The sequence below is a fragment of the Mauremys mutica genome, chromosome 6 (assembly GCF_020497125.1).
Source record: "Mauremys mutica isolate MM-2020 ecotype Southern chromosome 6, ASM2049712v1, whole genome shotgun sequence".
NCBI lineage: Eukaryota > Metazoa > Chordata > Testudines > Geoemydidae > Mauremys > Mauremys mutica.
In genome coordinates this window covers 72,826,388-72,898,476 of record NC_059077.1, presented here as the reverse complement: position 1 = coordinate 72,898,476, position 72,089 = coordinate 72,826,388, and the positions used below count along the sequence as shown (strand labels likewise).

Sequence of the window (72,089 nt, the reverse complement as noted above, 5' to 3'; positions counted from 1 at the left end):
GGAGGAGTGGTCCATGAGACTTGGCCGCAGGGCCATAACACCCTCGAGGGGGTGACAGGGTATACTTGCCCTGAGACAGTAGGGCACGTTTAACACGTTAACAAACAAATGTTAAATTAAGGGCCTACTTCTCATTTTTCCTATGTTGATGTGCCATTCTATGCCACTCACATCTAGGAGCACAGAAGAGCTAAATCTAGGGTTATAAGACATCACAAACCCTCCTTTGTTTACTTGAGTGCAATCTCCATGATACTTTCAGTTTATGGGTTCCTATGTGATATTATGAATGATACCATATCTATTTCTGAGCCTTCAGGAGGCAATGCAGAGTGTGCTGCAGGTTTTGGAGAAGGGGGAAAAAAATAAAATTCTTCCAAATCTATGAAACCTTTAACAGCGGGAATTATTTTACACAAACAGTGCCTTGTCTTGAATGCAACAATTTGAAAATCAATATGGTGTTTTAGCTTTAAGCATTTTAAAACTACAACTGACTGGCTTACAGAGCATCTCTTGGATCCAACTTCATCCCTAAATATAGAGGACCACCAAAAGAAAAGAAGTTCAGCAACAAAAAAGCTGAAATGAGATAACATGCATTGCACTGAGTCATGTTCAGAAATTGCAAGCCCTGTCATTCATATAGCAATCTTGCCAAAGAAGAAAACAGTAAAGGAGAGCGTAACAAGTGAAAACAATGAATATATTAACTCAAAATCTGGGATCAGTGCCAAGAACAACTTCATAAGGTAGAACACTTTAGCAGTTTTTACACACACATACAAACACACAAGGATGGATGTTGTGGGAAATTCAGACCCTAACCTGCATGCAGAGGAAGATGCTGTTTTCCCACTAACCTAAAGCACTTGTTCAGTGATTATAATAACTCAGATGGAAAAAAACGGTCAAGTGCTAATAAATACCAAAGACTTTTTCAGCTAAATGAGTGTCTCAATGGCTTCTGCAAAATGAAGGTCATGTCTGCCAGTCACTGATGAGGTGATAGGCTCTTGTCTATAAGAAGATTTCCTTTGACAAGAAGACTTTGGAATGCAAATTCACTTTAGGGACAATTTCTCATTTAATTGAACTGACCAACTTCAAGCTGATCTAAATGATATACTAATGAAATGCAATCTAAAAGGCACAGTTATTACTGCCCAGAATCAAATCATTATTACGAGGTGATAGTGTTATTTTGTCAAGGAAAAGAATCAGATATTATTCCTGTATAATTTCCAGCAGTTTATTCTCATCACAGTGAAATACTTGAAATTCCTTGATCCCATCAAATTATATGCTATGGGTCATATTCAGAACTTCTCAGTTCTTCAGGGAAGCTGTCAATTAATTCCCTCCCTGTGACCTGCAAAGTCACTGACCTCTCTTCATTCAAATCACCCCTTTAAGACTCATGTTGTCTTTGATACCCATAAGAAGTGAGTCTATGAATTACTATTCTATTTTAAATTACTTTTGATCAAAATGATCTAATCATATGATCTCATTGCTGTAACCCATGTCCTTTCTCAACCCATCTGCTCCTTACTGTTTGTTAATGCCACTCATCCTATCACACCTAAAATTAGATCTTCAGATCAGGGAATCTGTATTACTGTAAAAAAATTATAAATAAATAAAAATGATGATGATTTCAGTGGAAATTTTTAACTTAGTAAAGATAGCAGGATTTGCCCTTATATGTTTATAGGTGCTTTCAGAATTCTTATATATCTTACTGTATCTATCTCACATTTGTAGGATAAGAGAAAAACATAGCAAAGATTATCAAGTGCACAGTTGTCACTCTGATCATTGCCACAGAATAATTTTTCGATCAGTGCATAATGTGGTGAAGTGTATGGTCCCCATGCAGTGTTCAATAGGGAGCTACTAAAAGTGTCTGCTGAGCTGAGAAACTACTAAAAATGTCTGCCCTCGGTGAAAAGTCTGTCACCGAGCCCAGTCAATAGGGGTTCAGATGCAAGGAATTACTCTGTTGTGAGAGAGTACAAGAGACGTGAGCTTTTGTGAATCATTTGTTGTGGGCTTTGGGAGTGATCTTGGAGCCAGAACCTCGGTACAAAATGTATTGAGGGGACAGAAACTTTCTTGACAGTTTTTATTTGATTGTCTTTTGCAAGAAACTTCATCCTTAATTTCAACCTAAATCTGTAAGGTGTTTCTTCTTCCCTGGGCTGCATCTTACCTCAATGTACACATTTTATAAATCAATAGGATATTTTTTAAAAGTGTATTTAGAATTCAGATTTTTCTTTTTAACTCTTGTATGCACTGGAGGGCTCCTTGTTACTATGAGAAGGCATCAGGGACAACAAAAAGCTGTTTTTGTTTTGGCAAACATCATTCCAAATGTATTATGAATTAGAATTAATGCACTAGAGAATCTGCAGAGAACAAGGTATCACATTGGCATGTTGTTTACTTCAGTATAGGATTTAGCAAAGGGGAAGCAATTCAAAGAGAAAATTCTTTTTTCAGAGGAAGTTCTAACTATAGCAATTATGACAGCAGGCCTGATAGTCATTATTATTATTGAGAATAATGATAGTTAGTCTATTAGCCTACTTGCCTACTGAACAGTATAACATACTACTATGAGTTTAACATGAAAAGGGCTTGGGTTACTGAAGAAATCCTTAGCTATACTGCCTATGTGAGTACACATACTCTTATCTTTATCTTTAGTCTGTTGCTGTAGCCATAGACAACGTATAAACTGCTGTCATATTTTAGTAGAGTTATATTCTTCCTAGTATTTCCTTTCCTTTGCGTACTCTAAAGTTTTACACACCATATCAACCTTCTGTGCCCAACTTCTTCCATCCTATGGGACAGAATACTGCCCCTCTTGCAGCCCTAGCATATGGGGGTATAATGGGGATGTAGCCAGAGGCCAGAGTGTGTTCAGATCACTGTTGCAGTCCAGCTACTCTTAGCTGCTACAGTGGTTTCTAGGAGGCCATTGTAAACTAGTGGCAATTACAGTTTTGCCCTCTGTTTTTGTCATTTGTTGCAAGATTCTGCAAAGTAAAGGAAATGTTCTTAATTCTTTCAGTTGTAAATGGAATAATAATAATACCTAACTCGTATAGCATTTTTTATCTGTAGATTCTAAAAGCATTCTATGTTGAGGATTGTTGGGCATATATTCTACATATGTCCTTGCAGGATCAGGGTCTAAATGTAAAGTCAACCCTCATTTTTATTTTCTTTATATAGCAACTGCAGGATTACTTGCGTGAAAATGTATGCCGATCTGGGGCTCTACAGCATATACACCTTTGTGGATATTAGCTGGTGAAACAAATGTAACTTGCCATTTTATTAAATAGATACCTCTGGGGGTATTTTTTGATGGTTTTCAATAAGTTTGTTTACCGTGGTAAAATCTTATTCCTACATTTGCATATTACAGAAAGTAAATTTTATATTTGCATTATATTTGCATAATTACAGAAAGTACATTTTAGATAGGAATTAATGGAACAATCCACGCGCAGACATAGGTTTACAAAAAAATAACATAACCTAGGGTTGTCACTTATAAAATACATTCTTTGGTTGATCAGAAATATAAAAGGAAGAAGAGGAATGAATGGAAAGAATCAATGGAAGGAATGTTATTCTCATCATGAAATATAATGTGGTATCATTCCTTTGCTCTAAGATACAGTCGTCTAACTGTCCGTTTTGCGTTGCATTCTTTCTGTTATAAGGATTTAAACACTATGGATGGTCATTTGACATAGTACTTTAGGATATGGTCTGTCACTAGGGAGGTGACCTATAGTGTATCCATTTTTCTTGTTTGTTTCATTGTGTTGCTTGAAGATAGGTTTGTATTTTGCTGAGAGTTATGTTCTGATATGAACTACATTTACACTGTATGCTTTCTGCAAACAGGGGCTGCTCACAGGGAGTTTCGCAAGGGAGTTCTCCAGGTGAAGGAGGAGCTAATACAGCATCTGTGGGGTAAGTGACTGTCTGTAGTGTGTGTTTGTTTGTGTTTGGGGGTTACTTGCTGTGTGCTGAGCTTGTGTTTGTCAGTCTTTTTGTTTGTTTGTTTGTTTGAGGGACCGTGTGCTCTGGCTGGCAGTTGGAGGCAGGTTTGAAAGCTCGAAGCCTCTGGTAATTGGCTGAGCCTTAATCAGTGGGCGGGGCATTCACTCAGGCCAGGGCTTTATAAAGCTGCGCACAAGCGACCAGGGGCTGCTAACAGGGAGTTTCACAAGGGAGTTTAGAAGGGGAGTGGGAAGGGAGCGGGAGTCCCTCACCGGCCGTAACCCCTTCCCTGTGGCCCCCCCCTAAAACCTATAAACCAAACTACATTCAAAACCTCTTTCTTTAAACCACCCTTACATTAACTAGGAGACAATGCAGGCAGAAGCCCAGCAGCAGGGTGGGGGCTATCCAGTTTATTGCGCTGAGTGTTGCATGTATGATTACCTGCCCTGTGGGCGGGTGGCATATGTGTGCAGTCGGTGCAAGGAGCTCCTGGCCCTCAGAGACCATGTACAGACTTTGGAGGCCAGGGTGGCAGAACTGGAGGAGCTAAGAGAGGCAGAGAGGTATGTTGATGAGGCTTTCCGGGACACTGTAGAATTGTCCCACCTCCGCTCAGACAGCTCCTGTGCTGTTGAGGAGGAAGAAAGGCCCAGGGAAGCAGAGCAGTCAATGGGAGCAGAGGGAAACCTTCCCATAGTTGGGACCCTCCTTCCAGATGGTGCTGGGGTTGCCTCTCGCACTGAGGTTGCCTCTCCGGGGGAGGGAACTCCAGTTTCTAGGAAAAGGCAGGTGTTAGTAATGGGAGATTCGATTATTAGAAATGTAGATAGCTGGGTCTGTGATGAACGGGAGATCCGTATGGTGACTTGCCTGCCTGGTGCGAAGGTTGCGGATCTCTCGAGGCATCTAGATAGACTTATGTGTAGTGCTGGGGAGGAGCCGGTGGTCGTGGTACATGTAGGTACCAATGACATAGGGAAGGGTAGGAGAGATGTCCTGGAAGCCAAATTTAGGCTGCTAGGGAAGAGACTGAAATCCAGGACCTCTATGGTGGCATTTTCAGAAATGCTCCCAGTTCCACGCGCAGGGCCAGGTAGGCAGGCAGAGCTTCAGAGTCTCAATGCGTGGATGAGACGATGGTGTAGAGAGGAGGGGTTCACGTTCATTAGGAACTGGGGAAATTTCTGGGATGGGAGGAGCCTATACAGGAGAGATGGGCTCCACCTAAACCAAAGTGGAACCAGACTGCTGGCACTAAACATTAAAAAGGTTGTAGAGCAGTTTTTAAACTAGGAGATGGGGGAAAGCCGACTGCTGCAGAGGAGCGTGTGGATCGGACACAGACTTCTCTTAGGGGAGAGTCTGATGATAGAGAATCTCCAGGTTATAGTCAGGAGCAGAGGACTGAAAAGTATAATGTAAGGGCCAGATCAGATGATAAACAGTCACATAAAAAAGAATCTGGCACATCAGAAAAAGGCAGGCTAATAAACAGGGACAAGTTTTTAAAGTGCTTGTACACAAATGCCAGAAGTCTAAATAATAAGATGGGTGAACTAGAGTGCCTTGTGATAAAGGAGGATATAGATATAATAGGCATCACAGAAACCTGGTGGACTGAGAGCAACCAATGGGACACAATCGTTCCGGGGTACAAAATATATCGGAAGGACAGGACAGGTCGTGCAGGGGGAGGAGTGGCACTATATGTGAAAGAAAGTGTAGATTCAAATGAAGTAAAAATCTTAAGCGAATCCACATGTTCCATAGAGTCTCTATAGATAGAAATTTCATGCTCTAGTAAAAATATAACATTAGGGATCTATTATCGACCACCTGACCAGGACAGTAATAGTGATGATGAAATGCTAAGGGAAATTAGAGAGGCTATCAAAATTAAGAACACAATAATAGTGGGGGATTTCAATTATCCCCATATTGACTGGGAACATTTCACTTCAGGACGAAATGCAGAGATAAAATTTCTCGATACTTTAAATGACTGCTTCATGGAGCAGCTGGTACAGGAACCCACAAGGGGAGAGGCAACTCTAGATTTAATCCTGAGTGGAGCGCAGGAGCTGGTCCAAGAGGTAACTATAGCAGGACCGCTTGGAAATAGTGACCATAATACAATAGCATTCAACATCCCTGTGGTGGGAAGAACCCAACTGCCCAACACTGTGGCATTTAATTTCAAAAGGGGGAACTATACAAAAATGAGGGGGTTAGTTAGACAAAAGTTAAAAGGTACAGTGACTAAAGTGAAATCCCTGCAAGTTGCATGGGCCCTTTTTAAAGACACCATAATAGAGGCCCAACTTCAATGTATACCCCAAATTAAGAAAATCAGTAAAAGAACTAAAAAGAGCCACCGTGGCTTAACAACCATGTAAAAGAAGCAGTGAGAGATAAAAAGACTTCCTTTAAAAAGTGGAAGTCAAATCCTAATGAGGCAAATAGAAAGGAGCACAAACACTGCCAACTTAAGTGCAAGAGTGTAATAAGAAAAGCCAAAGAGGAGTTTGAAGAACGGCTAGCCAAAAACTCCAAAGGTAATAACAAAATGTTTTTTAAGTACATCAGAAGCAGGAAGCCTGCTAAACAACCAGTGGGGCCCCTTGATGATCAAAATACAAAAGGAGCGCTTAAAGACGATAAAGTCATTGCGGAGAAACTAAATGGATTCTTTGCTTCAGTCTTCACGGCTGAGGATGTTAGGGAGATTCCCAAACCTCAGCTGGCTTTTGTAGGTGACAAATCTGAGGAACTGTCACAGATTGAAGTGTCACTAGAGGAGGTTTTGGAATTAATTGATAAACTCAACATTAACAAGTCACCGGGACCAGATGGCATTCACCCAAGAGTTCTGAAAGAACTCAAATGTGAAGTTGCGGAACTATTAACTAAGGTTTGTAACCTGTCCTTTGAATCGGCTTCGGTACCCAATGACTGGAAGTTAGCTAATGTAACGCCAATATTTAAAAAGGGCTCTAGGGGTGATCCCGGCAATTACAGACCGGTAAGTCTAACATTGGTACCGGGCAAATTAGTTGAAACAATAGTAAAGAATAAAATTGTCAGACACATAGAAAAACATAAACTCTTGAGCAATAATCAACATGGTTTCTGTAAAGGGAAATCGTGTCTTACTAATCTATTAGAATTCTTTGAAGGGGTCAACAAACATGTGGACAAGGGGGATCCGGTGGACATAGTGTACTTGGATTTCCAGAAAGCCTTTGACAAGGTCCCTCACCAAAGGCTCTTACGTAAATTAAGCTGTCATGGGATAAAAGGGAAGGTCCTTTCATGGATTGAGAACTGGTTAAAGGACAGGGAACAAAGGGTAGGAATTAATGGTAAATTCTCAGAATGGAGAGGGGTAACTAGTGGTGTTCCCCAAGGGTCAGTCCTCGTTCCAATCCTATTCAATTTATTCATAAGTGATCTGGAGAAAGGGGTAAACAGTGAGGTGGCCAAGTTTGCAGATGATACTAAACTTCTCAAGATAGTTAAGACCAAAGCAGATTGTGAAGAACTTCAAAAAGATCTCACAAAACTAAGTGATTGGGCAACAAAATGGCAAATGAAATTTAATGTGGATAAATGTAAAGTAATGCACATTGGAAAAAATAACCCCAACTATACATACAACATGATGGAGGCTAATTTAGCTACAACAAGTCAGGAAAAAGATCTTGGCGTCATCGTGGATAGTTCTCTGAAGATGTCCACGCAGTGTGCAGAGGCGGCCAAAAAAGCAAACAGGATGTTAGGAATCATTAAAAAGGGGATAGAGAATAAGACTGAGAATATATTATTGCCCTTATATAAATCCATGGTACGCCCACATCTCGAATACTGTGTACAGATGTGGTCTCCTCACCTCAAAAAAGATATTCTAGCACTAGAAAAGGGTCAGAAAAGGGCAACTAAAATGATTAGGGGTTTAGAGAGGGTCCCATACGAGGAAAGATTAAAGAGGCTAGGACTCTTCAGCTTGGAAAAGAGAAGACTAAGGGGGGACATGATAGAGGTATATAAAATCATGAGTGATGTTGAGAAAGTGGATAAGGAAAAGTTATTTACTTATTCCCATAATACAAGAACTAGGGGTCACCAAATGAAATTAATAGGCAGCAGGTTTAAAACAAATAAAAGGAAGTTCTTCTTCACGCAGCGCACAGTCAACTTGTGGAACTCCTTACCTGAGGAGGTTGTGAAGGCTGGACTATAACAATGTTTAAAAGGGGACTGGATAAATTCATGGTGGCTAAGTCCATAAATGGCTATTAGCCAGAATGGGTAAGAATGGTGTCCCTAGCCTCTGTTCGTCAGAGGATGGAGATGGATGGCAGGAGAGAGATCACTTGATCATTGCCTGTTAGGTTCACTCCCTCTGGGGCACCTGGCATTGGCCACTGTCGGTAGACAGATACTGGGCTAGATGGACCTTTGGTCTGACCCGGTACAGCCTTTCTTATGTTCTTATGTTCTTAATGAATGGAAAGAATCAATGGAAAGAATGTTATTCTCATCATGAAATATAATGTGGTATCATTCCTTTGCTCTAAGATACAGTCGTCTAACTGTCCCTTTTGCATTGCATTCTTTCTGTTATAAGGATTTAAACACTACGGATGGTCATTTAACATAGTACTTTAGGATATGGTCTGTCACTAGGGAGGTGACCTATAGTGTATCCATTTTTCTTGTTTGTTTCATTGTGTTGCTTGAAGATAGGTTTGTATTTTGCTGAGAGTTATGTTCTGATATGAACTACATTTACACTGTATGCTCTTTTGAAACACAATGAATTTGGATTAGATGAAAAAGATTAAAAAACTCTATCTTTTTTTTAAAATTAATTACAGGAAATTTAGCAAGGAGCCTGAAGTAAAAATGATTCATATTTTCTAATTTTTCTGACACATTATTTTCCAGTGCAGCATAGTTTATTTAAAATAACAAATAGTTGCACTCTATCTGTTACATCACAGCAAAATATGCATAATATATATAAATAGATTGCTCACTATCTAGAATCATCCCATTTGTGTCAAACCATGTGTTGTGTCTATAAACAAATACAGTCTATTGTTTTCTTCATTTGTTAGCGTCTGTCTATCTCTGGGACTACTATTGAGTTCCATGGGCCTTGGATCAGGTCCCATCTTTCACAATAATTGTATGCACAATTAGGGCTCAATACAATTTTCCTGACAGAAGCTGGAGAATGACAAAAACCACATACAAGCCTCTATCCTGCACCATAATTTACTGGCTTGGTCTCCTGCACCCAGTATGATTCCTGAGACCACATAATTTATAGATTCTCCCCTCACAACATATTATCTGTACTTAATATTCCATTACACCAGTTTATAATGTCCAGTTAAAACAACATCAATATAGGAAATTCTAGCCCGAAAAGATAGCACCCCAAAAATGCCCCTTGCTAAAATATAAGATTAATATATTAAAATATGGGACATTGTCCATAGTGGAGGCCTGAATGGAGATCAGTAAGAGAGGGAAAAACAAGATGTTAAAGAGGCCTGGAAGAAGGTGATCCTCAGTATGGGTGATAGAGAACAATTTTAGACCTATTGCTAGTTTTTGTCATTTGTTGCAAGATAATGCTGGGTAATTGAAAGATTCTTAATTGTTTGAATTTTAAATGTAATTGTAATAATTAATATCTAGTGCTCATATCATGCTTTCCATCTGTAGATCTCATTGCACTTTGCAAAGGAGGCATTTTATTCTCTTTGTACAGAAAGGGAAACTGAGACAGGGAGCAGGGAGTGACTTGCCCACAGTCACACATAAGGTCAGAGATAGAACCAACAATAGAACCCCTGGGTAGAACTTGGTGAATTTTTGGATATATCTGAAATTTTCTAAAAGAAAATATGCAGATTTGGACTGACCAAAACATTGAGCAACTTCATGTCAATTGTGACTAATTGTTTTGGTTGGAGGAAAAAAAAGGGGAAAAAATGTCAAAATTGTTTGCTTGTTTGTTTCAACATTTCTGAAATGAACCATTTTGATTTTAGGGATCAATTCACAAGGGGCGGTAAGTACAACTGGCGTCAATGTTGTCACTGAGATTGACTCTGTAGCCTGGTGGTTAGGACCCAGGTGAGGAGAGAATTCCTTGGATCCCATCCCTATTCCAGTGAATATTGAATTATTTTTACCAAGTAAAACTGTGTAACAGGAGAGAATGAGAGACATCTCCTTCAGAATACTCTCTAGCTCAGTGGTTAGGGCACTTACCTAGCAAGGGGAAGACAGGTTTAAATTCCTTGTTCCAAAGGGGGATTCAAACTGGGGTCTCGCACCTCTCAGCTGGGCTATTGGGTAAAACATATTTTTCTATGTTGTGAATGTCAGTGGTGCCTAAGTCCCCTTGTGACTCTGACCCTTTGCCATTATTTTTTTTTAAAAAGGTTAAAAATGCCTGAATTTAAAATAAGATATTTAGTTTGGGGTTAAATGGAACCTTTTGTCTGACCTAAAATGAAATTCTTTTGTGACTTTTCAATTTGCTGAAAATTCTGAAAAAAATATGATGTTGGGGCGATCGGAAACAGTTTTATTTTTAACTGAAAATATCAGTTATTTGCACAGCTCTACCCATGAGGTCCATTGTCCAGGATTTTTTATTAAAAAAATCCACCAATGTTGGAGTGCTTCTAAATATAGGTTTCAGAGTAGCAGCCGTGTTAGTCTGTATCCGCAAAAAAAAACAGGAGTACTTGTGGCACCTTAAAGACTAACAAATTTATTGTAGCATGAGCTTTCGTGAGCTAAAGCTCACTTCTTCGGATGCATAGAATGGAACACACAGACAGGAGATATTTATACATACAGAGAACATGAAAAGGTGGAAGTATGCATACCAACAGGCAGAGTCTAATCAATTGAGATGAGCTATCATTAGCAGGAGGAAAAAAAACTTTTTGAAGTGATAATTAAGATGGCCCATAGAAGGTGTGAGGAGAACTTAACATAGGGAAATAGATTCAATTGGTGTAATGACCCAACCATTCCCAGTCTTTATTTAGACCACAGTTAATGGTATCTAGTTTGCATATTAATTCAAGTTCAGCAGTCTCTCTTTGGAGTCTGTTTTTGAAGTTTTTTTGTTGCAAAATTGCCACCTTCAAGTCTGTCACTGAGTGGTTAGGAAGGTTGAAGTGTTCTCCCACTGGTTTTTGAATGTTATGATTCCTGATGTCAGATTTGTGTCCATTTATTCTTTTGCGTAGAGACTGTCCGGTTTGGCCAATGTACATGGCAGAGGGGCATTGCTGGCACATGATGGCATATATCACGTTGGTAGATGTGCAGGTGTACGAGCCCCTGATGGTCTGTCTGATGTGATTAGGTCCTGTGATGGTGTCACTTGAATGGATATGTGGACAGAGCTGGCATCGGGCTTTATTGCAAGGATAGGTTCCTGGGTTAGTGTTTATGTTGTATGGTGTGCGGTTGCTGGTGAGTATTTGCTTCAGGTTGGGAGGCTGTCTATAAGCAAGGACTGGCCTGTCTCCCAAGATCTGTGAGAGTGAGGGATCATCTTTAAGGATAGGTTGTAAATCTTTGATGATGCGCTGGAGAGGTTTTAGTTGGGGGCTGTAGGTGATGGCTAGTGGTGTTCTGTTATTTTCTTTTTTAGGCCTGTCCTGTAGTAGGTGGCTTCTGGGTACTCTTCTGGCTCTGTCAATCTGTTTTTTCACTTCAGCAGGTGGGTATTGTAGGTTTAAGAATGCTTGATAGAGATCTTGTAGGTGTTTATCTCTGTCCGAGGGATTGGAGCAAATACGGTTGTATCTTAGAGCTTGGCTGTAGACAATGGATCGTGTGGTGTGTCCGGGATGGAAGCTGGAGGCATGTAAGTAAGTATAGCGGTCAGTGGGTTTCCGGTATAGGGTGGTATTTATGTGACCATCGTTTATTAGCACAGTAGTGTCTAGGAAATGGACCGCTTGTGTGGATTGGTCTAGGCTGAGGTTGATGGTGGGATGGAAATTGTTAAAATCTCGGTGGAATTCCTCGAGGGCTTCTTTTCCATGAGTCCAGATGATGAAGATGTCATCAATGTAGCGCAAGTAGAGTAGGGGTGTTAGGGAACGAGAGTTAAGGAAGCGTTGTTCTAAGTCAGCCATAAAGATGTTGGCATACTGAGGGGCCATGCGGGTACCCATAGCAGTGCCACTGACTTGAAGATATATATTGTCCCCAAATGTGAAATAGTTGTGGGTGAGGACAAAGTCACAAAGTTCAGCCACCAGGTTAGCCGTGATATTATCGGGGATACTGTTCCTGATGGCTTGTAGTCCATCTTCGTGTGGAATGTTAGTGTAGAGGGCTTCCACATCCATAGTGGCCAGAATGGTGTTTTCTGGAAGATCATTGAGGGATTGTAGTTTCCTTGCTTATAGACAGCCTCCCAACCTGAAGCAAATACTCACCAGCAACCGCACACCATACAACATAAACACTAACCCAGGAACCTATCCTTGCAATAAAGCCCGATGCCAGCTCTGTCCACATATCCATTCAAGTGACACCATCACAGGACCTAATCACATCAGACAGACCATCAGGGGCTCGTACACCTGCACATCTACCAACGTGATATATGCCATCATGTGCCAGCAATGCCCCTCTGCCATGTACATTGGCCAAACCGGACAGTCTCTACGCAAAAGAATAAATGGACACAAATCTGACATCAGGAATCATAACATTCAAAAACCAGTGGGAGAACACTTCAACCTTCCTAACCACTCAGTGACAGACTTGAAGGTGGCAATTTTGCAACAAAAAAACTTCAAAAACAGACTCCAAAGAGAGACTGCTGAACTTGAATTAATATGCAAACTAGATACCATTAACTGTGGTCTAAATAAAGACTGGGAATGGTTGGGTCATTACACCAATTGAATCTATTTCCCTATGTTAAGTTCTCCTCACACCTTCTATGGGCCATCTTAATTATCACTTCAAAAAGTTTTTTTTCCTCCTGCTAATGATAGCTCATCTCAATTGATTAGACTCTGCCTGTTGGTATGCATACTTCCACCTTTTCATGTTCTCTGTATGTATAAATATCTCCTGTCTGTGTGTTCCATTCTATGCATCCGAAGAAGTGAGCTTTAGCTCACGAAAGCTCATGCTACTTCTAAATATATTATCTGAAAGCCATGTTCAAACTTAGACCCAGTAATACAATTGGGTAAGCCGACCTCTGCACTCTGGCAGAGCCACATTAAAATCAGACAGAAACTGGCAGACCTGCATCAGCTGTGCTGCAGCCTCATTCTCTGACTACATTTTTAAAAATCAATTTTCCACTAAGTGAAGCAAATCAAGACAGCGCTATAGAGGGTAAATTAGCAGGTCAGCCCATGGGCTTGTCTGAAAATTAGAGGCAATCAAAAACTGGAAACATTTTTTTCTTGCCTGCTACTGACTGGAAATAAGTAAAATAAAAGATTTTTTTTAAGGTCTTGGGAAACAGAACTTGGAGGAGAATAAATGTAGAGAATACATGCTTTCTTAATATTACCATAGTTGATACTTGGGGCCATTGAACTGAAAAAATTACCTTAAAATGCTGGAATAGGTAACCTAGGAGTTTGTTAGATTGTCAAAACATTTCCATTTTGAGGGTTTAGAATGTCTTTGTGTTATACTGTGTGGTTTAAACAACATGTGGATTTAGTGTCACCAAGCAATAGTTAATAATTGCTTAGCAAATACAATAACTATGACCCTGATCCCAGAATTTTTTTCTGTCCACACTGAATCCTGGGAGGATCTTACTTCTCAGCTGATTCGCTGATGGGTTTACCTTAGTACTTAAAATATAAATCATGACACTTCTTTCAAAGCTACTGTACATCAGATGCTGGATGATTTGAGTAAAGAGGGGAATTGCTTTCTTTCAGAGATATAAGTCTGAGCAAAAATGACTGTCAAATCCTTCACCTCCTTCCTGTGCTCTGCCTGCAGGGACCGCACCTTGCAATACCAACGATATAAAAGTGAAATGGTAAACACGATTTGCAGTTTAAACCTTTCAGATGAAGAATGAGGACAGATATTAACACTTATTAATTGGGCTGCAAGAAATAACAGCTCCTAGGTAATATGCTTTCCAGGTGTCCAATAAACTTTGTGCATGCTGATTTTGTACACGTGCCTTGCATTTTTAACAAGTAAGCATTATTTTAGAACTAAACTAATACTATCAGCATGAACAATGAGGAGTACTTGTGGCACCTTAGAGACTAACAAATTTATTTGGGCATAAGCTTTCGTGGGCTAAACCCCAATTCATCAGATGCATGGAGTGGAAAATACCGTAGGAAGATATATATACACAGTACATGAAAAGATGGGAGTTGCCTTACCAAGTGGGGGGTCAGTTCTAATGAGACAATTCAATTAAAGTGGGCTATTATCAACAAGAGGAAAATCATTTTTGTAGTGGTAATCAGGGTGGCCCATTTCAAATGGTTGACAAGAAGGTGTGAGTAACAGTAGGGGGAGATTAGTTTTTAGTTTTTGTAGTTTAGTTTTGTAGTGACTATCAGCATGGACATCTTTGAAGAGGGTATGCAAATCTTTGCATATCATGTGAGTGTAAATCAGCACAACCCTATTTCAGCAACAGAAAAGTGAAACAGTTCAGGGGTAATGTGAATTAGCATCTGCATTTCACCTGAGTTACTAATACACCAGACCTATTGGGGAGAATAACACCTCCTTAGGGGAGGTGAGCCTGGGACACCAGTTAGTTCCCCCCCAGAGAAAGGTGATTGAGGTAATTAGATAATCAGGCTGGTGAGCTGGGTGAGATAAAGAGCACATTATCCCACTAGACTGATGGACTAAAGAGGCACAGGAACAAAGCGCTAGGGGGAGAGGAACAAAGCTAGCTAAGTGCAACCTTTCAGAGGCCTCAGAGAAGGGAGACTTTTGCTCCTCTCATATCCTGAGGAGATGGCCTAAACCACAGGGGATATTGTAAATGGACTGTTTTACAGGTCTGTAAGCATGTTGAAGGATGGAACTCAAATACACAGCATGGGCCATATGCTACCAGTACAGTCTGAGTCTGTGGTGCAGAGAGGCAGGAGCAGAGCCTGCCTTGCTGCAGTGCTTTCCATAGACACCAACTTACCTAAGACTTTAATCTCAGCCTGTAAAGTCCTGTTTTTTAGCCACGGAACTTGTTTCAATTGCATTCACAAGACCATGACACCCCCTCAACCCCCCCCCCCCCCGGCCTCTCACACTGTTCTGTAGAAATGCAGAAGCAAAATAATATCTTTGCCCAGGGACATTTCACCCCAATTTCCTCCCAGCTTGGTTCAGCACCTCCTTAATTTTGAAATCTGTATTTCTGAATGAGTGCAGAGTGTTATGGTTTCCATGCTCTTTACTGGAGATTTTGTTGCATTTGAGGACACTAGTCCACACTCTTTACTCAGACAAAATTCCCTTGGGCTACATCATGGATTTTGCTGGAGTAAGGAGTGTTCAACTGTCATAAAGTAGCTTCTATTTGGTAGTTGTTAGACTCTATCAACTTCCATGTAGATGTTAATGCTTGAAAAGTGCCTGTGAAGGTCTTTTGTGCATGCTACAAACTACCTGTACAAATGGAAGCCAAATTAAGGCTGTGATGAAGTGGGAATAGTCTTGATGTGTTATGTGAATGCTGAATGGGGAGTATTGACCTAGGAAGGTTGCAGGGGAGTTGTGCTGGGACGGCTTGCCTTGGGGGAAGGGAGCATACCTGAGCATGTAATCTGAGAACCAGGAGGGGGGTTGGAGGCCAGGTGACACCTCTGCCCAGGAAACTGGACAAAACCTGGAGGAGGAGCTGAGGGGAGGCTGAATGAGAGGCTGGAGGGTTTTTTCAGTTTTGGAGCTGGCTGGAAAATGGAGACAGGCGCCCCAACAGGGCTTGGGCTTCCCAACAGGGCTGTGGCCTCCTTGGGGGCCCCAGATGGACCTAACTAAAGGGGGTCCTGTTCTCTGTACCAGCAAAACATTATTTGGACTGTGTTCCTGTCATCTAAATAAACCTGTTTTACTTGCTGGCTAAGAGTCACGTCTGACTGCGAAGTGGGGGTGCAGGACCCTCTGGCTTCCCCAGGACCCCACCTGGGCGGACTCGCTGTAGGAAGCACACGGAGGGGCATATGCTGAATGCTCCAAGGAGAGACCCAGGAGGTGAAGCCGTGTAAGCTTCCTGCCCTGAAGACAGTCTACTCCAAGGGAGAGGAGGCTCCCCAAAGTCCTGACGAGCTTTGTGGAGAGCAGTTCCAGAGCATCGCCCGGGGACTCTGTGACAAAGGCCCCTTTGTATATTTTGTCTTTAATAGAGTTGACTAAAAACTGGATTTCTGTTCCACAGTGTAACAGGGTGGCTTACCCCAGGGGCTGGAGAGCCTGGGGCTAAGCCAATCTGATTGAATGAGCCCCACCTGAGAGGGAATAGGAAATTCCCCAGAAAGAGCCCAGGCTTAAGAGGTGATAAAGTGCAGCTGGGGAAAGAGCCAGTGTGAGAAATAGGCAGGAAGCTCAGAACAGTAAGGGAAGTTTTGCAGGTAAGGAGAGACCCTGTGTGTGGAGGGGTGAGTGGAAAATCTTACCATGTAGGGAGGCCCCGGGAGAGACCTTGACTAGCCAAGGAAGTTACTTGGGGGCTCAGAGGGGAAACTTGAGACAAGATAGAAAGTGGGCAAGGGAAAACCACAGCAAAGGTAAAGGAGCAGATGTAGCTGTTCAGTACAGGGGCCTGGTCTGGAGCCTGGAGTCAAAGGTGGGACTGAGTTCCCCTATTAGCTCCAAGGAAGGAGGGATTACATGCCCATAGAAAGGGTTACCATGCCCAGCAAGGTGGCTGCAGGCTCAGCTGAAGACAAGCCCCAAAGAGGGTGAAAGGACTTGTTTTGTACTTTTAGTTTGGGACAGCTGGATCCCAGAAGAGATGGACTAAAGATGGTGACCCAGCTTGAAAGACTGAATTACCAGGCAAAGAAACTGCCACTGTGCTGGATCATCTATCTGTGAGAGATCTGCGATGCCAAGCCTGGCCACAATGGGGCACCTAGTGGTGAGTAGACTTGTTTAAACAGGAAATTCTGAAATAAAAAAAAATAAAATAAAAAAAAATCAGAAATGGAATACCAAATGGAGTTTTCCAGTGAACCGGGAATTCCAGAAGTTTGTTTAGAAAAACTCTAAACAGCATTTTGCTCAGATCTTTTTGGAACATTTTTGAGGTTCCTTGAGCTGCTTATTGCCTGGTTTCTCAGGGCTTCTGGGATGCTGAGGAAAGGGGAACCCTGGTTCTGGTGGGGTGCCAGGGAGCCAGTAGCCTCAGTCTGAGGTATTGAGGACCCAGGAGCTTGGGAGTTCAGGCTCCCAAGGCTTTCCAGGCTTCCAGCTCCCTGTCAGCCAGCTAGGTGGGCTTGTGATGCTCTGAGTGGGTGAGCTGGTTGATACCTTCCTGGTTTCCTATGAAATCAACATGTTCCCACAGAACATTTTGATTCTTTTGCATCAGCATTTTCCAATGGAAAAACATTTTGTCAGAAAATTTCTGACCAGCTCTAATTCTTAACGAGGAAGGTATTGGTTGGCCTGCAAGAGTTTTAAGATATGAGTAATTTAAGTCACTTGTTGCATAAATACGGTGTTTTTTTATCAGCTACTAGAAAGGAGTAATAATGTCTCAAAAAATCAGGCTTGTTTTCTTTCAGCACTGTAAATGCATAACCACGAATGACACTGTGACACATTGTACATAGCATGCATTTGTGAATCAGATCCGAACAAATAATTTTTCAGGCTGGATTTTATGACTCATTAAATGTTATTAGTGTCAAAATAATCTGTGCTGCTTTTCCTTCGTACTCTTTTAAATCTTTTAGACATGCCTGTCATCTTTATTGAATACCACTCGCTACTCCCTGTGTGCAAGGGTATTTATCAACATTGTTCTCTATAACTGTTCTATATAATTCATTCTGAAGACTCTAAACTGAGTAGTACCCATCTGTTTTGGCAGTTCCTCACTGCTCCAGGGAGTGTAACTATTTGGTAAGATGATACCACTTATTTTTCAAGGTACTTGTTAAACCAGGAAAGTAATGGTGACTTCGAATGAGTTATGTTTGCTTTCATATGCTCCACATGCCTTCAAAGCAATCTTGCTTAATTTGATTGGAGCCAATAAAATTTTCTGTTACTGAGGTTAATGCTCTTTAATATTCAGTCTTTTAAACAATATATAATGCCATGAGATAGAGAGGTCAGATTGTATATTTTGTACACAACCCTCCTTGAGGTAGAGGATGGTATGGCACAACAGTATTCCAAGGGATAGTCTGAAGGTGCAATCCCTTCTGGTGAACATGAGATGTGCTGTGCTATTGAATACATATATAATGGGTGTGGGAACATAGTCCTGCCTCCTTAGATTCTCTTATGTCCTGAGGGCAGTAAGAGCAAGTAGATCCTGTATTTCTTGAGCATAGGAACTTAATCCTCCATTGCACAATCTGCTAAGGCCAGGCACAGGCTCATTAGATACAGTCTCTATAAAGACATATACCTATGTCACTGGGTTAGTATAATCCAGTTTGCCTTTCTCCTTGGGTCACAAAGGAGACACATCTATTCATTCATGTTTTATGGAGTAAAGAAGATGATCTTGAGGTACATTACTTCTGATTAATGCAGATTTTTCTTTTCTCCCAAGAATGACCTCATTTCTTTTACTGTATATGCATTTCAGGCATGCATCAGTAACTTTTTTTAACTCAGAAGCTTTTGGGTGGATGAGTGTATTGTTTGTTCAAAAGTTGCCATTAATTTCCATTTATAACAATATATGGAGATATACCTATCTCATAAAACTGGAAGGAACCCTGAAAGGTTATTGAGTCCAGTCCCCTGCCTTCACCTGCAGGACCAAGTACTGATTTTGTGCCAGATTCCTAAGTGGCCCCCTCAAGGATTGAACTCACAACTTTGGGTTTAGCAGGCCAATGCTCAAACCACTGAGCTATCCCTCCCCCCTCTTTAGAGATATGCCAGTTGTTTCAGGAGTGGTTCAGGAGCTGGACCAGTGCTGTATGGGTTTAATAGGTTGTATCTACTACATGTGACTATGTAACATTTAGAGTAAACTGAATGAGACAGGGATTCTGTGGAAAAAAAATAGTATGTGATCACATAGTTAAAGACTGTATCATAGGCTATACTCACAAGGGGCTGAATTAAGGTTAAACGGGCAGCCTTAATTCTGACATTTCCTAACTTTTGAATACTTTGCAGTCTTAACATCTTAAAATGTAATTTTTTGTAGTTTGCTAGTTTTATTTTTTTTTCAAAGCCACCTGAAAATAACAGGATGTCCATCATGTGGAACCCTACTAACTGCCACCTTATTCACAACCAGTGTTGGAAGCTCTATTTTCACCACATACATCTGTCATTTGGGCTAAGGGACAACTGATAGCAGTTTTAGTTTCTCATCTTCCACATTGGCCAGCCACTAGAGAGAGATGAGGCACATATTTTGTCAGTGGGTTTCAAGCTTTTTTGCTGACAACAGAAGATTGCTGAGACTCTGGAATCCTGAGTTCTATTCTGGGCAGGGCCAGCTCCAGGCCCCAGCACGCCAAGCGCGTGCTTGGGGCGGAACGCCGCGGGGGGTGCTCCACCGGTCGCCGGGAGGGCGGCAGGCGGCTCCGGTGGACCTCCCGCAGGCGTGCCTTCGGAGGGTCCGCTCGTCCCGCGGCTCCGGTGGACCTCCCGCAGGCGTGCCTGCGGATGCTCCACCGGAGCCGCGGGACCAGTGGACCCTCTGCAGGCACGTCTGCAGGAGGTCCACCGGAGCCGCAGGACCGGCGACCGCCAGAGCGCCCCCCGCGGCGTGCCGCCGTGGTTGGGGCGGCGAAATTGCTAGAGCCGCCCCTGATTCTGGGCTCTGAGGAGAGCATCCTCTAGTGATTGCAGGCCTTTCTAATTCTGTCCCTCACAAAACCTGATCCTTTTTGCTCCCTCCTTTCCAGCCTTTCCTTGTCCCAGACCACCTCTGCTCTTTGGCCTCCCTCGGCTCCATGTAATATAATTCACAAGGGCTGAATTTGTCTCAGAATGTCCAGTAAAAGTTGATGCTAAAGAAAATCTCTATTCTAATGCTGCAGAACATCTGAATATCTCCTAAATCCCCCAAATTTCTCCACTCCCCAGTATCATCCAATATACAGTCTGGATGTTTTGAACCTTCAATTTATTCTGCTTATCATCCATCTTGTAACTTTAGAGTTTATTGTCACCGTAATTAGATCTTGCCCTATAGCTTTCCTTTCTTAAGATCCCAGTGATCAAAATTATATTTGGTCTTCCAGGCCATACAACCTTGTGGATACTGGTTCTTTGGTATTGCAGAAAGCTGAGATTCTCAAAATGGGGAATAGAACTAAGAGAAATGTAAAGGATGTTTACATTCAACCCCACCACCTCCTTCTCCCCCCCCCAAATAAAACAAACCTTTCCCCTTGAAAAGAGTCCACAGGTCTTAAGAGTTTCTAAATATGATTTGATTGATCAAAACTAAGCTATACGATAGTTATATGTATTTAAATCCTGATTTAGGTTGTCAGTGTACAGGAGGACTGCTGAATCCACGTGGAACCCCATTGGCTTAAATGAATCTCTGCAGGCACAGCAACCCATCCACGGACTGACATGTTCAGTATCGGGTCCTTAAACTCTAATGTAAGCATTAAACCTTAATTTTACAAGTTGACATGAACAGCTACAGTACAGTTTTTGTAAAGTAGATTTCAAGGCAAGTAGCTTTGGAGTTTTATTGCTGGATTTATATGACTTGCTTCATCTTTAGATAGGATTGTTCTGAAGGCACAATACATACCAAGAAAGCCACCATGGTATCAATTCCATTGACACCATTCCAAATCATTGTTGTTTCTAATCCACGCATATTGGAGTTAATGTGTAAGTAAAAGATGGAGGATGGAATCCATGATTTTTATAATAGACCTAAGAATTCTTTTACAGCAGACTGATATGACTTTCAAGTATATTTTCAGTGCCTTTGTGGTGGATGAAACATCACATTGAAAAGTTACACAAGTGGGTTGAAAGTAGAATTTAGCTGGGGATTGGTCCTGCTTTGAGCAGGGGGTTGGACTAGATGACCTCCTGGGGTCCCTTCCAACCCTGATATTCTATGATTCTATTATTTGTTTTTCCTCCTGAAGTGACTTCCAGTAAGGCAGAGATGGGCAGGTTTCCAAATACCATAGCTGTGTTTGTGAATGGATAGCAAGAATCCCAGGTAATCAGGGATTTTGTTTTTATTGTCTGCTTTCCTGCAGAAAAGACCCACTTTAAATAAATAAATCCATGGATTAGAGGCAGGAGGTGCTCAGTATATCCTCAGCTTCAGTTGATTCCGGTGAGAGCTCAGGGCACCTCACAGGATCTGGCACTTTACAAACGTAGAAAAAAAGATTGAATGGATGCTCATGCTTCTCAAAAGCAGTTATCAGAGGGGTAGCCATGTTAGTCTGGTTCTGTAAAAGCAGCAAAGAATCCTGTGGCACCTTATAGACTAACAGACGTTTTGCAGCATGAGCTTTCGTGGGTGAATACCCACTTCTTCGGATGCAAGACTTCGGATTCACCCACGAAAGCTCATGCTGCAAAACGTCTGTTAGTCTATAAGGTGCCACAGGATTCAAAAGCAGTTGTTTTTGCATGGATAAGAGTCACCAGCAAGCTTGTACTTTAAAATAGTGGATGTAAAGCCTATTTTTGACCAGCACCATATTTCCACTAATCAGAAGGTAAGATTTTTTTTAAGTGCTCAAACAGCAATGAGAAGGTGTACCTTGAAAGGTACCAGCAACAGTATGCTTTGGGATGTAATCCAAGGAGGAAAGGGGAAAGGAAGGGCGGAATGAAACCAGAGATAAGCAAGAAGGGGGCGAAAAAAAGAGATGGTAGTTGACAACGGAGGAGACAAGGGCTAAGGAAATGGAAGGGAAATACTGGTAGGTGTTAGCATCTAGTGTAGACAGATTTTAGCATCTTTAAAATGTGCTAGCTGGTCATAGTCTACCATAGGGGACTGCTTCAAAACATACCTCTCTTACGGTTGACCATGACCAGAAAATATGTCTATAAAAATATTAAAGCTTGTCTACAGTAGATGGGAACACATTTAAATAGTTCTTAATTAAAACACATTAGCTATTTTTTTTTAAAAAACAAAACCAGAAACCTCAGCAAAACCTTTTAATTTTTTTCCCTAGTTTAGATAAGGTCCAGTTGATATCAAACAATGTAACGCATGTGGTGTTTAACTGGTAACCAGCACAGAGCGGAGTGTACTGGTGTGATGTGATCATGTCAGTTTGCCTTATCTAGCAGGCAGGCATATTATATGGTTTGTCACAGATATAGCTTCTGGATGTTCTGCAATAGTCCATCCAGTCTTTGACCCATGATTTCATATATGTATACTGCAACTAGGTCTATATCTACTACAACCTTTGATTACAACCAATGCTTTGATTTCACTTACATCTATGTGACCTTTCCCTTTCTTCCTGAAGAAGTACTTAAGCACCTAACTTCCATTGATTTCAAAGAGCATTAGGCACCTAAATATTTTAAAGGATCTGGGTCTAAGTAAAAACAGAGTAAGCACCTCAGTATGTGGCCCACAATACACAAACATTGTTCTCTAGTCAGTCACATGAAACTGCCCATTATTATCACATGCTGTATGGCTTTTATTTTGAAACCTAAAATCCAAATCAACTGGATAATAGGGAGAGATGCAGGTCTAGCAAAATGTCACTGCTGACATATCCCATGAAAAAACATTGATTAAAAATTGCTGATAAATTCATCAGCATTGTTCTTTTCTGTGCATGATGAAATTGTTCGATCCTCCATTGGATGTTTCCTAAGATCATTCATATCACAGGTTTATAACAAACATGTAATAGGAAGACAATAGCTGTTGTTTTGTTTTAGTGCTGTGTATGACATTGTTTTTTAGGCTTTAACCAACTGGGATTATTTCAAAGCAATCTAAGTGTTTTGTTAAATTGTAATGCATGGCAAAAATTGCTGATTCAAGCTTACCCAAGCTTTTACATGTAAATGCTCTGATAAGCTTGAACTGTTCAAACTGACAATCATGCCACTACCTAAATTTAATTCAGATACTTCACTCAGGTTTTGAGCTGTAGTGAACCATTCAAGTGTAGTATGAATTCTTGGGACATTAATTGCATTCTCAGCAAACTGATGAGTGCAGGTCAATAACTTCCATTCATCTCTGTAATTCTGTGTGTCATTAACTCAGCAATAATGCAAACTCAGCAATGGAGAGGGAAAGAATCCTTCATTGGACTATACTTTAGGTTACTGCTCTCTAAACTTTTCAGGAAAGACAAACTTTTATTCAAATATCACAATATTGATAGGGATACAGTGTGGATTATTTCAGGAGTCTAATGATCAAATTCATTTTGCACTTTCTTGCATTTTTTTGTGTTTGCTGTGTAGTTGTCCTGCATCAGCAGCAAGGAGCCTGTCTTATGGTGTAAGATTGAGATGTCTCTACCACTTCATCTTATTATTCCTTACTCCTTTGAGAAGAGATTTACTGTTGTGTTATAGCTTCATTTCCCTCATGGGCTATAGAACCCAGAGTCCTAAATGTAGAATCTCTGTTAACATACTGCATCCTTCAACTTCTCATTATTAAAATGTAGTAGCCTGTTATAGTTAAGGTTGAGATGCTTTCCATTAGAAAATTGATTTTGCCCTTTCCCCAGCCTCTCCCAGATCCTTTTAAAAATTATGTCAAATGTGTGTGTTTGCAGACACTTTGCTCAACTTTGAGGGTTCTAGCCAGGGCCGGCTCCAGACCCCAGCGCGCCAAGCGCATGCTTGGGGCGGCGTGCCACGGGAGGGCGGCAGGCGGCTCCGGTGGACCTCCCGCAGGCGTCCCTGCGGAGGGTCCGCTGGTCCCGCGGCTTCGGTGGAGCATCCGCAGGCGTGCCTGCGGGAGGTCCACCGGAGCTGCGGGACCGGCGACCGCCAGAGCGCCCCCTACGGCGTGCCGCCCTGCTTGGGGCGGCGCAATTCCTAGAGCCGGCCCTGGTTCTAGCCACCCATTTTTGAGATACTGGATTAAAACCAATAGGTGTTAGTCATGAAATTTTATCTAATGCTCTTTTGCCACTTGTCTGAAAATCAGTCCTAGAAACTTCTTTTTAATAAACTTCATTTGATATTTGAGATTTAGTGTGAAAGCTCACTTTTGAGGTGTTGCATAGAATATTTGGGAAATTAATCTCTGGCAAATTAACAATAGGAGAATGGTCTGGGCTTCAGCAGATCATAAGAGGCACCAAATGACTAGAGGGAGGAAAAAAATCTTTTTTCCCTTTAAAACAATCTCCAGTATGGGGACAGACGCCAGTGAAATCTTCATTTGCTGTACAGTTCCTTTAGATATCAGCTCTTGGCCTCAAGGCCTGTGCTAGTAATGCCACCAGGGAAACTGTCAAAATCTGAGTCAATGCAGCTTCCTTCTGCACCTCGCTGAGTAAATAAAGTCCAACTAAAAGGAATGCTGTAGGTGTGGAAAATACTCGAGGTGAGTCCCACCATGGATTTGGAAAAGGCTCTCCATCACCTCTATGCCCTTAAGTATGAGACACCAGAACTTGTGTTCCTAGGAGCATCTTTGTCTCATTGGGTCCCCTAAGAAGCAGTAGGGCTCATAAATTGCTGTAACTTACTAGAGGTAGAATCTTTTTGACCCCTTTGACTCCATTAATACTGTTGGATCTATCTTCTGTCCAAGACTTTCAGATCTAACAGTGAAACCAGTACTGCCATCTGTGAAATGTTTAGGCTGTTGACAAAGATTGTTGTTGAAAGTAGCTTGCTGCTACCTTTTTGATAAACTCGAAACAGGGCACATGCCTGTCCCACTACCCTCTGTCTCTGTCTTTAGTGTTAGCTCCTAAAGGCAGTGATTTTTTTTTTTTGCCTTCTGATCTGAAAAGCACCAAGCACACCACAGGTATTACTGGAAATAATGATGACAACATCTCTAAAGTAAGTTAATAGTAGTATCCCCATCTTCATAAATAAACTGAGGCATAGAGAGGTTAACTGAGTTGCTGAAAGTCACACAGCATTTGAATAGATGGGCCAGAAATAGAATGAGAGTCCTGTCCCCCAGTGCCCAGTTCTGAGCATTGGACCATACTCCCTACCAATTTTTCATGATTATATTTTCAGTGCACATCTGTATGGGCTTCCTGAAATTCCCAGTGTTCTCTTCTGAAATACCATTAATGTTTTTCCTTATATTTTGAACATACAAACACCTTTACATAAATGGAAAACATAACTTTACTGATGCAAGTAGATGGTGTAAAGCTCAAGTTGGTGTAGCCATGCCTCAGTAATGAACTGGAAGTATGTTGTGTGCAGTTATCCCACTGTTTCAGTAGTGTTCCCATATTTTATAGCAAACCAACTTGTTCTGCCATTTTCAGAAATGCATTTCTTTTAACATTGGGCCCAGTTCATTGAGCAGTAGCTAATCAAATAAGTAACAGATTTTCACTTTTCACAGATTTAGAAGAAAATGCTAGTTTGCCAATCATGCTTTTTACCTTTTAAAAAGTTCACACTGCACAAATGTGGGTTGAGTTTCAGGAATAATTTTGAAAGTCTCCTTTGCAGGGAGAAATTTGCTCATAAACAGGCCTCCAGGAACAGGGAAACATTCCTGAGTTTTATTACATCATTTGATGTTCCAGTTCTAGATTACAGTATGACAGACTTTGTTTTAATGAGATTTTGCTAATGCTTCAGAAAATGTTGGTCAGCTGTACACTGTGTATGTGTTCCTGTTCTTATTTATATTGCTATGGACAGGTTCAAAAGTTTTTGTTAGTACAGTCAAGACAATCTGCATTACATTGATTGATTGTCTTCAAATTAGTACTTTCAGTGATCTTCACTATAACTGACAATAAAGCATGGATGTCGGGAGGAATATCTCTGATGGTCAATCCTTTAGTTGTTCTACATTAAAGTTTTTATGACTTGGGGCAAATCTAGTTCCCATTCCCCAACAAGTCTGGTTTTTAACTGAGAAAGAGGTCCTTTATTATAATATTTTGTCTGATTGTACTTTCCCCATCTTTTCCTCATTCTTCTTAGTCGTCATTTGTGTTTTGACCCATATCGTAATTAAGCACTTATATGTCTGTTGTAAAGAAGTTCAGCAAGTGACTTTCCACTGCAGTGCTGTAGCTGTATATCTGACAAGTGCTAAGTATGGATCTTCTCTTGCATTCGTTTTTCAAGCAAGTTCTTCAGGGTAAGTACTCCACATTCAGTTAATCTGTTGACTTGAGGATATCTGGGACTAAATGTCTCATGATGAAAGTTGTCCATTTTAGCTAACTCCAGGATCAGTTATTACAGTCCTTGGAATTCCATGACATGCAAATGAAGATTTAATGTGCCTGATAATTGTTGCTGCTGTGGTATCTTTAAGTGTGACTGCTTATGGGAAAGTAGTCCATTATTGCCAGGTAGGTGATCAGGTCTTCCCGAGCTGAACATGTCATTTCCAACTTTGTACCATAGAGTTGTGAGTTATTTTCATGGTAGCACTGCTGGGAATCTCTGTGCTACTTATATGGTCCACACCTGCTTGCCATTTCTTTAATATTACTATTCATCTGTGGCTATAATACAACTTCTCTAGTTCTCCTTTTTGAATTGGTCATTCCTAGAGGCCTCGATGTTCATTCCAATATTTTCTTTCTTCTCACTGTGGGAACCATAAGCTGTGTTCCCTTTAGAGCACTCCTGAGATGACTGAAAGCTCATTTCTATAGTAGGAATATGCAAGTGGGAAGTGTTGGGGTGTTTTTTCCTTCCTTTACTTATCTCTTGTACCAATTCATCTTTAGCTGTTTCTGTCACCAAGTCATCCTATGTGCCTGGAGATGCAGTATGTGATGCTTTTATCATGTTCACGTGTATGTTTGTTGCTTGTTCTTGATCATCAGGCTGTATACTGAGTGTTCTGCTAATACTAAACAGGCCCAGGTTGGGACTCCAGGATCATGTCATACATTTTTGTATTTTCAAAAGTATCATTGGTGAGGCTTCTCCAATTCTCTTTGTGTATAGCAATCAGTAGTTTGTGATCAGTTTCTGCTTTGAAGCTAGGACCATTTAAAAAAAGTCTTGAAAACTTTTACAGCTGTGTGCCAGACCTAGTGTTCCTTTTTCAATTTGTGCCTAGATCTTCTTGGCGACTTTCATAGTTTCATGCGTGTGAGACTGGCAACCAATCAGTTCCATGATACTGTAATAGTACCACCTCTAGACCTCCTTACAAAGCATCTGTGAAGAGTTTGATATTTGTTAGTGAGTCAAAAAACTGCAGGACTGGAGCTGAAGTCAGAATATGCTTTTAAACTATTGTACTTTCTTGCTTTGGTATCCAAGCGCATGCTCTTTTGGACAGTGGAGGCGATATCTTAGGTGTGTTGTGCAAGCTGTAGAGCTAAGTATGAATTTACTGATGTGATTCACATGCCTAACAGCTTTCGAATTCCCTTTTTATCTTCAGGCCTCAGCATGTTGAGTATTGCCTGAATATTTGATTAATCAAGCAAGACTCCCTGGGAGGTCAGTGTCTCTCCCAAGTATGTTATTTCCGCTATTTGCAATTGAATTTGGCCTTATTCAGTTTAGGGTTATTAGCTCTCACAATTTTCATACACTTCAGTTATTCCTGAACTCAGTGGAAGTGCTGCCCCAAATCATTATCTTGAATTTACATTTTCACACCTGCTAGACCCTGTAGCATCTTCAAATGATGCTATTAATACTTTGATATCTGGCTCTAAGTTTGTCTTTCTGACTCTGATATACATCTTAATGAGACCAAGCACCTCACGTGAGTAAGCCCAAGACTTGTTGCCAGTCTCTGTATAGCATCCCAGGCGCTCTTGTTTTATCATTTCACTTTTTATATTAGATGTCTGTGTGCACTCTCTTGACACTGGAATTCTTCTTCCTCCATTACTGTCTTTCTTAGAAAGTTTTGACTCCTCTCTTTTTAGGAGCTCTTTACATCTCTCTGTTTCAGTCACTATTATTACATTTACTTGTGCCCAGTGTCTGTCTTGTATGTGTCAAGTTCTGTTTGTGCACATTTAAATTAGCTCCTCTTTGAGTTTTCAGCCTCTTCCCTTATTGTGCTTTAGAACAGCTCTTCCTCTCCAATGCACACTTTCCTGCTGTTCTCTGCATAGTGGTTTGGTTTATTACAGTTTCTATGTATGTGCCCAAATGCTGGTAATTTCCTATACTCATGCTGGTTGTCACATTGCCGGCATTGTTTCTGGCATTCCATGTTTCTGTCCTCTGGCAATTTAATTTCTGTGAACTTTTCCCTTGCTGGTTTAGCGGAAGTCATGTGCTCTGTGCATTTCGCTAGGTGTTTTGCTGCTTGGCACCTGTGTTTTTCCCTTTCTCACTTAGTCATCCATCTCACTTAGTAACTGTTCAGGCTCTTGTTGCTGTTGTTACACCACAGGACAATCTGACTTTAATGAGAGCATCTTTCAATATTCCACATTCACTGAATTTTCAGTTTTAAGTCTGTGATCCCTTCGTTTATGGTTTTCCCCTTCAGTCTGTGTTCTCATCCTGAACACACATCTATCACGAGTAACACCTTTTTGTTTCCCCTCTTCCTAAGGACACAATGATCCTCAAACATTTTTCATTATTCCTTCAAAGCCTTCCCCTCTCTCCCCACCAGCACTACCCATCTAGAATGCATTGTGTACATCAGGGGTCGGCAACCTTTCAGAAGTGGTGTGCCGAGTCTTCATTTATTCACTCTAATTTAAGGTTTCACGTACCAGTAATACATTTTAACTTTTTTAGAAGGTCTCTTTCTATAAGTCTATAATATATAACTAAACTATTGTTGTATGTAAAGTAAATAAGGTTTTTAAAATGTTTAAGAAGCTTCATTTAAAATTAAATTAAAATGCAGAGCCCCCCAGACCAGTGGCCAGGACCCAGGCAGTGTGAATGCCACTGAAAATCAGCTCGCGTGCCGAAGGCCATAGGTTGCCTACCCCTGGTGTACATCAAGGGCTTCTGTGCCTGCTACTGTTAAGAGCAAAGCAATCTTTTGCTATCCTCCAGTTTACTTGCTCCTGTGGCTTTCATATACAGCTCAAATTGCTGTTTGAACTGTTTCCTGGCATAGTCAGCCTTTCCTCTGATTTTCAGGGCTTGTGGTGAAGTTACTTGAAGTTACACAGGCTCTGTAATAGCTATTTTGAGGTTACCTCTCTCACTGGCTCTTCCAGAACACTGTCCCTTCCACTCCTGGTATCATGTAGTATCTCACTGAGAAATGTGTCACAGGGACAACCAAAAGACTACCTGGAGTGCACAGGAAGTGTGGCATCACTACACTTCCTGAAGAACTTTATAACACAGTGGATGGAAATAATTGTGGATGGCAAGTGTGGCTGAAATTATTTGCAGCCATGCAAACTGAAGCTTTGTTAATACTAGGCAGAACACTTTTCCCCCTTGCCAAAGCCAGGCTCCGTTTCTATGGTTGTGGCAATCCCACTGGCAGCAGAGCCAGTGTAGTTCCTTGTGCGAAGAGGGATGGGATTTGAGGAGACATAGCCTACGTGTGCCTTGCATGGGGCAGAGTCAAGATCCATGGGAGCTCCCTGCTTGTCAGTATTTTGGGATGAGTGGGCATTCAGAGAATTCTCCATTGCAGGGTATGTTCCTTGTTAAGGCCATTAAGGATCTTGGCTATTAGAATGAATTAGCCTTATGGGGAGCAGCTGAAACGGTGATGTGAGCCTAGATAGAGATAACAGCTGTGCATCTTTTCTGTGGCCCCAGAAGGGAGGATTAGATTTCCCTTCAGATCATACAGATAGCCAATGCACAGCCCTTTGTTTGAGCTCAGCATTGGTTCCTGGATTTCACCCTTGGTACATGATATTTTGTGACCCAAAGGCATGATTTACCCAATAAGCATTGACAATAGGATTTAAACTTTTATTTACTCTAATCTTCCTTTCTGATAAGCTACTTGTGGCCAGCATGTAGCAGCAAGACAGCATGCCTTTTTCTGTGACTCCTAATTCCTTGGTATTTGAGGATTATGTGCCATTTTATCGTAGTTTCCATTATCAAGGCAATTTATTTACCACTAAACTTTATGTAGTAGATAGTGGGATGTCAAAGCCTTACAAATCACTTATATGGTCAAGCTGCAGTTTTCATGGAGAATTCTGGAGGATTGGGATGTAATAATGTAAATCCAATTACATAACACAGTGTCTTTTTATTGCTTTTCAGTAGAGCAAAGGCTCTTGGCCCCGAGTCGACTGGCAAATCAAGGAACAGAATTGCTGTAGTTAAACTGTAAACAATTATAGTGTTTAAGATTTTTCTGTGGCTGAGACAAAAATAATGCATTTGGCTCAGATCCTCAAAGGCATTAAGATGTCTAACGTCCATTAATTTCACTTGAAGTTTCAATCATGTCTTCAATGTTCTCTAACCAGCTATTGTAAGTCCCACATCATTTGGTTTGGTGGCTAGATCTCCTAAACTACCTGGTCCCTCTTATCCTATTTATGACTCTAACAAAATATATGAATATGCAAGACTTTGTGATAATGTGAGGAGAGTTGCAAATCCCCTTCCACTGCAGAATTGTTTGTATTGTCTGGAATAGGAAGAGAAGCAGCCAGGGCCTTAGGAAACTAGTGATCCGTTTTTCTGCATTCTCACCTGCCTTACCTCCCACTGCAGCTCTTGATGTACTCTGCTCTTCCTTGGGAGCAAATCATGCAACCAATAGCAGATGAGCGACCCATCTACCAGTTGGTGGGAGACAGGGCAGCTAGCATGTTGTGTGGGCAAGGTAGTGCATGAATGATGTTACCTTCTAGTAACTGGCCCACAGATAGGATATGGAATGTACTACTACTATCAGTAGTACATTCCCGTTAATGTACTACTTAACGGGGATCCCGTTAAGCTGTTTTTTTGGAGCTGAATAGGCAGGGTTGCGGTTGCAGTTTCCTGTGTGAGAGATTGATTTATATAATAATTGTATGTTGCTTGCGGCATATATTTTTGTTACTGTATAGGGAGTCAGTAAGGGTGTGTGTAAGGTAAGTAAGTAAAGTGGAGGAAACCACCAGACATGGATGGTGGCATGCTTTAAATGTATACATTCAAGTTGTGTAGGGCCATATGTTAATTTTTGGTTTGGAGGAGGATCCAAATGTTATGCCTCTGAACTAGTTTTGTGTGTGTGTGAGAGAGAGAGAGAGACACACACACACACACACACACACACACACACACACACACACACACACACACACACACACACACACTGACTGCAGCTGAAAAAGTGGACACACTGAAACTTGCAAATGTTCAACCGTAGCCACAGGATGAGGTCCTGTAGCTATTTCTTCCTCTTGTAATTCCAGTCATAATAGCAGTGAATCACAGGCTACCAGTTAGGCTTTATAATCCTGTTTTCACAGTTGACAGGAGATTGGGCCTCTGATAAGAGAACAGTCTAGCAGCATATTCATCTTTCTTTGAAAAAGTGTGAGGTGAGAGGGATTATCCAAAGCATTTTTACTAGTATCGTTACTGTCATGGTCTCAATGTTTATCTTTGCTTTCCCACTCACTGCAGTGGAACTAGTAGTGTGCAAGGATAGCCATCAATGTTCATGTGTGTCAGAAAATAACACCATTATATCTAAAATCAACAAAACAGGCAGTCCATTTCAATTCCTCAAAGTCGTAAGGGCAGGGGTTAGCGGAATTTCTTGTGAAGTATGGAAGGTAGATTGTTTACAAGATATGGTTCTTTAACATGTGGCGATGTCCTTGATGTTAGTGACAAACTGAAATGGTTCAAGGAGTCCTATGAAGATTTGAAAATAAACACTGGCTAATCCCTAAAGCTGGACACCACAGTCAAGTTTCCCATCCTCACTCCAGTCCCTGAAAAGGACCAGAGCAGGGTGAGGAATCTCTAAAAGCCTCAAATTTAGGCAGGGGATAATTCCCTTGGTGCTGTAGGAACTGAGAAAACTAGCCGCGACTGTCATTCTGAGTACTCCCTTGCAAATTTCAGTGTATGCGTAGGCTAGGGGTGAAGCCATGGAATAGGAGAGGTGGGTCAGAGCAACGGGCTGGAGCAGAGCCAGGCTGCTGCAACTTAGGCAACTTTCAGTTCTCTAAATTGTGCCAGTTGCCATATTGGCCTTCTAGCAGCCCAGAAACATGACAGTGCTTAAAGTCATCTTAGCCTCCTCCCACCCATGGCTGCGAGTTCTGTGCTGAGAGCTTCATGGCAGTTTGGAATTGACTCTAGGTTCAACTTTTGTGGCTAATTCTTTTCTGTAATGTGCCAAATCAAACACTGATATGAACATACTTGAACTTTGCAGTTCAAGCACATCTTAATCAAATAAAACACCTCTTGTAAAGAATAATTAAAGGAGCTGTGGGCAGCTCACTGGCTGTAGAAGCACCTCATGTTACTGGTAAGTGATTTCTCATAAATAAAACCCTGATTCAACAAGCTACATAGGCTCATGTAACTTTCAGCACATTGATTTCAGTGGCTCTATTCATATCCCTATTTTTGGTTTTAAAAAAAAATTCAGATGCCTAATTAAAATACTCATGATTATTTTAATTAGGCATCTGAGGTTTTTTTTAAATCAACCCCACCTCCCTCCGCCCCCATACTGTGCAGTTATGCCCGTAGTAAGCTGCCTTAATATATTATTTTATTCCTCTTCACATACTGGAAAAAGCTACATCAATAGTAAGCACTCTTGTACTGATAGTGTTACAGTGGTACAACTTTTTGTGTTTAGACAAGTCCTTAATGGCAAGAAATGATGGTATGGCCTTATCCATAGTGGTACTGAGTGTTTGTTTAATGTTTCGTGTGATGTTTTTTTAATTATTATTTTTTATCTTTTTTTAATCAAGATCGTTATATTGGTGCAAAATCTGTGTGAAAACCTGATCTAACTCTCCAAATAACTTGATGAAGCTCAGTGAAGTTTTTAACCCGTTTGTTTTTATATTTTCTCTGGCAATTCATGAATTGCCAGTGTAAATTATAAAGCATTTAGATATGTTCAAGAAATTGCTGGATCCTTCGTAGTGATAGAAATGTGTCTTAGACTCGTTTTATGCATGCTCTATCATCCCATTGTTTTGGGAAGGGGACATTAAACCATTTGACTACGAAGGGGAAAAAACATTTGTGTGGCGCTTATTTTTTTGCTTTTAGTGGTTAAAGGGACAGTGATGCACCTTACTTGGTAATCATTGATTTAATGGCCTCTTAAGTGCTTACAAATGTCTCCCTATAGTTTTCTCTTTTCTAGTGTTCAATTTTGGTGGGGGGGATCTCTGTCTATAATGGAACGCAAGCAAATATAGCCTGAGTTCATGTATTTTCTATCCATGTATCCTCATACTCAATGTTGTCAGTACAGCCTAGCCCCTCCATTACAGTAACAGAGATTAGCAAGACTAGATACATGTGGGGTGCCATAGGGGCATGAAACAATAAGCAGCTCCTGGGCACTTCCCCTAATTCCAAGCCCCAATGTGGTTTTCTGCTCCGTAGGGTCAGAGATCGTTCGCCCTCTGCAGCGCAGTTCCTTCCTCAAAACTCATGGGTTTTCCTTACATAAAATAATGCTGACTCCGTAAGACAGTGGCCCACCTCTCTTGAAATTGGTTTTAGGGAGCCCATGGGTAGGGACTACAAGGGAGCATGATTCCTGAGACAGCTGTGCAGCTCCGGGTATGGGAACCTGGGGTACTGACACTGTGCTTTTGTATGGATGTCCAAAATGCTCTGAGATGGAGGAGATTTCCCATCTCTGGGCATTCATGAATTTAGAGGTCTGAACTCCCTGTCTCCTATTCCTACCCACTTCCAACATGCCAATTCACAGGAAACTGTATGAACCAAATGGCATTTACAGTGGCATTTCTTTTTCTGCAGGCTGTCTCATGCAGGTGACAACATATCCCATGATTTGTGAAATAACTTTCGGTTCTTGTGCTTGCTGAATGACTACTACTGAATGTAGTGTCTGAATGTTTTCAGCTTTATTGATAAACTGTGGCTATTTTTCTCCTGTTGCTTATAAAATCATAAAAGTTGAATATAGAAAGGTCATTAAGTTATATGTAGTCCCCATGGTTGTTTTGTAAAAGCAGTTATGTAGAATCCAAGACGTTTTTAATATAATTATAAATATCTGGTGCCTGAAATGGCAGCAACCATTTAAAGTGTATTTTATTATAATGTTGTATTTCATCCCCAGGTATCCAAAAAATCCCTCCTTATTTATTTATAAGACTTCTGTGTGAAGTTTGGGCATCATGTTCCTTCAGCTCAAGAATCTCACTCAAATTCAGAAAGTAGTACCCCGAGGGTAAAATATACATCTACATTAAAATTACTTGATTCCTGCGGATATCTAATTCACAAGTGTCATATATTCTGTAAAGCAAGTACTATTAGCAGTGAACTAATTAGACACCTCGTTTTACTAAAATCTTTGTAACATATGTACCATCTGTTCACATTTCTCTAAGAACAACAGACTGTAATTCAGCTCTTTTTAATTACAGCACTAATCATTTTGAATAGTTCCTAATTCTTTTATCTATGCAAAATTGTTTTAAACTAAAAGGACACTGTCAAGGTTGTTGGATCAACCCTTGTTTCCCTCCTCCCTATCTCCAGTAAAACCCAACCTTGACAGTGGTCCTAGCTGAATGCATCTGTGGTTTTTGCTGCTTTTGTGGGTGGTTTTTCTTTGTGTGTGGGTTTTTGTTTTGTTTGTTTTGTTTTTTTCCCCTCCCACCAAGTGATAGCTTCTCCATCAACTGAGAGTATGGAATTTTTTGGTTGGGCAGTCTACCCTCTTATCAAGATAAGGCAGTCTCACACTCCTTGTGTACTAATCCTGAATACTGATACAGTTCTAACAGACACAAATGTATTTTTCAATCTTCAGTTAGTCTGGAGGTTATGTCCATTCCTGTGGGATGTGGACCCGGACACACTGATCCATGTATTTATCACGTCCAGGGTTGATTACTGCAATGCACTGTACAAGGGGCTAACTGTGCATATCATGAAGAAGTCCCAGATAGCACAATCTAAGGCAGACCACTTTCTAGCCAACTCAGGGGAGGAAAACACATTACCCCAGTGCTCTGTACTTGCTCCTGGGTTCAAATCGAGGTCCTTGTTTTTGATCTTCAAGGCCCTTAGGGCTAGTCTACACTGGCAACGCTAAAGCACTGCCGTGGCACGGCAGAATGCTGGGAGAGCTCTCTCCCAGCGCTCTAAAAAAACCCACTTCCACAAGAGGCGTAGCTCCCAGCGCTGGTGCACTGTCTACACTGGCATTTTACAGCACTGAAACTTGCTATGCTTCAGGGGTTCCCACCCCTGAGCAAGAAAGTTGCAGTGCTGTAAATTGCCAGTGTAGACAAGCCCTTAGAAGTCTGGGCCAGAGATACCTCTTTAAACAATGTCTCTCACCATCACCATAATCTTCATGACCAAGACAGCTTGTGCTCTTCAAGGGCATTTGAATTGACAGTACTTAACCTGGTCCCTGCACACCACCTTTTTCTTAGGTTAGCTCCCATTGCAGCAGGCCTACCTGTTATCAGTCAAGCTTTTGGCCACAGGTTGAATTAAAATGCATTAGAACACCACTTTAAAGACAAAAGGCTAAATGAGAACTGCTGTCAATTAAAGTACTGAACTAAAACACATGTTCACATCCAAAGAGTCCAATCCAGTCACAATTCAAATGCTTCATTAAGGGCCCAATTCTGCAGGAATTTCAATAAGACAAGGGTTGACAACACCACAAATCCTGTTTGCAGAATTGGATCCCAAATCTGTAGCTACATAACACTTTTAGCTGAAATCCGACCACACCTATGACTGCAGTTAAATTATGGTTTACCACTGATGCTTTAGCTGGGAGGTACCCTGCGTCTTGCTCCCTATGGGTATTTTTGGTGGATCACACTTTGAAGTAATATTTATGTAATATAACCACAAAAGAGGCAAGGAAGTAGTTGCAGTGAATTCATATGGAACCAGTCCAATATATGAAAAATGGAAGGATTCTGATTTCCAAGGATATTATGATGTCAGGACCTTAAAAGCTCTAATGAATACTCATTGAAATGCAACTGCTTTTTTTGCCCAGTTTTGTCATTGATAACTTTGCCTCGAGGTTGGATGCAGAATTACTGCCATTACCTTTTTTTGCCCTATTGTTCCACATAACATTTCTCAACATTGTATTTTTAATTGATGCTCCTAATCTCAATCCTATTTACATCACAGTGCTTTCAGAGTACTCTCTTTGTGGACGGATTCATATGCTTGTTAAATTAAGCAGTTGATTTGCTTGCGTCAAGAATATATATGTAATAAACAGAAATAGATAAAGTTAATTTTACATTCTTTAATACTGTAATCGTATGTTGTACCTTGTAGATCCTGATTTCAATGAAGCTGTCATTTAACATAGCACCATAAAGATACCTGAGGGTGAGGAAGAAGGGCTAAACAAGGCATATGAAAACCAGCCAATAAACCTTAACTAAACTTCAGTAACACAAATAGCTATTTTTAAGTAAAATGTCTTATCGATCAGTACCTTTTCTGGAGGGGTAAGTTATGTCATGTAAAATAAAAGGTGACTTCACAGATTTGCTTCAGAAATCTTTTACTCTGTTCTAATTTTCTGACAAGAACTCCTCTCTCCTTTTTTTGGAGGAAGAGAGAAATCTAGGAAAGAAGGAAAATGTTCCTTACACACTTCTAATCAAAACATGCTGTGTTGTATACACTGTGTGACCTTACATAATTTGAAAAATTTTAAAGGTTCCAAAGAAAATGAATGACTTGTGCGAGTATCAGAACATTTCCCCAACACCCCAGTTCTGGGTTATGTACATGACCTGAAATTGTGGTTTGTGACCCATAATAGTGTTGAAATGGGGATGTCTGCAACAGTCATGGGATTTCTATACTTAGTCTGCATGTAGTTGTCTTAGGCCTCTCTAATGTGCCTACTAGAATTTAAGTGTTTATTACAAACAGTTGATACAGTGATTTTTGTTGTTGTTGTTGTTCCCACTACAAAATTAACCATGAGGTTCAATGAATGCTAGAGACAATATACTGCTGAGAACTGGCTCTTTGCTGGGGCTTGCCTCTGTAACCATATTCTTAATTCCCTCTTTAATAGATTATTGGAACAACTATGTTGCTTTTCATGTCAGTGAGCAGTACCCAGGGTTGGAACATTGCTGTTCTCCAATTCCCTTTTGGTGTTTAGGTATGGGCCTATATCTGATCTGACTATGCACCTTTTGAATTGGCACTACACAATTTACTTTAGTGCAATTAATCCTGATGTACATGAGTATAAGTAAGATTGGAATCCAGATCATCCTTTCATTTTTTCTTCAGTTACACATTAACTGTGCATTCAAATGCATTCTCTTGATAAAGAAAGTCTGTCCCCTTCCCCTTAGGCTAGGATGTTGTCTAAATTTACATATATATGGTTCTTTACTCCAATCTATTTTAAACAGGATCTTTTGATTTTCAGGCATTCTGAAAAACTCAACCTACAATCTCCTTTTCTTTCCTCAGTAGGTAAATAGGTTTCCCTGCATATTTTTCAATTACTTCTCTCCTATTGCCAAAGAAGTCCAGATAATATAAAGAGTTTCATTAAAATGCTAATAGCAGTTCTTACTTACATTCAATGATGGGTACAGATTTTAGTTTAGAGATGACAGTAAATACAAAATTTGAACATCATAAATGAAAATACACCCAATTTTAATAGACTCAACAAAGGCAAGGACAGGAAGCTATACTGGGCAGTAAACTAGAGCTAGGCAATTGCTTCTAATAGAGGAAAAAGTGCTGTGCACACAGACTAGTCTTCTATAAGAATAATTAATTGTATAAGAACTCCAGGCAAGGGGAAAAGATTACTTTTCTTCTAGTATCTATGCTGATTTAAAAAATTAATACAGCATATTAGAGCAACATTTATAATTGTTGTAGAGCGTTGGGGGGGGGGGAAATCTTCTGGATTCTATTTCTTTTAACATTTATCACTTTGTCACTGAGACTACTTTGAACAAGTAGGTGCTTTGGCCAAACTATTTTAACTCGACTGCCCACCTTTAGGCACCTAAATTCAGAGCTAGGTACATAAATGAATTATGAACATTTAGGATCTCTGGAAAAATCATATCTCCCTTTTGTAGATACACAGGTATCAAGTAGCCATTCAGATATTTGATTTTTTTTTCTGAACTGGACATTTGAACTTCTGTCTCTCACTAATTTTGCTATTTTATGAATAATGCCAATAATATAGAGGGGAAATGTTTTGAAACCCAAGTATTGTGAAGGTTTTGTGGCTGCTCAGAATGCATGGCAGCTTGCATTGCTTGTGCTCGGTGTAATTGCTCTTCAATTTTTATAGAATGTTTAATGATCTTGTTCAGCACTATCAAACATCAGCTCAGAGGAAAGGACAAATGACCTTGATTAGATTGGCTATTTTACATAAGAATAGTTGATGCATATTCCATGTTTTGAAGATGAGGATTAAATATACATAGGCACTTTTTATTCCTTTAAGACTAACCATTTTATAACCAAAATAATTGATTTTAGTTCATTGACTCCCCTGATGTAAATCACATACTGCCAAAATCCTTGTCAATGATGGAAGTTTGTCGAAAAAAAATCTTTCAGGGCAAAATTTTCAATGAGAGCCTCTGTCTGACCAACCATGTTGCATCCACAATCACTTGAGCTTACAGAAGCTAAAACGTGTGTACACAACTTGAACGTACAAACTAGATATTTAGCTTTGTAACCTGCAGAAATAAATGCTCTTTCAATTTTGTCCCATGTGAGGTCAAGTGACCATGCATCTAAAATCATGGGTGCAGATGAGTCCCTTTGAAAATGTAAGCTGCCTAACTTGTAAAGGAACATGCTGCCATTCCACCAAATTTGAGAAACAAATAACTGCCTTGCCTTTTTGTAGACCATCCAGATATTTTCAGTCAACCTGTATAAGACCATTCTTCCCTGGCAATCTTTCGTTTGCTTAACCAGTATTGCCAAAAACTCTGGGTCACTGTAAAGAGCACCTGTAAGAGAGCTGCTACAGTTAGCGTTAAAAAGTTAAAAACCAAACAAAACAAAAGTACACTGGCTTAGGGTACGTCTACACTATGGGACTATTCCGAATTTGCATAAACCGGTTTTGTAAAACAGATTGTATAAAATCGAGTGCGCGCGGCCACACTAAACACATTAAATCGGTGGTGTGCGTCCACGGTCCGAGGCTAGCGTCGATTTCTGGAGCATTGCACTGTGGGTAGCTATTCCGTAGCTATCCCATAGTTCCCGCAGCCTCCCCCGCCCCTTGGAATTTCCGGGTTGAGATCCCAGTGCCTGATGGGGCAAAAATCATTGTCGCGGGTGGTTCTGGGTAAATGTCGTCAGTCACTCCTTCCTCTGGGAAAGCAACGGCAGACAAGCATTTCGCGGCTTTTTCCCTGGATTGCCCTGGCAGATGCCATAGCATGGCAATCATGGAGCCTGTTTTGCCTTTTGTCATTGTCACCGTATGTGTACTAGATGCCACTGACAGAGGCGATTCAGCAGCGCTACACAGCAGCATGCTTTTGCTTTTGCATGACAGCAGAGATGGTTATCAGCCATACTGTACCATCTACCAATCCATAAATTGGTAAAAAGATGAGCATGGTTACCAGTCGTTTTGCACCATTTGCTGCTGTCATAAGTGCCCCTGGCTGAACTTAGCCAGGGGCGCAAAAGCCAAAATTGGGAATGACTCCCAGAGTCAATCCCTCCTTTTTGGTATCTAAAAATAGAATCAGTCCTGTCTAGAATTTGGACAAGTGTATTAGAGAACCACTGTATCATAGAACCAGAGAGCACAGCTGCTCTGTGTCAGATCCAGCAGAAATAATGAGCTGTATGCTATTAACAGGGGGTGCTCCTGCAACAACCCCACCTGTTGATTCCATTCTTCCCCCAGCCTTCCTGGGCTACCATAGCATTGTCCTCTCACTTGTGTGATGAAGTAATAAAGAATGCAGGAAGAAGACACAGTGACTTGTTAGTGAGAAATGAGTGGAAGGCAGCCTCCAGCTGCTATGAGAGTCCAGACAGGACAGTAAGGAGTGTGGAGGAGAGGAGCCCAGCATCCCTCTGCTAGTCCAGGGGCAATTGAATCTTTTCTTTACACATGAAGGGTGGGGGCTGATGGAGCTCAGCCCCCTGTTGCTATGATGATGATGGTTATCAGCCATACTGTACCATCTACCAGGAAAAATTAGGACCAGGCGCCCTTCATTGACCTCACTGATGCTAGTATGCATGGTTACCAGTCCTTTTGCACTGCCCCATATGCCAATAGGCTGATGATGACGATGGGTATCAGTCTTATTGTACCATCAGCCACCCATAGCGGGGCGGGGGAGCAAGGATATTGGCGTTGAGTGCTGCAGCATCGTGTTTATCTGCAGCATTCAGTAAAGATAGGGTGACATGTAAAAGAGTCAAGAGAGGATTGTTTTCCCTTTCACTTCTGGGGGTGGCGGGGTGCGTAAATTGCCGAGCTATGCCCTGACCCACCGCTGACACTGTGTTTGACCCTAGAAGCATTTGGAGCTCAGCCAAGAATGCAAATACTTTCGGAGACTGCAGGAACTGTGGGATAGCTTGAGTCCTCCAGTCCATGAGCGTCCATTTGATTCTTTGGCTTTCCGTTACGTTTGTCACGCAGCAGTGCGCTGAGCCCCTGCTATGGCGTCTGTCTGGAGATTTTTTAAAAATGATTTTGAATTTCATCTTCTGTAACGGAGCGCTGATAGAACAGATTTGCCTGCCCTTACAGCGATCACATCCGCATGGTCCATGCGGGAGCTCTTTCTTTATTTTGATTTTTAACTGCATTGCCACACGTGCTGATCTGAGCTCCACGCTAGGCAAACAGGAAATATTCAAAAGTTTGCGGGGCTTTTCCTGTCTACCTGGCCACTGCATCCGAGTTCAGATTGCTGTCCAGAGCGGTCAGTGGTGCACTGTGGGATACCGCTCGGAGGCCAATACCGTCGATTTGCGGCCACACTAACCCTAATCCGATATGGTAATACCGATATTAGCGCTACTCCTCTCGTTAGGGAGGAGTACAGAAACCGGTTTAAAGAGCCCTTTATACCGATATAAAGGGCCTCTTAGTGTGGACGGGTTTGGCGTTAAATCGGTTTAATGCTCCTAAAACCGGTTTAAACGCGTAGTGTAGACCAGGCCTTAATAGACATGACTCAAATTTAAATACAGAACTAACACTCTGAGTAATCTCTACATGGTGCATCTGCTGCATTTCTAGAAGTAGTATGTTCTGTGACCTCTCTACACACAGCTCTACTAAATATTCGGGTCCTGAAAATACAAACTTATTTTTATAGCTTTACATTAGATAAACTTCTGCTCAATTTATATACTTCATAAGACCACACTTTAGTACTTTTCTGACTTCTCTTTACCAGACATTGAGATATGTAGAAGGGATTATCCAGAATGAACATAAATTAATGGTTTACATTTCTTTTTATGGTTATATTTGCAGATGTTTAAATTTGTGTTTCTGACAGGACTAGTGAACATGAGGTTGTGACCTTTTACGGCTAGGGGAATGCTTGAAAAAACTAGTGGGCTAATAGGAAAGCCAGTAAACTATAATCATGTCCAGGTATGTCACAAGATAAGGAAGCCAACCATTGCTGCATAACCCATAATAGCTCAAATATCTCTAATTCATTATAAATCAGAATAGTGATGAATTAGAATTCATAGACTAAAATGAGCTCATGTGAGAATAGAATTTCCTTTTAACCTCCTGCATTCTAAGGCAGCTTGCAATCCCAGACTTAAAGGAGCAATGCAGGACTGGAGTCAGAGTAGCAATGTTTTTTCCTCCATCGACTGCTAATAAAAAAGCTGGCTGCTCCCAAAAACTAATGAAGAAAGGATAATGAGAAGAGAGTATCATACCTTGCTGCTCTCTGAGGCTGCGGGACATGGGGGAGTGGATCAATTGGCTTACCCCAGAAGATGCAGAATGGAGCAACTCAGCTGGCTTCAAATATATTGGAAGTGGGGTTAAGTAAAATGCCATTAGGCCAGCCCCTTCCTCAAAGACCATGCCTAGGTAAGTGAGTGATCTCCCAAGTCACTTGTGGGAGAGAGATCTAGGGTCTGATATTTGGAGGCACAATTATTAATAGCCTATTCACTCACCACTTTGTCAGTAATGATACTAAAGTTCATCCGTTCTTAAAGTTACAGAATAAACTTCTAGCAATAGCTGACTCACAATGATAATTATGTTAATATATAACAGCTTTGTTTTCTTAAGAATTACATTGTGGTGATTTCAATATGTCAGACCAGGTGTATAAGCAATAGTTCAATTTTCAGTCCTCTATAATGAACTGCATTACACTAAGCATGAATCTTTGTCCCACTGAAGAGCTGTCTGATGGACCTAATGGAAGAAAATGCTATATAGGGTTTCTCCTACTTATCTCCATAAACTGATCACTCTCTCACTATATATGTTGTCTCTGTTTCACAAATTGAGTTTACCATAGGCATACACCATAATACTCAAGTGAAAAGAGAATGTTTGCTAGTGACTTGACTGTAGGTAGTATGTAACTAAGTACACAGACTAGTCCACATTTTAGTAATTAAAGAATATCTAACTTGCCACTCTTTTGGATATCTCGTGAGTAAGATTCCTGGAACCATGGCTTTGATTCCTGCATTCTTTGCTGCAGAATACTTTGGTAATCATGTGTGCTTCAATGCTATATGACATCTTACAGTGGTTGAGAGAGTATATAAACATGCAGTGAACACACTAGATCAGAAATATCCAATTTGTGGCTTGGAGGGGTTGGTCCTGGAGGCTCTAAAATGTAGTCCTTGATGGTAGCTGTGACAAGAATATTTGTACTTGATTATGGATTGAGAACATGTTCCAGGAGCTTTCCCCTTTGACTTTAAACTGAAGTTTTTGAATCATGTGAAGGAGGTATGGGGTGCAATCTCCCCAGTTGCTTACCTCCCCTTCCCGAGTCACCTGAAAGCACTCTGCTCATCTGCTGTCCCTTCTCTACTGCAGCTGCTCAGAAATTCTCTCTCTGGACACCACTGCAAACAATCACAGGGGAGCGAGAAGAGAGCTCTCCATTGCCTTCCAGTTGGGTCCTAGGAGCTTCAGAGGAAACAGAATAGGCATTTGACTGTTAGTACCTAAGCCTATGGGAGAATCTAGCAAAGAATGCCTCCTCACCTCTACATAGTCACCAAAGGAAGCCCAGGGAAGAGGAGAAAAGAAACTAAGGACCAACACCCGGCTTCAGTGTTAGCAAAGGCACATCAGACACTTCCTATGTGATACCTGAACTGTACAAAGGGAGCAGAATAACCCAGACAATCTGCTCCAATGTACTGATTGTGGCCCATTGACTTTTTTTGAAATAATGTCTTTGGCCCCTGGGCTGAAAAGAGTGGATACAAGCCCACTGTAATAACTGCATTACCATATTACTCTCCATTGTGAGTCTGGAAGAAAAATAACGGGCTTTTTTACAGTGAATCTGATCACTCTCTGAAATATTTGTTCCTACTGATGGTTTTATTTGTAATCTGATGCACAGTGTGATGTTTAGAGAGATTAACTACAGTAAGTTGTTCTGTGCTACATTTGATTTTCCTAGTGAGACTCTTCAGGGAAAATCAGTATTGTTTCTAGGTTTTACTCATTAGTGTATGAATGAAATGGAGGTGAGTTTAATGAGTCAAATCATTGAGATAACTTCCCTAAAATTGAATACAGTCTCTAATGTTAAGTTATAATCAATTTAGCATAAAATAAATGTAGTAATTTTCTCCTTGCCAATCTAAAAAACCCCACATGTTATGACTTCTGAGCATTCTGAAAAGAGATTCACACTCGCATATTAATAGCACTACTCTCTGAAATGAAAAGGCATGTTGGAAGACAAACAGAGCCTATCTGAACCTGGACAAGCAAACTGAAAATTCAGTAAAATGAGCAGATGAAGATTTTAGATAAGGTGTCGAAGGACCTATTTATGTCAATGGCAGAAGTCTTACTGACATCAAAGGGAGTAGAATCATGATAATCAAAATGTCCAGAAGAACTAAGATCTACACAAAAATAAAGGCAAAAATATTCAACTACTAAGTGTACCTTATCTTAATCATATATTATATACTTATTACACATTTAACTACATTAAAATAACATTTGGTTGCAAAGTCAAGAGCTCCAAAGTTAGGACATACCATGACTGAGGTGGTTGTTTACAACCCTTATGCATGTGCATTTTGATAGTCCTTAGTTACATGATCACATACTATTTTCCTCTCTCTCGCCTCCCTCACCCCCCCCCCCCCGAACCCTGCCTTATTCCATGCACTAGAGGGGAAGAGAGAGACACTTTACTAGTGGATTTCACAGATATTTGCTGAGAGTAGAGGAATGGTGAGACTCAAGAAACTTGGATACCGTTCCAAGCACTGGATGGGAAGTGTGCTTTAGTCAGCACAAATTCTTCTGCCTCCCTTCCCCCCACCAAATCTTGATCTCTTCTGGTCTGCCCCATCTAACCTGCTCTAGTTCTGTCTCTTCCCCACTGCTGACTTCTTGTTCCAGTCCCATTCTCCTAGCTACACACTCCCAGGCTTGTCAAACCAGTCTTAGTCCCCTTGCCCATCCAGTCCCAGCCTCCCCCCTTCACCCCCGAGAGAGTCACAGTTTCTCTCCTCCACCCCCTCCAATCCCAGTCTCACCAGAGTCTTTGTCCCATCTACAATTTTCCTTCTCTTCTCCCCGCACCCCCGCCCCAAATTGGTCTGCAGCTTTTGTCCTCTCTGTATTCATAGATTCATAAGCCAGAAGGAATCAATCTGATTTGAAAGACGTTTCAGAAAGGGCTTAAGAAAATGCTTATTAGTATATTAAAACTTAGTATATCTTACAAAAAGATCCATTATAATGGAAAACAAATTGCTTTTGTTTCCTGCCAGGCAGAATAAAACTTCCCTGTGATATCAATCATACAGTGATAGCACAAGTTAATAAAAATTACCTGAATGGACTGCCAATGTACCAGGCCCCTCCTTATCTTATCAGGAGAGAAGTCTGGTCAGACCAGCACAGGGATGGACAGTTGTTAGGAAGGGAAGTGGAGAGATGTGAGCTTGCAATCTGACCTCCTCTAGAAGTTCCCACAAATAATTCCTAGAGCATATCTTTTAGAAATACATCCAACCTTGATTTCAGAATTGTCGGTGGTGGAAAATCCACCATGATCCTTAGTAAATTGTTTTAATGGTTAATTACTCTCACTGTTAAATTTACACCTTATTTCCAGTCTGAGTTTTTCTAGCTTCAACTTCCAGCCATTGGATTGTTGCACCTTTCTCTGCTTGATTGAAAAGCCCATGATTTAAATAGTTGTTCCCCCATGTAGATACTTACACACTGCAGTCAAGTCACCCCTTAACCCTCTCTTTTGCTCAGCTAAATAGATTGAGTTCTGTGTCTGTCACTATAAGGCATGTTTTCTAATCCTTTAAGCATTCTCATAGCTCTTTGCTGAATCCTTTTCCTCTTCCACAGGTGGGTCACAGTGCACAGGAGAGACCAATTCCTTTTTCTTAGTTCCAGTTCCTGTCTCCATCTTGGCCTGGAACAGCATTACAGGGAAAGTCCTTCTTGGCCCCTGTAGATCTGAGCTCCAGCATGCTGAGTTGATCTGTGAGAATGGCATATGCACAGACTGCTCACATGTTGGATTGTGAGGGTACAGACTAGAGCATGCTCAATCTATTTATGGGGACCGTGTGTGTGTGTGTATATATAATATATAAAATAAATAATCTAGTCAGCACTAGGAGCTGAGAGAGGTTTGAGCATGCTCATTGAGATGGGATCTTAGGAGAGCATAACAGCTAAATTTGAGGAAGTCTCTTTACTGAGCATGTGCAAACATTTCCCCCAAGCTTTATAATTTGGCCAAATTTGTGTGGACTTCAAGTCTCTGTTCCAAAGCATAGGCGCATTAGAGTGGTTCAAAAAAATTGCTGGAATAACGTTGGACAATGTACATGAACAATGTAGTAGTAAAATTATGAATCATTACTATTTAAGAATTGCCCGGGCATCGTGGTCTTTTTATTCTCAACCCCCTGTCCTATCTTTTCTAAGAACAAATGTTAAAAGTCTAACTGGAAGTTTCTTCAGATTTTCCAAATGGTCCAAAAAAAGTAAGTTTATTCAGCTTTCCCAAGGGTATACTGTTGATGCAGCTGAAGAGCTTTCCCTTTTTAAGTAGTTTGTGAATCAGTGAATTTAAAAAGTTGATATCTAATATTGATACTGTATTATATTGCCAGATACAGCAGTGAAAAATAAGGAACCAGACTGAGTCAATGATTGTGATTTAAATGAAGTTTGTGTGTAAAGGGAAAATCAGCTCTAAGCAATACAATTTTGGCAAAATATTGTAAACTTTAGTGACAGGGTGTACTGATGGGCAATACTGTTAAGGGATAGAATGGGGGTTGTATTAACCTTTGTTTGTTTTTGTTTAATGATAAAGTGAAGAAATACTACTAATATTTGCAACTGAGTATACTTATGCTATCAAGTTAGGGAAATACACCCCTGCTGAAAGAGGTAGTAAATAAAATGAACTAAAACCAAATAGTAAGTTGTAAGGACACATGACCAGAGTGGAATAATCAGAAAAGTAGCTAATCAATAATGCTGTACAAGACACAGTTCAGCCATAAATACAAAGGTCCCCTGCCTTGTTGTTAAAACAAGGGGAACATAAACGGGAGACTTATTCCAGCCTGCTGGAGAACAATAGTTCTTGAAGTGACTTTGCCTTGTACAATGGACTGGTAAAACAAGTTCAAAGAGCATCAAAGAATGCGGAGGGACTTCATCTAAACAATATGAACTTTAGGCTGGATATGGTTTTTTTTAGTGGCTAGCAGAGTTTTAATGATGAAATTGCAACATGAACAAGCATAATGTGCAAAATTGGCTAAACGATACCCTGCAGAAGCATCCATGGAAAGTGACTTGTAGAGGTAAGTTGCTGATTGGAGGAAACCAGTCAGTGTTAATTGTATTTCCAAAGATGCCAACAGCTATGGTCTAACTTGTCTTACACAAGCTGGCTTGTTTCTCTCTCTCTCTCTCTCTCTCTCAGTGGTCTTGGCAGGCCCGGGGCAACCATTTAGGTGACCTACGCGGTTGCATAGGGCACTAGGATTTGGGGGGCGGCATTTTCTTCGGCAGACTGTGGCGGCTGGATCTTCGGCCACCCCAGTCGCTGCCGGCATTTAGGCGGAGGGGGCAGGGGAGCGCGGGGAGGGCCGCCTGCAGCAAGTAAGGGGAGGGCGGCAGGGGAACTCGCCATCTCAGCTCACCCCTGCCCCGCCTCCTCCCCGAGCACGCCATGTCTGCTTCACTTCTCCTGCCTCCCAGGCTTGCGGCGCCAATCAGCTTAGGCGCCGCAAGCCTGGGAGGCAGGAGAAGTGAAGCAGCGACGGTGTGCTCGGGGTGGAGGCGGAGCAGGGGTGAGCTGGGGGATGATAGCTAATGAAACTCTGTAACATTATATTCAATTATTGAGTCCTTCTCCTTTAGTTATGCAATCGATATTCAAGGAACCCTAAGAAAGGTGGTGCAGTTTGCTTAACTCAGGTTTATTTTACACCTTATCTTTGTTGCAACAAATACATTTTTTCCTAACCTGGGTTTTGGACATGACTGAGCTATTTTGGCTGAATTTAGATATAAAAATCATCATGAGGCAGATACCTACTTGTAATATTTCAGCCAAATAATTATAGTTTAACAAAATTATAAGTAACTGAAAGGAGGTTCTTATAATGAGATATGTCAGGTGACCTTAATTGCATGTGTGCTACCAGCATCACTTACCCTAGTGACTGGGCACTTTTATTATATCAGGACGCTAACAGTGGAACCTGCTTACAGGGCCAAATTCTTGTTCATGTGTATAGCTGAATGCCCAGAAAGTGGACAGGAGAGCTAGTGGAGGCAATATCCCTGGCTGCTGTTGCCCTCCTATTACATAATTCTATGGAAAAAGGCTTTTTTTCTTTTTTTTTTAAACTAACTAGAAATTTTTGTCAAACTGAAAACCCAGCACCAATTTTTTCAGTTCAGGGGGTTTGGTTTGGTTTTGGACAAAAATCCAAAAATTTGTGATAACTTTGGACAAACTTTTATCCCCATCAAAATTTTCTATGAGGGGGGAGAAGTCATTCCTTGCCCAGTTCTACTTGTTTTTGTAGATCCCATGCAAGCAGAGCCATCCACAGCTGCAAAATAGTGGCAGCAATGTATTTGTTCATCACACTTATTCTGTTCTAATTTATGCTGGTTTTATATCAGTGCAACCCCATTGAATTCAGTGGAATTACTTTGGATTTATAGCAGTATAACATCATGACTCATGCTCAAGCACTTCACATTCTAGCAAATTCTACACTTTCAGAGTCTGTGTTTTACAGAATCCATGTCCATGAATTCTTTTACCAGTACAGCTTATATCATAGGAGGTGGTGATTTAACTATATTGACAAAATAACTCCTTTTGCTGAAATAAACTGCATCTTCACTATAGGTATACTGACAAAACCTTTGAACTGTAGACTAGCCCTCACTCTTTTATAGACTTTAAGACCAGAAGGGATCATCGTGATCATCTAATCAGACTTCCTACACATCACATGCAACAGAACCTCACCCATCCACTCCTGTAATAGATCCATAAACTCTGGCTGAATTACTGAAGTCCTCAAATCATGATTTAAAGTTGCATGTAGTGGAAATTTCCAGGGGCAGGTATATATAAACAAGCAAGAAGCAGGCTAGAGATAACGAGGTTAGTTCAATCAGGGAGGATGAGGCCCTCTTCTAGCAGCTGAGGTGTGAAAACCAAGAGAGGAAAACTGGTTTTGTAGTTGGCTAGCCATTCACAGTCTTTGTTTAATCCTGAGCTGATAGTGTCAAATTTGCAGATGAACTGAAGCTCAGCAGTTTCTCTTTGAAGTCTGGTCCTGAAGTTTTTTTGCTGCAGGATGGCCACCTTAAAATCTGCTATTGTGTGGCCAGGGAGGTTGAAGTGTTCTCCTATAGGTTTTTGTATATTGCCATTCCTAATATCTGATTTGTGTCCATTTATCCTTTTCTGTAGAGACTGTCCAGTTTGGCCGATGTACATAGCAGAGGGGCATTGCTGGCATATGATGGCGTATATTACATTTGTGGACGTGCAGGTGAATGAACCGGTGATGATGTGGTTGATCTGGTTAGGTCCTCTGATGGTGTGTCTGGTGTAGATACGTGGGCAGAGTTGGCATCGAGGTTTGTTGCATGGATTGGTTCCTGAGCTAGAGTTACTATGGTGCGGTGTGCAGTTGCTGGTGAGAATATGCTTCAGGTTGGCAGGTTGTCTGTGGGCGAGAACTGGTCTGCCACCCAAGGCCTGTGAAAGTGTGGGATCATTGTCCAGGATGGGTTGTAGATCCCTGATGATGCGTTGGAGGGGTTTTAGCTGGGGACTGTATGTGATGGCCAGTGGAGTCCTGTTGGTTTCTTTCTTGGGTTTGTCTTGCAGTAGGAGGCTTCTGGGTACACGTCTAGCTCTGTTGATCTGTTTCCTTATTTCCTCGTGCGGGTATTGTAGTTTTGAGAATGTTTGATGGAGATTTTGTAGGTGTTGGTCTCTGTCTGCGGGGTTAGAGCAGATATAGTTGTACCTCAGTGCTTGGCTGTAGACAATGGATCATGTGGTGTGCCTGGGATGGAAGCTGGAGGCATGAAGGTAGGCATAGCGGTCGGTAGGTTTTCAGTATAGGGTGGTGTTAATGTGACCATCACTAATTGGCACCGTGGTGCCTAGGAAGTGGACCTTCCGTGTACAGGCTTGGTACAGGCTGAGGTTGATGATGGGGTGGAAGCTATTAGACCTAAGCATGTCTGTGGCACCCATTAGCCAGACACAGTGAATTCTTCTCCCAGCAGTAACTCAGAACGTTTCCCATCTAGAGTCCTATATCTGGCAATTAGAGATATTTGCTATTGGAAGTCAGATTGCCTACAACAGCATGTGGCCCATTTCATCATACCATCCCCTCCATAAATTTATTGCGCTCAGTCTTGAAACCAGTTAAGGGTTTTGCCCCCTTGGGAGGCTGTTGGACTCTGAACCATTTCTTCTCTACAGATCTTGGGCCAGATTCTGTTCTTTAAGGGTGTGTCTACACTTTGAGCTGGAGATGCAATTTCTGGCATGGGTAGACATACACATATATAAGCTCTGATCAAGCTAGCACCATAAAAACAGAAGCATAGCCACGGTGTAGCAGGTTGTGGGTTAAGTTAACCACCGCAAAGTGAAGACTTAATCCAATATAAACAGGTGTTTATATGGTGTAATGCCACTGAAGTCCGATTAGACTGTGTACCTAAAAGCAGAATTGGGTCACTTGTGTCCTCTAGAGCTTCTTACATAAGAAGGTTAGAATACATTCCTTCCTCTAACCTTAAGGAACCCGCCTATCACTTGTTCGTTCAGTATAGGTTGATGGACCTGAGATGATCTCAGCAGAGATAGGAGAGAATTAGGGAATGGTGAGTTCATAGGCACTAACTTCCCCTCTAGTCAGGGGGTGCCTGAGGTACCCCCGCCTTTCCAGGCCCTGCCCCTCTCCTGCCTCTTCCCCCCCAACTCTTTCTGCCCCCTACCCCCGAGTGCACCCTGTCCCTGCTCCTCCCCCACCCTCCCAGAGCCAACATGCAGGCCGCAAAACAGTTGTTTGAGGTGGGCAGGAGGTGCTGGGAGGGAGGGGGAGGAGTGATCAGTGGGGCTGATGGCGGGGGAGAGGTGCTGGGGGGGGAGGGGTGAGAGGGGAGAGTTTGGCTGCCAGTGGGTGCTAAGCACCTGATGATTTTCCTCAGCCCTGGAGCACCCACAGAGTCGGCACCTATGAGTGTATTAATCTAACATTTTTTGTGGTCTCTTTTAATCTATATATCTATATAGATCTATATCTATCTATATAAAAAAATCTGAGGCGCAGGATGGTTCTTTCCCTTAGTCAACTCACCCATTCTTGACACAAACTATAAATACACAATCTTCTCCTGCAGCTCATTAAAAGGATTCTTATTTTATTCTGCTTCTTACAGATGTCTTAGAACTGTGGAAGAAAGGAAATTTAGAGATTGATCCAAAGCCTCTTGAAGTCACTGTTGACTTCAGTGGGCTTTTGAATCAGAACTTTGTGAATTTCATTACACCCTATAAAATAAAGGGAGAGTTTTCATGTGTCTTTCATTTTAGCTTATTCTAAAGTAATCTGTTTTTTTAAATTTTATTTTGTTTATATCAGTGTTTTCAGTTTATCTCCCATTTTGAATTTTATACTTGTAAGTTTTTTTTCAAGCTGTTACTGATTGAGAATAGTTCTGGAGAAAAAGCCATAGACACACCAGAAATTAATATCCTTCAGAAAGCTAACAGTTGAGATCAAATGTATTCTGTAGGGTTTTTTACTGATTACTCTGGGACTGATCCTCTCTTGGGTGTTTCTACTGATTTCAGGCCTCTGTCTTTTTGCCATAACTTGAGAGAGGATTGTAACCGTTCTGTTTCCTGTGTTTGGCTTTGTTGTAACTCAGACTTTATTTAATTACAACAACAACCAAAAAAAACCCCTGATATCTGTAGCCCTTTGCTTCTAGGCAACTATACTGAGAAGAGAAGCTCTTTAAAAATATTTGTAAGATCATTATTTTTATTCCTCAGGGTAGCCTTATTACTTCCTACCCATCCCACCAAGTCCCATGGGTTATTCCCATGGCTGTATGATAAATCTTTACAATAGATCCTTTGGCAAAATCTGATTTTTATCTGCTGATCCAGGACAATAGGTGAACGTGTAATTCTCAGTAGGTTCTTTTGATATTTCTCAGTTTTTCCACTTTCTTCTCTATAAAAGGATAACCTTTCCACTGCTGCCTTGGGGTGATGTGGAGTATGAAATACAAGCTTTCAATAAATGACCTACTTAGCCTATTTCAGGCTTCAGATAATCAAAATAATGATAGGGAGAGCTTGAAGGCTTATTAGCATACATAGTATTATAGTGACACCTCGACTCCTCAGTCAGGATGGACACCTTGTTCCAAGCACTGAACAAATTGAAGTGATCCATAGTGATACAAATAGGTCAATTGTAGTAATGCAGATTGATCATGGTCAAGATGAGGTAGAATTAAAATAGTTTGTCTACATTGTTCGAAAAGTGGTACCTCAGCTCTGTATTTCTTGCATTTCTAAATTTCTTGGGTTTTTTTTCCTGTTTTCTTCTATATCTAACATTCTTGAAAGGGAATGTACACTCACACCCAAACCACTGGTGTACATGCAACCTTAATTTCACCTTAATAAGGTGTGAGTGTGTGAGAGAGAGAGAATCATCTAATTGAAGTAACCATCCACCATTTTCACTGATTCCTGGGGAAATGAACATTCCAGCATACTTTGGCTATGTCTACACCGCCCACAGAGTGAGATTTCTAGTGCTGGTTGACAGACTTGGGCTTGCACTAGCACTTTAAAAATAGTTGTGTAGATAACTCTTTGGAGCTGCAACTCAGGCTCAAGTTTAATCTCTGAAGCTAGCCTCGGCTTCAACTTCAAAGTGATGTCTACACAGCTATTTTTAAGAGTGCTAGCTTGAGCCGTGCTAAACTAAATCTGTTGACCTGGGCTGGAAGGCTCATTTCCACAGGCTATGTAGACATAACTTTATCCAACACTGTGCTTGCTGTCTTCCTTGAATGCTTCCTGATTCCCCAAAACAAGACAGCAGTGGGCCAATCCTGCTGTTTTTGTTTTTTCAGTGCCACAGATACCCTTTTAGAAATAGAGTTAATAGGATTGATCATTTCATTGTAAATAAGTTGCAGTTCATTGGCAGACATAGCTTTACTGCTGTGTCTAGCCAGTGAGAAACAAGTAAACTTCGTAATTTGGGTTGAAATGTTTCTCATTACACCTAGTAATATGAAATTTCTGGAACACCCTGCACTACTTTGCTTGTCATTTGCATTGTTTTTGCTATTGAAACTTATTCCACGTCCCTACAGCAGATAATTAATCTAGAGAAACATCTGAAAAGACAACACTTAATTAAACAAACAGCAGTACATAAATCCTTTGACATTTGTTTCAATGTTGCTTGTTCCCCAAGTATAGTAACACTTCCTCAGCCACATTATATTTGTTTTCCAGCAGCAAATTAATTAAATTTTGTGAACTTCACTTCTTTGTCAGTGCTTCTAACAGACTGGTTTAAGAAAGGTACAAGAACTATACTTCACTGTTCAGTCAAACCATTGACACAAGTGGAACACCTTCTTTGCCATTTCAATTTTCAATTGCTATATACTACATCTTTTCTGTGCACCCATCGTTGGTACTGTCATTGCTTTTCTGTTCATTTTAGTCAGTGCTTGCTTTAAATTATGTTATTGACAATATATGTCAACACTTTCCAATCTACTCTTACCATTGTGTTTCATTTTCTTTTCAAAATGATTTGAATCCACACAAGACCACTGGAGAGAGCAAAATTGCACCCATATGTTGATCTGACAAACTTCAAATTGCATGTAAATCAGCTATGCTAAAGGAGGAGTGCACAGGCTTCCCTGGAGATATTGGAAGCTCCAATATCTTGTTGTTAGAAAAAATTCTACATAAACTACTAGCACTTGAGAGAGAGGTGAGTGGTTTTTTCCCCCTGTGTACTAAATTCTTGAAGAACATTATGCATTTCATACTACCTCACAAGGCCAGTAAAATAGGTGAGGAGAGACCTAAAACTGTCAAAAGAAAATGGAGTACTACTCATGCTTTAGAAAATCTTTTCAACCTCATTGGCTGCTAGTTTGCCTGCGATAGCATTGACCATAAAACCCTTTGGTTCATCATCTGATCAGGATATGTATGCAGCTTCCATAAACTTCAGTAATAGTTTTAGTATGGATCAAAGGCAGTATTTATATGAGGTATTCATGTACTTATTCTTTAAGTACCTTTCCATAGAAAGTAAGGAGAATCAAAAAAATGATATGACTATACATATCCTTACCACTTTGGTCTGTATTTGAAACATAAAAGCAAAACAAGACCAATTACAAGGCTGCAGCAAAAAGTAAACTATAAATCCTAATAAATAACATAGCTCAGGCTGCAGTAATTATGAATCAGATGGATTGGTTCAGTAGTCTGAACTTTACAATGAATGAGAGTGCTTTCAATTCCTAAAAGATCTGTGGGCATCTGATAGTTCAGTCAATTTGTGACATGACTGGTAAGGGTTAGAGCAATTCAGAGAATATATAGCAGCTTCTTTCAACTTTAGTTTGGAGCCCAGCCAAGAATGAGTTCTGAGCTACTGCCTGCAATATTTTGATAGGTGCAATGTAGAGAACCAGCACTCCATATGTGGACCTGAGAAAAAGTTAATGGAGCAAAATCACCAAGTGAATGTTATGTTTTTCATACACATGAGCAAATTCATACTTTTACTCAGAACAAATTTTAAATTAAAAACTAATTAAAAAATGTAAACTCTTCACCAGAGAGCACAGTGTAATTACACCATGTATAAAATGTGTGTGTATGTGTATTTAGTCATATATTAGTCTGTTTTATTTTTTTTAAACCTAGAACTGAATTCACAACTCACTGCTGCTGCACGTTTAATGTCCTGTTCATAAATGAATATCAATCACTTGCACATATTGCAACTTTCTAGAGCCAAGGACAGTCTTCTATTCTGAAGAGCACTTACAAGATGTAAGATGTTACAAACTAATTTGTGTACATATTTATGTATAAGTTAGCTTGTAACATCTTACATCTTGTATTGAAACTGCTCTTCAAAACAGAAGGTTGCCCTTGGCACTAGAAAGCTGCAATATATACAAATGATTGATATTCATTTATCAACAGGACATTAAACATGGCAGCAGTGAGCCGTAAATTCAGTTTTAGGTCAGGAAAATAAATTAATGGATATCATTTTCCTATTGAATGGAGTGTTTAGAATTTGCATTCAGCAGGTATTGGTAGTCCTACTGAGAATTCAGCGATGGTGCTACAAAGGTGTTGTCTGCAATAGTCACGTGGCTCTCAATCTGATTTGAAAGACGTTTCAGAAAGGGCTTAAGAAAATGCTTATTAGTATATTAAAACTTAGTATATCTTACAAAAAGATCCATTATAATGGAAAACAAATTGCTTTTGTTTCCTGCCAGGCAGAATAAAACTTCCCTGTGATATCAATCATACAGTGATAGCACAAGTTAATAAAAATTACCTGAATGGACTGCCAGTGTACCAGGCCCCTCCTTATCTTATCAGGAGAGAAGTCTGGTCAGACCAGCACAGGGATGGACAGTTGTTAGGAAGGGAAGTGGAGAGATGTGAGCTTGCACACAGACATGCTGGAGCCGAACCCCTTGCACCTGAAAGAACATGTGGAGTGTGCCTTGGGAAGTGGTTTCTCTGCCTCCCATTTACTAGCCAGGAGAAGATGAGGGGATTAGCACTCTCAGGTCCTCCTTTCTCGATGTAAAGCTTCCCCAGGGAATAGCATCCAAGGACCATCTTGCCATAATTGCAACAACTTAGCTACAGGTGTCAGCACCACCATTTTACGTGACGGACATTTGACAAAATTACTATACTTCGTGACGGACATGGGATGGGTGGGGTATGTCATTCAGTCATTCAATTTTTTGAAAAATTACCACAGACCTCAAAATTTTTGCCACAGACACATTGCTGACCCCTGCTTAGCTACTAACTCTCTTAATTACAGTATGAAGTCACAGAGGAAGATGTTCAGGTTCATCCTTAATGATGATTTTGTGTCCAACATGTTCAGGAGTAAGAGACAGAAGGGAGATGGAAGGAAGTAGGGATGGGCCAGAGGAAAGAGGAATTTACTGCTGAGAGATGCAGTTTGGGATGTACCACAAGAAATTCCAACTTGCCATTTTTCTACCTTCAAGGGTCATATAATATAACAGTATCTTTAAAATGATCTGTTCAGCTTATTTTCTCTCTTGTATAATACATTTTTCCATTCAGCAATCTCAGAACAATAATTCTATTTAGATATTACTGAGTGTACAAAGGAGAAGATTGCTGGTTTCTCCTTAGATCTGATTTTAAGATTCTTCCATCCCTGTTATTCAGCATGCAGGTGATAGAGCACAGATTCAGACTCAAAAGGAAGGTGACCTGCCAGTCCTTGCTTAAGAAACTATCTCTGAATACCTCATTAGCTATCACCTGAAGTCGAGCAAATAGAGCTGGCCAGAAAATGACAAGTCTGTTTCATGACAAATTTCAAGGTTTCAAAAGTTGATTCCACTCATCATTGGAACAAAACCAAAATGTTTGGAACATTTTTGCATAACAATATTCTGTCAAAACAGCTGTTTTTTGGATCAGAAGGTTCAGGTTTTTGATTTGGGTGTCTCTCTCTTTCTCTATCTCATCAAAAGTGACCAGAGAACCCTGGACCTCAAACCTTCTCAATAACGTTGTCAAAACTAATATAGCTCCGTGAAATGTTTTGGCTTTGACAGACTTATATTTTGACAAAAATGTTCTGACTCCTTATTATCCTTGGTTACTCTATAATTCTACTTCATAACTGGCTGTAGCTTGGCTTATGCTGGCACAATCTCTCTTCTTGCTACTTTCTCTTTAGTAAAGAATACACCACTGTGCACTCCTTGCTCTCTCATTCCACTCATCTGTAACTAGGAAAAAAAGCACCTGTAAACAGTTCCTGTAAGTAACTTGAATGTTATTTGCAAATGTCCTTCACACATGGATTTAAAATTTAAAAATGGTAAAAAAAATTCCAAATTCATGAACATTCTTGAATTTCTGTAGTTGAGTTGTGCACATTCAGTGAAAATATAATTGTAAGCTTTTGCCAACTGTGCTTGAAACGAGAGTTTGGCTGGGTGACCATGTAGGAAATTCACCCATCCCTACTCAAAGCCTGAGAAACTGAGAAAGGGTGAGTGGGTAGAGAATGGGATTAAATCTATTCTCTCTACCAATAGGCAGGCAGTGGGTCTGAAATGCTGCTTATTTTACTAATCTATGCACTGGACTACTGGCTGCTCCCCTCCACAGTACAGGGTTTGGGGGCCATTGTCTGTTAGCACATATTCAGAAACCTCTCTCCTGGCCCATGCCTAACTGTCCTCATGGTAGCCTAGCCCAGGGCTAATATGGAGTTCTCATCTATAGCATGCCAAGGGTACAGTTGCTCACCTATATCCCACCTGAGAGAGGACTAAAGAAGTAAGTCTATGGTGGTTAGAGACTTCTGAGTGAATGAAGGCAAATTGAAAGCTCAGTTCAGTGATGGCAAAAAATTGTCCAACTAGTATTCACTTAATTCTGAATTCATTCTACTCAGGTGACTAAGAAACCCTCAGACATTTTAATAAATAGCAATACATAAAACGGTATGATCTGATATCAGTTTAAATGTCTGATTCTCATGTCTCTTACACTGATTTTATAATGGGATATCTTCACCAACTTTAGTAGAGTTATTCCTGATTTGCACCTGAACAAGTGAGAGGCGAATCAGGCTCTCAATGCACAAATGCATCCTCTCATCTCACTCACCTTATTTAAATGCAGTAATATTTGGCACACTGATTACTGTGGACCTGCATATACTAGAAAAGCAGTCTGTCTGACTCTTCGGTTAATGACTTTTGTAACACGTCTCTTAACTACCAAAAAAAAAAAACCACCTGGCAGGATGCTTTGCATCTAATTTTGAAAGACTGAAGGTTTGCCATTTCACTAATGAAGCTGAAAAGAAAGCAATTAAAAGTTTGTGTTTGAAAAATGATATTCATTAAGCCTGCACCGTATTGTTTAAAACATGGAACATAACTTCATATCAGAGATGACTGTAATTTTACATTCAAATGTACTTTTGATTGTTTTACTCTGAGCATGCATGCTTTCTATAAACTGGAACCTTTCTTTCTACAAACTCATTTTTTATCAGTATGATGAGTCCAATAAGTGACATGCTTCTCATGTAAGTCAATCATTCACTGCTATTCTAGAAGTGCTTCCAAATTGGACTTTACCCAGCTATTTTCCCCCAGTTAATAACTGTGCTAAAGAAAGCATGAGCAAATTATTTCAGTTATCAAAATTCACCTCCCCATGCAGCATTTAAATCCCCAAATTTCAAATTGTGTGGTGAAGCCTTTATATTTAAATAAGGCAGCATCTAGAACTCTTGCTAGTATCATGGTCTCTGCCATACCTGATAACCCCAGCCTGCTCCTGCTTCCATGCCCCAACCTCCATGCATTCATCTGGAGGAAACCCGTAATCCCAATTACATTTGTCTCCTACTCCCCAAAACTGGCACTGCTCTGGGTTCCTCTTTCTTGACACACTGATCTCATTTCCCTGGAAATAATTGAGCATTTGGAGGAAGGAATTCCTCCCAACTCTCTAACTGTGTTGGAGGAGCATCCCTCTCCCTTTCAAATGCCTCTGTCTGGGGTGGAAAGGACATCTCACTACCCTCACCTTTGGGGTGAGAGAAAAACATTCATGGGGAAACATTGACTGCCCACTACGACTGCTTGCTGTCCATGCTGTTAAGTCATCTGATGTTTCTGCTCTGACTGTCCAGAGTGAACTAACTTGTCACATTTCTTCATCAAATTATCTATGATCCACTTTTTAAAAATGATTTCACCAATTCTATTAAGCCCTAATAAATATAAAATGGGATTTTCGAATATGCTAAGTGTTGGCTTAACTCTGCCTCTGTTGAAGTTCATGTCAAAATTCAAATTGACACCCAGGGGGGCAGAGTTAAGTAAACACTGATTGTTTTTGAAATCTCACCCATAAATACTTGCATTCAAAAAAACCGCAACCCAACCCAAATCAAACAAAACCCCCAGACTTTTTGGGTGGACGTAACCAAGCAAGTTTATTGCTATAAAGCAAGTTTATTTTTCATTTGGTCTCTCTCATTCTGTCCTATTCTTGTTAGTGTAACCAAATGCCATATCTAGTGTAGAGATATAACATTGCAACTGGGATTTTGAGTGGAGGTACCTAAGCAAGGATTCCACAAGAAGTGGTCCATAGTATGAAAAGTGTAAGTATCACTGATGTACACAAGTATGGTTAAGTACTTGATTAGGTAATTAGTTCTTTGTAAGATATTTTTTTTTTAGTGCTGAAAACTATTTTCCAATTATTGCAGAGTTTAACTAGATAAAATATACAGAAAGAATTACTATTCTAGGCTTGATGATGTAATTGTTCTACATGTGGAACTTTCATTGAAGGATATACCATACAAAGGGATTGCAGACTAGGGACTGTGAAGGTTTAATCAGTATATTGGTTTTGGAACTAGAGTGATATGTTAATGTGATGGAAATGAATGGAAGTATTGACATGTTGTATGGTAAGATAAAATGACTTAAATTCTTCGTTCATTAATATTGTGTACATCTGGAATAACTCCGACGAAGACAGTGGACTTAGTCTGGATTTACAGCACATAAATGAGAGCAGAATTTGTATTCCTTTTTTTCTTTGCTTTTATAGGGGTCAGCTTTTTAGTTGTGTCAGAGCTCTGTGTAAAAGGTGGCTTTAAGCCAGCTCTGGTTATCTAGACTCCAAGGCACTTAGAAGCTGATTCTGTCTGTGGTGTAACTCTAGGTTGTCTTAAGTTACACCAGCTTGTAATGGCTTCCAAGAGGCCATTGTGCAGCAGGAAATCACCAGCGCTCCCATAATTCTTCTCTTCCAGGAAATCAAAGAGCGGCTGAAATAGAATTTGTCAGCTATTTCCCCACACCAGTGAAACTCTCGGCTGCAGATTTAGGTGTAGTGCAAAGGGGCCATATTTCAAGTCAAGATTTGTCCTTAATTGTTTGAATTAACGTCTCTAATTTAACCTAATTAGAGCAACTTATTATGATGACTAGCCACAATATTAGTATAGGCTTCTTTTACAGTGGTAGTGTCTGCCATACCAAATTATAAAAATTGTGAGGTAAAGAGTTACTACCACAATTTTTCCTTTTGTGACATAAAACAAATTACCATAGAACATTGAACATTGATGCAAGGTATGTGCAGAATTGGAACAAATATTACATCAGAGAAAATACGAAAATATCTGTCTAATGCAAAAATATTGCATTATCATCCCTCAGGCTGGCAGTTTGCACTCTCTTCTGCAGATGAATCTCATATACATTTGCCTAGTTCCTAAAGAACTGGTGCATATACTATTCACATACAACTATGGACAGTATAACCAATTATTGTGATGTATATGTGTAAGCTGTTTCACAATTAATTCAAGAGATATTGAAACAAACTCTTATGTTAGAGCAGTTTGCAAGCCCTTAGAGCAAATCTGAATGTCAATACTGTTGTAATACTCTGCAGGGGCTTTAACTGGCCCTAAGAAATTAGCCTCCATGGCTGATGGCTCTTCGAAGCTCTGGCAGACTGCTCCTTTTTTTCCCTGAGAGGGGTAATTCCCCCTCACCAGAGAGATTTTACCTATTAAAAAGTGGCATATGCCAACCACTCACAAACAGAGACTAGAAAGAAACTATCCTTATGATTAGTTTTTTCCGTGATTGTCCACTGTGGGACTTTTTGCACCTTCCTGTGAAGCACTGAGTACTGGGCATTGTCAGATGCAGGATATTGGACTAGATGGTTAGTTGGATATAACCAGTGTGTTTACAAAATGTACGTGCACAGTTTCAGAGTCTAATATTAGCCCTTTTTTGAATATGTAATCGGGACAGTGAGTTCAACTCTATTTTTGATTTTTTGGAATGTGTAACTGGGGTGGTAACTGATTCCTAAATGTTACTAATAATGAGTATCATACTTGTGTACTCTTTTAATATTGCTACAGCTACCAAACAAAGGCAGCTTCTATTAAATACTACATGGTAAAGATGTGGCTAATAGGTATGGGTGGTTACTAGCTAAGGATGCTTCTAAGCTAATTGGAAGCTAAGGTAACTCCTTAACTGGTTCTTAATACACTGGCTTAATTTAGCTCTGGTGGTGGTGTGTCCAGGACTGGTCATACTAGGTTTACTTTTCAGGTCATAAGGTGTAAAATAAACCTTTTTATTTAAGAAAACATATTTCTACACATATTTGAGTAGGTTTAATGTTTTCTCTTTCTTCCTCTGCTTGTTTGTTTTGCAAAGCAATACATTTAAAAATATTTAAAAAAAACAAAAATGTAATGACATCTTGCCTCATCTAAGTCAATAGGAGTTTAGAAATTGAATTTCTTGGGGCCAGGATTTCACCTTTGAAACCTTTTCAGATATTCCCATTTCTATTGTTAAATTAGCACCAGCTAATAGTGTTAGTTTTAGATTGCGCTACACATCACAAAGTGGGTACCTCCTTTTAATAACAAACATAATTAGAACAGAAAAAAGACACCACATGAATGTAGTCTCATGGCAATGATTATAATGAGAACAAGTGGCACAACATGAATACATTCTTGTAGCAATAAAACAAAAATTATAGAAAATGATAGACACTTAAAGTTTTGTTTTTAAATGTATTAAGCTTCTCCCCACCTGACATACACAAGCTGGCATACAGGCTATTCTGAGGCAAGTTGGAAGTGGGTGATCCAAATGCATAGGGTTTGTAGATAAGGGTCAAAATATCAAATTAGGCATATGTGATGCAAACAGGTTCCAGAGGTCTGACACCGCTCCCACTAAAGTCAATGGCAAGGTTCCTATTACTGTGGGAGTACAGAGAGGTAACTGTATGAAGAATATGCACTTGCATGTTCAAAACAGATGATTGCATAAAGCATAAATATGATTGCAACTGCATATTTGTTCCCACAAACATCTGTGCTCACACACCTAATTTGCTTGCACAACTTGGGTGACTACTACTGAAAATTTCATCCATGTGATAGTGTGACAGATTTCTGTTACCAATCTGCCTGAGCTCCAGGGATGCACAGCTCTGCTCCCCTGCCCTCGTTGTCTCGCCTGTGTTTTCCATCTTTGCAGCCCTGGTTTAGTGTACTTTTTTTTTTTATGGCTGTCTGTGGCCGAGTGAGAGATAAGCGCTGCAGGTTTCTTGTCTGGAGCCATGACCTTGGACTGGGGCCAGCGTAGCGTCTTATTATTAGACTATGCTAGTTAGCTCCAGTGTTGAGTTAACCAGTTCTCTGCTCTCTTCCTTTTTCCCCTTTTTGGCCTTTCACGACCTGCAGAGGAATTTTTCATTCCACACTCACTTACACCTTTGACCCTTCCCCGAAATGCCTTGGGATGCTTGCAACCGTGTTAGCAACATACAATGCTGATCTGCCTCCCCATGGGACCCCCTGACAGAGGGAATCCTTGGGCTTGTGACAGTCCCAACATTTTGTTGTGAGGGGTCATCATTTCGGTTTCCACTCTCCCTCTGACATGGTGGCTAGGGTTACTATTGGCCTTTTACATACACAGCAATATAGCACGCACATGCTACAGACTTGTTAGATTAAATATTGTTGGAGCTGGGAGCACACCGAATTCAATGTTGGTTGGTTCCCGGCCTCAATTATGGTCTTAATCAGTCCCTGCAAGGTATTCCGTGTGTGGAGGGCCAATTTGGCAGTCTGTTTGAGGGTGGCGGTGGCCACTGACAGGTGGGTGAGATTTTCACTTATGACCAGTCCCATGGCCGTTTTTAATCATTTTAACCACTTGTTTCTCATGGCCCCCTGCATAAGGAGCCACTATGGTCCGCCTTTTTGGGTGGGGGTGGGGGACAAGGACACCGTTTGCCTGAGGACAGCCAGTTGGAGGGTGGCCTTCCCCCCTGGTACAATTGGGAAGACGGGCTGGGACCTGAAAGCATGTCAGGGGCAGGTAAATGTTTAAAGCTCCCAAGGTGGCATTTAGGAGGGTCCAGTGTTGTGGCTGCCACCCATTTAGTGGCGGGTAACATCTGCCACCACTGCTGCTGGGGGCAAGATGTGGAGATGCTTTCCAAGAACTGTTTCCTGGAGATTAGGGGATAAACGGAGAAGGCTACAATTTAGAAGGGGTGCTGGAAATCGTTTGGGGCTTGTAATATTTACCTCCTCACAATGGTGGATTGCGTGTGCGGATAAGTGAGTGATATGCGTGATATACCAACATTTGGGACCGTGGGGGTTAGGTTGAACTGTACATCACTTGAGGGCTAACATTGCAGTTACCTTTTGATGCCAACTGTCAATGTGGAGCATTGACTCAGATGGCATGTTAAATTTTTCCATGATCTTGAATACCTCTCCATGTACCCTCCCATTGGTAGTCCACTTGAGCCATTTTTTCCAGATTTTTCCCTCCCAGTGGAACCGTAAGCATTGGCAGTATGGATGGAGGACTTCCTCCTCCAAAGCAGGGGCCATTGTTCCCAGGTGTCTACAAACCCTTTTGGAAGGGGGATTTAGGTGGCGATGGGATGTACTGTTGATCCATGGGGTGTTGCCTGGGGAGGTGCAGGGCCCTTCTGGGTTGATCCTGTCTGGGATCCAGCTGGGGAGGGATATGCAAGGCTGGGAGACCCGAGACTCTTGGCAGGGGGCTGCCCCTGGGAAAACACCCAGGCAATACATGATGCCACATTTTTAGGATGCCAAGCCACACTTGCCCCCGTGCCAATGAATAATTGACCCCCCCCTTTTTTTTACTAGGGCCAATTTTGAACAGTGGTAAAATTAACAAAGGAGGACAAAAGTGTCGGACACTTGAGGATCCCAATAGACATGTGCCACCATACATACATTGTATTACACTAACAAATTTTGCAGGCCTGAAGCAGCAAAAGCAGTCCCACCACTCCTGTTTAGGGTGTCCCTGGGCTCTTCCTATTACTGCCTGGTTCTGTTAACAAAGCAGAAAAAGAAAAGGAAAAAATATTGTAAATGTTTCTATTGGGGAAACTGAGGCACGGAGGATAACTTTATACATTATTAGTTTCTTCACTCCTGCCCTTCCTGGCTTTTGTTATGGATGTTGTTTTCTTAGTTTAAGAGGTCACAACAACAATATTTCATCCAGGGATCAGGGGCTGCTATTGCTCACCAAAGGATCTTCTATTCTGCTTTAGGCCACCACATGAGGAATGGGTCTGCCCCTTTGGGATCCATGGGAGGTCCGAGGACCCACCAGGTATTTTGCTGCGGCCCTTCTGTGTTTATTCGGACTATGCATTGCCTCCACGGCTCCTCCCCTCCAGCCTTGCACCACACTGTGGCTCGACCCCCATCTGTGCCTCCACCATGGAAAGCCTTTGGAGGTACTTTTTTTCTTCTTATAATTGTAATTATTTAGATAATCCCATGGATAGCTGGAAACCTGGATGGTTCAGGCAGGTGGCTGGTTCACAACCGAGGCCCATGACACCATGACCAGAAACCTAGGGAGAAACATATATTTTGAGCTAATTAGCATGCGCCCATTTTAGTTTGCCTGGTAGCTGATTTTACATTTCAAGTATTGTTTTAGGGATTTAAATTCCCCATGTCTGCACTTACTACTTTCTTTACTCCTGCCACTATGCCCTTAGGCTTCCAACCCATTTTTTAATTTCTTTGTCTGCTACCTGCCTGTTTGGCTGTGCCCGATCCTGCTTTTTTGTTGAACCGTTCCTTTTCAGGGGCACAGGCTTTGTTCCACTTCCAACTTAGCAAGGAGGGTGGGCTCCTTAACTATTCCCCACCCCTCCTGGTCCCTTTTTTTTTGTGTGCTCTCTTTGTAGCTGGGGGAGCCATACATACAACCTTCTCCCTCTTTACCTGATGGACCTCTTCTCTTCTTAATGAAGGTGCAACAAAGGTTCTGCCCAAAATTGAGGATCCTCACAAAGAGAGAGATCAAGGCCCTCACAATGGTCACCCGAATCTTCCCCTGTGAGGCTTGCCATCTGGACCAAATGCACAGCCAATTGACGTTTTAACTGTTTAATTTTCTTTTCAGGGCGAGCACACTGCTGTTGCAGCGTATGTTGAGGACAAATGGTTAAATCTTTGACAAGTCCTTGAAGGACCAGTACTTGCTTAGCCAGTACTTCCAGGAGGGTGTGTTTTGCTTTTTCTGCCTGCAAGTCCTGTCTTAAGGCCTGCAACTTGTCCTGGGCATAGGCTTGGGTTGCTGCCTCAGTTGCTCAATTTCCACCAGGTGTCGAGTACACACCTCGTCCCTTCTCCCCAACTCCTCTTTCTGTCCCGACAACATATGATACCATGTGGCTTCTGCAGTCGAAATTAATCCCCCAGCTGCCCCTAGGTTTTTGCCTTTCAGCTTTTCATACTCGGCATACAGGTCTAACAAATCCTGCCAAGTCTGCACTTTCTTCCGAAGCTCCACCACTGAACCCCAGGGATTGTATCCCATCTTGGTGAGAGCCCTCTCCAGCTGGGAGAGGTTCCATCCCTTTTTGCTGCCTCCCCCATGGCTCGGGCATCAGGTCCACCTGCCTCCCGCGATGCCAGCTGACCGGCAGCCAGACTACTGTGTCCGCACTCCCTAATGCCCGTACGTCCGGCCTTGAACCCGTCATTGATGTCATCACCCACGACTGCAGGACTCCCGAGTCCACAGCTGTACCCTTCTGTTTCCTGAACATGCTGTCACAATCCCTTAGTACAACTCTGAAGGTCTTTTAATTACTTGAGATTTTACGTTGCCCACACTGGCACCGGGGCTTACAATGCTCAACCGCCCTTTGCAGAGCTGGAGGGAAGACGCTAAGTCTCCCTCTGTATTACTCTGTCCGATCCCGCTGAGGGTATATACACCACAACCCTTTCCAGGCAGACCAAGACAGCCTATGTTACGACTGAGGGTGTATGTACCAAGGATACTTGTCACATGGAGCGAGGGTCTTTAAGCCCACCTCCTATTGCCCAGTACTTTTACGACTGGGGGTAGACCCACCTGCACCCTTCCCCTGCCAACTGGGGTGGAGAGAGGAATACTAAACCTCCCTCCAGTTCTCTGTCATGCTACGACTGAGGGTGGGGCTCACCTTTAATTATAAAATTCCCAACATGCAATACCAACAGTGCTAGACAAAGCAAACATGAAATACCAAAGCAAGGCAGTTGCGCTCTGCAGGGCTCTCCCCACTCCGCAGTTCTCCACCAAAACTGTGACAGATTTCTGTTACCAGTCTGCCTGAGGTGTCAGGTGATCAGGCTGAGGCCACAGCATCTTTTGGGGAGGAGATGACAAAACACACCAAGTGTCTAAGTTTTACAGCTTTATTAATAAATAAATAATAATTTCTCATCTGGTGCCGTGTCCTTGGACTGGGGCCAGCATAGTGTCTTATTATCGGACTGAGCTAGCTAGCTACAGTGTTGAGTTAACTCATTCTCTGCTTTCTTCCTTCTTCCCCCATTGGTCTCTCGTGACCTGCAAAGGAATCTTCCATTCCACACTCACTTACACCTTTGACCCTCCCCTGAAATGCCTTGTGATGCTTGCAACCCCGTTAGCAACATACAGTGCTTATCTGCCTCCCCATGGGACTCCCTGAGGGAGGGAGTCCTTGGGCCTGTGACAATAGGATGCTAGTCACCTCAATGTTGGGATGATGTTGGCAATCATAGTGTGTACTAATGGGTCTTTGCATGACTCCATAGACCAATCTGGGAAGAGCAACAGTTTACCATACTGGCCACAGAGTCATCTGCCTAGTTGTGCTGATTGAGCGGCACATGTCTGGAGCTGCACTTCTAGCTGCTTGATGCAATCATGGACCACCCACCTGTACAATGTGGTGTCATACAATACAATCAATTGCCACTTGCTCAAAGGTAGAGTCAGAAATGTTCATTTTGTGCAGATTTTGCTTGAGGAATTTCATCTGCCCTCCATGCTTATGATTGCCAGAGCTTGATTTGGTATATACCTTGTTTTGACAAACAGGTCCCAGGTATGCAAATTACATGGCCAGTCCATCACAACTAGGCACTAATCAAATGAGCCTGGATGCTGACCAAACCAGCTTTCACCAGGACTTCTGTGTTAGAAACATGCTTCTGCCATTTGATGTCCAGAAATCATTATAGGTGTCACAAATGGAAACTGACAAGCTTTTTAATGTGCCAGTGATAACAGGTCCATGTTTTGCACCCATAGAGCAATGTCATGAGGACAACAGCATTATAGACTTTGATTTTTGTCTGTAGACCGATTCCCTTTGTTTCCCTATTTCTGATAGAGGTGACCATGTGTGGTGCTGGCTTTTTTAATTCACACATCCTCTTTGCGGTTGATTGGTCATTTCTTGCTCAACATGTTGCCAAGATAAGTAAACTGGTTTGATGGCTTGGAGTAGGATACCTTCCAAGCTTATTGAGGGATCCTGATAAGGTGGTTGAGGAGCTGGCTCATATGTAACTTCAGTTTTTGTTTGACTGATGGTAAGGCCAAAATTATGAGCTGCCACAGCAAAGCAGTTTGTAAGATCTTGTAACGCCACTTCAGAGTGCGCTGTCAAGGCATAATCATCAGCATAGAATAGTTCCTGGATCGGTGCTTCTATCACCTTGGTGTTCACATGCAGATGGGAAAACTTGAAAAACTTTCTATTGTGGAGGCATATAAAGAGACCTTTGGAAGATCCACAAAGGACCTCCTCTAGTGTCACAGGAAAGGATAGACTAAAAAGGCTAAGAGCAAGGACACATCCTATCTTCACCCCATTTTGATTGGAAATTGGTCTGCTAGATCACCATCAACACTAACTCTTCCAGCCATGCCTTCATGGAATTGCCAAATGACGTTAATCAATTTTGTCTGGATATCCAAATTTAGCAAGAATTTTTTGGAGGATGGTGCAGTTGACCAAATACTTTGGTTAGATCAAGAAACACAATGTACAAAGGTTGGTGCTGTTTGTGACATTTTTCCTGTAATTGTCAAATGATGAAAATCATATAACAGTGTTCCACTGAACATAAAGCTGCACTGTGACTTGGATAGAACCTTGTCAATGACTTGGGTCAGGAGTTGGGCCAGGAGGATCTGTGAAAGAATCTTGCTGGCTACAGAGAGCAAAGAAACACTACAGTCTTTATTACTTTGAGACTTCTAGACAGTGGCAGTGGTATCTTTCAGTAGTTGCTGTATAATTTCTTGAATCCAGACATAAGAAAAAATCAAAATCTTGTCAATGAGAAGATTTTCTCCATGTTTTAAAACTTCAGCTGGAATGACATCAGGACCAGAAGGCTTACTATTTTTCATTACTTAAACAGCCTTCAATACCTCAGTTCATTTGGGTGGATTGGCAAGTACATATGTGGGGAATTTGCTGACATAACCCAACAACTCATCAGAAACAGTAGATAAATGACTAAGTAGCTCACTAAAATGTTCAGGCCACTGTTGATGGATGGCAGTGTGATCTGTGATGAGAGATTCACTATTAGCACTTGTAAGCGATGCCAAGATAGAGAGGGCAGAGCCATACATGGCTTTGACCGCATTGTAGAAACCTTGGGAGACATGTTTATTAGCAAGGGCCTATAGTTAATTTGCTTCACAGTCGAACCACATATTTTGCATTTGGTGGAGTTTGTACTGGGGTGAACTGCAAACTGCCCTATAGCTGGCCTTTTTCAACTCAGAAAGTGAGTCATCTAAGAGTGCAGTATGTGTTTGTTGATTGGCATCAAGAAGATGCGGTATTTCAGGATTATTATTGTTGAACCAGTCTGCAAGATCACATTTTGTACATGCAACACAATCCACAACAATTTTATAGATGTGTGTCACATAAGGATACCCATTTGGCAGATAAGTCATCACTGATTATTGGAAGAATTTCTAAAATAGTAGTTAGCTATGTTGAAAATTGTTCAGCAATTGACACATCTTTCAGGCAGAGAATATTTACATGCTTAACTGATAGGCTTGTATGCATTTTCAGCCAAATAAAAAGGGAAAGTTTTGAGCAAACATAATGGTGGTCAGTCCAATAATCAATTCTGAAAAATACCTACATTATGCATACATCTCATAGGTCCCGCTCTCTGACCAACCACATAGCTGATCAGATGCCAGTGTCATGAGTGAGGGTACATCCAGGTTATTTTATATTTGTCATGGAGTCAGAAGACAATGTTTGTAATAACACAATGGTGCTGGACACGTGCTGTCAACAGAAGTAGGCCATTGTTCATCTTACCATTTTTTTTGCCAAGTACATTATACCATATAGAATCATCATGACCAACATAAGCATTAAAGTCACCAAAGTAATCAAAATCCTGTCCCATACCGTGGCTGACTATACACTGATATAACAGCATTCCTTCATTGGTATTAATTGATCCATAAATCTTTCACTTAAATTATGCTGAATTATATCATAAAAGTGCATATGTACAGGAATTTATTTAAAGTACAATTTGTAAATTGCCTCCTTTAACAGGAACCTTAAATAAATGGGATTTTAATTAAATATAGTACACACTAAAATTCTTGATTGTATCTAAGCTTACAAGCATACTTTATTCCAGAGTCAGCATGAGTTTAAACAGTAGCCAATGAATGACCCTCTGTCACTCCTTTGCAGAGCCATAGATTATTTACAATTTGTGTTTTGGGGACGCACAGTCTCTCTGTTATCTCAGCAGCAACATGAGAGCAGCAGCCCCTTTGTATTCCAAAGTCTCATCATCAGGTCAGGCAGGGGGACCTAAAGGGATGGGTCTTTATTAAGCTCTGATAACATTTTAGCAGATGCTACTGAGCTTGCTCTATTTTTCAGTGGCTTCTAACTTTTTAATTTTTAAATTATTCCATTCATCTGGCCCCTAAATATTTGAAGGTACTGTTCCTCAGTTTGGTTTGTGGCTTAGATCTAACTCATATACAAGCCAATGGACTTGTGGGAGTTGTTCTTTCAATATCTTTAAAACCATGGCAGTAGCTTTAATGAGAGTTGGCTTATGCCTTACCTCCATATCAAGTTTTAAACTTCAGCCATTTTCATCCTCATTGTAATGTTCCTTCTCCTCCTCCTCTAAACATAATGCTACTTGTAAAGAAGTACTTCTCCTACACCTTCTAACATTCCTTTTTTCAAGGTTTTTGTCTCTGCTCAAGGCACACCATTTTATTTTGGATAGATCCAAGTTCAAGGGTGTTGAGATCTTAACATTTCTTTGTGAAGTTCAGATCTGGATCTAGATGGAAACTTTTCCAAAGTTCAGGGTGTATTGCTCTGTTTTTACATGGGCAAAATAGCATACCAGGCTTTGAAAAATATGTTGCTTTAAAGCTAAAAGCAACATGAATGCAAATAGTAGTACTAATGCCCTCTAGTTAACATGATTCATTTACAAATGAACACAGATAGGGTTTGAAGCTTTGGTTTCATTTTTCTTTCAGCTACAAAATGTCATAATATTAATATCAAATGTGGGTAACAGTAATAAATCTAAATAGAGAGTGTAAGTGGGGTACAAAGGTGTCTACTGTTGCTCTTCTGATCCCATGGCTGCTCTGCACCAGACTGTCCCCTGGAGCTTAAAGGCTGCCCTAATCTGTGCCAGTTGCCAAGGACCCCAAGCAGCCAGGAATCACAGGACACATAGAAGCCCCCCGGCCTTGTGCTTCCCTGTAAGCACACTCCCTATGCTTTCATCCACAAATAGAAGACACAGCAGAAACTATGGTGGCTCTACACCTCTAGAGGACCCTCTGTGCACAGTAGAGTTCTTCCAGGGGCCAGAACATTTAGGTTTAAAACTGGTTTCAGTGGAAAAACTCAAAATAGCTGAGCACAGCCCTGGCTTAGCACCTAGATCTTTTGAGGATTAATTCAAATAATTAATATCTAGTGGCAGTAGCTGCATTACTGAAGTGTGCTTTATGGTGGTCAGCTCAGAGAATAATAAGTCTCTCTCTCTTTTTTGGATAATAATGCTGAAATCTTTTATGTTTATCTATTCAGTAAAGGCAAAAGGTCATGCAATAATGGACACCTTAAGATGATTCAAAAAAGAGAACTGTCTACCATAATTGATTGAAAATGTAAACATCAGCTAAATCCAATAAACAGGAGACATAGTAGATGATGTAAAATCTGTGAAGCTTACCCAGGAGAGTTGCAAAACGCATAATATAACTTCACATTTTAGACTGAAAAAGACTAGACGCTTTCTTAAGAAGCTGCAGAAGAATTAAAATGCTATGAGGCTTAAACATTGTATCTGACATTCCTCTGAAAACACAGAATTGTAAGTGTTTTCTATAGTTATTGGATCAAGGTGGTTACGAAGAACCTTGACAATGAAGATATTGTGGGCTCATTTTGCATTATTTGCAGCCAGCTAGTAAT

General features: G+C 41.0%; 1 long non-coding RNA gene across 1 annotated transcript; it reads left to right on the top strand.

Annotated features, from left to right (window-relative positions):
• Positions 1-16,545: 16,545 nt before the first annotated feature.
• On the top strand, positions 16,546-70,016 carry LOC123372179. Its single transcript, XR_006580158.1, has 5 exons — positions 16,546-16,679; positions 17,037-17,188; positions 20,743-20,865; positions 64,839-65,027; positions 65,556-70,016. It is a non-coding gene; the product is annotated as an uncharacterized LOC123372179 (long non-coding RNA).
• The last annotated feature ends 2,073 nt before the right edge of the window (positions 70,017-72,089 follow it).